General features: G+C 32.9%; 1 protein-coding gene and 1 long non-coding RNA gene across 2 annotated transcripts; both read left to right on the top strand.

Annotated features, from left to right (window-relative positions):
* The first annotated feature begins 11,167 nt into the window (after positions 1-11,167).
* On the top strand, positions 11,168-13,040 carry LOC124898822. The gene is made up of 4 exons (XM_047412886.1): positions 11,168-11,662; positions 11,906-12,556; positions 12,604-12,795; positions 12,843-13,040. Exons 1-4 carry the CDS (start codon positions 11,168-11,170, stop codon positions 13,038-13,040), a joined length of 1,536 nt encoding a protein of 511 aa, XP_047268842.1.
* A 20,875-nt stretch (positions 13,041-33,915) lies between these two features.
* LOC124896993 lies at positions 33,916-36,555 on the top strand. The gene is made up of 2 exons (XR_007053383.1): positions 33,916-34,040; positions 36,168-36,555. It is a non-coding gene; the product is annotated as an uncharacterized LOC124896993 (long non-coding RNA).
* The last annotated feature ends 35,534 nt before the right edge of the window (positions 36,556-72,089 follow it).

The raw sequence follows: 72,089 nt of genomic DNA, 5'->3' as shown, positions 1-72,089 counted from the left end.
CCTCTGTGGGATTTATTGGTGCCGCTTCAGAAATCGATTTACTGGTGCTAGCAATATTCTCTGTGGGAAAAGAAGAAAAGGGGAAATAACATATCTGCGATTAGGTTGTTTTGGTGATCTTCGGTTCAACTGTAGTGAGCTGCGGCGTAGTGAGCTTCAGACCAACTGTAGAATTACATTTTGGAGAGTTAAAGATAAACCACATTTGATTTGCACTTCAATTTCATACGAATTTGCACTTCGATTTGCAATTAGAGACCGAATTTTCACTTCAATTTCTATCAAATTTGTTGCACTTGGTTAGTGTATTCTTCTACGACTTTGACCTAGTTTTGGGGATTTTGGGTTTTTCTTCTCCTTAGAGAACATTTGATTGCTGGGTTCATTTGATTGCGTGAACATTTTTTATTTTTCCTTGATTTATATTTTGATTTCTATGGGTTTAGCTTCTTTCGTTGTTTCTCCGTTATCCTTGAACCCGACGCAAAAATGTTCTAAGATGTTAAACAAGTACACTCTTGTCAGGCTAACTACAGAGGAAATCATAAATATCTTTATAGATAGTTAGAATTAGATGGCTCCACATAGGTGGTTGAGGATGAGCAGATTATAAATTCTTGAAAAAAATAAATCAAACAAGCTGTAATAATACATTTGGAGAGATGGGAAGTAAAGTGCAGTACAGGATGTTCCTTGTAATTCTGCTGATTACGATCGTTATGTTGGAAATCACAAACGTGCAAAAAGTTGTATGTGTGGATGGTAGCCAAGAATGTAATGGCACCAACAGCAGCATGGCAATTGCGTGGCAGATGTCGATGAGTTCATGATGGAATCAGAAACAAACGCTATGCTTCTTGCTAATGTCTAAAGGACAAGCATTCAAGCCCTTCAGAAACCACAGATATGTCGCGCAGGTCTTTGTGGTAATTGCATCAATAACTCAAAATCCACCTAAGCAACCCTGCAACTTAGTCAATCGCTGCAAACACGGCAACCCAATACCTTAATAACCCACGCCATGGCATATATTAGTATATGAATTATGATGATGGTGGTGCAAAAGTCTCCAAGGAATCACAGTTGGATGTACTCAATTATTGTTAGGCAGTATACACTACAGAACACCATTTGAAGTGTACTGAAAGATAAAAGAAGCAGATGATTTTATAATCTAATAATCATGTAGCAAATGCATTTGTGCAGGTATACAAAAAACACGTCTAGAAATTCATGACATGACAATCTGAGTACATTATGGTAAAATATGTCTGATAATTCCATACATTTTGGTTAAACATATTTCGTATGGATATTTGTAACATGTGTGAATAAGTCCTGTAGTTAGGACATATGCACCTATATGGCATGCAAAAGCATAGAAGTAATGAATATGGATAGTCATTTTATTTTAACGAGTGTGCTCGTTATTTTTATCTCATCCTCCTTTTTCTTTTTATTAATTTGTATCATTACTACGTGCCGTCCCTGATATCATATATGCAACTTATAATTGCAATTGCATCTTCTGGTCAAGTAAAGTTGGAAGACAGAGCTGAATATCGAGCCAAGATGAGCTGAGCTCTAGAGGTACGAACTTGGGTCTTTGTTACGCGAGGGAGGAGTTGAATTCAAATCGAGTAAATAAATTAGTACGAAGTTGATTGAGTTTGAGAGCATGCATGAGGCCAGTTAATATCGAGCTCATATATGAACTTGTTCTTGAATTTGTTTAAGCTCCATTTTTAAATCCAGTCTTTTCGGTATAAATGATGCAACTACAACTAATAATTTTCCTATTAAATAATTGAGGTGGTGTTTGGATTACAGAATAGTTTTGGTGTTGAGCTTTCCTTAGAACAAACATATGTGCGTAATGAAATCCATTGGCTAAATAAGCTAGAGAGTCTACCTGCCTGTGATAGTCAACAGTTAAAACTAATTAATGTGGCGCCAGAGGTAGGTGAGGGGAGAAATTAAACATGTCTCTGGATGATGGCGGAGGTTTTCACAATTTACTAAAGTAGGGACATAAACACATAGGTTGTTCGAGTCAATTAAAAGGGGTATTAATTGTAGTAGCTCACATCTACTGGTATGAACTAGAATATATTTAATAACACCAAGAGATAGAGGCCTCCAAAGATAAACAACCACCTGAGTGATATGGGAAGACAAGTGTACAGTACTACGATACTCCTCCTGCTGCTAACGACCATCTTGTTAAGTCTGAAGAAAGTTTCGTGTGGGAGTAGTAGCTAACTAGAATTCAATGGCACCACCAGCATAGGCGATGGCAATGATGGTGAATTCCTGATGGAATCAGAAACCATCACAAGGATTCTACAAGCTAATAATGGAAAAAAGAGACTAGTCTATCCTGCCCTTCAAAGACCACCAATATGTAAAGCAAGGGCTTACTCTAGTTGTATTGGTCTACGGGTCAGTAAGAAATAGCGACCTTGCGACAACTGGAATCATTGCAAACATTTTCCCAAATGATCCATATGATAGCTCTGCTTTACAAGTAGATCTCCAAACGTTAGCAGTTCTTTTCTTAATATTTCTCTTGAAGCAACTTCGTATTGTAACATGTTGTACTAGTAGTCTATAAGTATTAAATGTGTTATTTTAGCAAACCAATGGTGTGTATAGGATTATTATCATAGTGTGGAATTAATATCTGATCTTCTCAATTCTGGATCTTTAATGGTAGAGTTTTTCAACAAAATTGTCAAGTCTTGTAAGTGAAGCAGTTGTGTTTGGGAACAATTTTACCTTAGATGGCCGACTTCAGTTGGATGCATTCTTTTTTCTTTCTAATTACTTTTTTTATAGTTCAACAATTGATGCTCAGATTCTCGGAAGTTCAGATTTTGTGGAACCTAATCATAAAGCATTGACAACTATCTTATTTCTAGTTATAGAGGTAATATTATTACTTATTGATCATGCCTTATCGCTTCATGTTGCAGTTCGCCAACAGGGGCAATACTTTGTGGGAAGCCAATATTGAGGTCTACAGTTCTTTCCTAAATACATAATCATCACATAGTCTTTGTTCGAATTTCATTTGCAGTTGGGTCCGCCAATTATAATCACAACATCACATGATAACCTTGATTAGACAGTAAGTTACTAAGAAGATTAAATATTATCTTCGTATACAATAATATCCGCATTATCTCAAAAGTCCTTATCTTTGATATACTTATCTGTCTATGTAGTTATTTTACTGTTTTTTTTATAAGTTTTCTGAATTTTTCTTATTTAATTGCATTAAAAAGTTAGTTGTTTAGTTGTTATTTTTGTCTTCTCTCCTATATAGTTTTTTTAGTTTCTAAATCAAAAGACAAGTAAAGAAAAAGAAGGAACAGTGCAACAGATAAGTTACTTACGGTTACTTCACTTTACATTTGAAGATTTTTTCTTTATTTTGGGATGCTTGTTTCCAAAGGGATTTAAATATTAACTTAAATATTTTAGCTTAACATGAATCATAATTTTGGTGATGTAATGTAGGATTTTAATGGATAGTGAAGATAAAAGTTGGATGAATTATTTAATATGGTCTGATGAGTTTGAGTGTGGAGTGAAATATTTTCTTGAAAAGGCATTTGAACGAGCTTCTCAAGGAAATGAGATATTATGTCCTTGTAGAGACTGCAAGAATCAATATTGGTGTTATAGAGATATGGTGGAGGATCACTTGCTTTTTAGAGGGTTTCTTGCTAGTTACACCAAATGGACTTTCCATGGAGAAAGAGCTTCCTCGAAAAAGACATACCATCCAATCAATGATGATGAAGGTTCTAATATACGTGACGATATTGATGGACTACTTCACGATACATTTAGAAATGTAGATGCTGAATCGGGGCATGGAGAAGGAGTTGGAGAGGGATTACCTGATGATGCAAAGAATTTTTTTAAATTATTGGAGGAAGGAAAACAACAATTATATCCGGGTTGTAGAATTTTCGTAAGCTGAATTTCACCATTAGGTTGTTCTTGTTTAAATCATTGCATGGGTTGAGTAATTCAGCATTTTAAGATCTCTTAGTGTTGATAAAAGAGGCATTTCCCTTTGCTCAGATACCAGAATCTTTCAATAAGGCCAGAAATGTGATAAGAGATTTAGGTCTTGATTATGAAAAAATACATGCATGCTCTAATGCTTGCATGTTATTCTAGAAGGACAATAAGAAAGCTAAGATTTACTCTCTATATGTGGGACTTCTAGATGGAAGAGTGTTGATGGTGCCTCAACCAATGGAAGCTCTAAAATTCTTGTAAAGGTTTTAAGATACTTTCCCTTAAAGACTAGGCTTTAGAGGATGTTCATGTGTCCTGAAACAGATGTTGCAATGAAATGACATGCTAATGAACGATCGAATGACGAAAATCTAAGGCATCCCGCTGATGGCCAAGCATGGAAGGATTTTGATCATTTGTATCTAGACTTCTTTAGAGATCCTCTTAATGTAAGGTTAGGTCTCTCAAGTGATGGTTTCAATCCATTTCGAACCATGAGTATTTCTCATAGCACGTGGCCTATTATGCTGATGAACTATAATTTATCACCATGGATTTACATGAAGCCGGAGTATCTTATGTTGTCAATGATCATTCCAGACCCATATTCTCCTGGAAATGATATAGATGTGTATTTTCCACCAATAATTGATGAATTAAATGAACTATGAGAATGCAAAATAGATACATATGATGCTGAAATCAAACAAACATTCAAAATGTGTGCAACCTTAATGCGGAAGTTAGTGATTTTCCAGCATTAGCAATACTTTCAGGATGAAGCACTAAGGGAAAATTGGCATGCCCTACTTGCAATCAAACACATGCTCTCAATATCTCAAACATAGTCGAAAGATGTGTTATTTGGGTCATCGAAGATTTTTTCCTCATGATTATCCACTGCGAAAAGATAGAAAGTCATTTGATGGTAACAAGGAACATAGACCCGTACCCATTCCTTTGTCGGGTATAAAAGTGCTTAAAGAGTTGCGCGAATTCAACAATATTTTTGAAAAAGGAAAAAAGAAAAGGTCTCGAGATAATAAGGTCCTTCGAAGAAAAAATCTATTTATTTTTTAATTTTCATATTAGCTAGATAACAAATTGGGGCACAATCTTGATCCAATACACATAGAAAAGAATATATGTGATAGTTTTCTTGGGACTTTATTAGAGATAGATGGAAAGTCAAAGGATCATGTAAATTCTCATATGACTTACAAGAAATAGGAATTTGGGAGGAGCTACAACCAGTATAAGATAGTAATGGAAATGTAAGTTTGGCTCAATCTTCATTCTTCATGGAATAGGAATAGAAAAAATTAAGATAGTAACGGAAATGTAAGTTTGGCTCAATCTTCATTCTTCATGGAACAAGAATAGAAAAAATTATTTTTGCAGCATTTTAAAAAATGTCAAATTACCTAAAGGGTGTGCTTCAAATATATCAGATCACGTGCATATGAAGGAGATGAAGATATTAGGGTACAAAAGTCATGATGCTCATTTTATAATGCATCACTTGCTACAAATTGCTGTTGGAAAAGTGCTACCTAAGAATGTTGTATTGACATTGATTAGGTTGTGTAATTAATTTAGAGTCATATGTAGCAAGGTAATTAGGCCGATAGATCTTGAAAAACTAGAGTCTGAAATTGGTGAAATTACATCTAACCTTGAAATGATTTTTCATCTAATATTTTTTGATATAATGCTATATTTTCCTATTCATTTAGTAAATGAAATTAAGCTTGCGGGTCCTATTCATCTTCGTTGGATGTATTCCATTGAGAGGGACCTAGTAACCTTAAGGGGCTCATTTGTAATCGATCATGCCCAGAAGCATCTGTAACGCCCTAAAATCTAGTTCCTGGGATGCTACACGGTGCTCCGAACTACAAGTAGTCCTAAGCTAACTTTGGTTGCCTTCTAACACATCTAAATCTCATCATAGGGAAATATAAGTATAAAATCATGACAAAATGCGAAAAACTATCTGAATAATCTGAATATATCTTAAAGTACTGATCTCATCAATCTGATTAAACAAATACCAAAAAGTCTGAACATGACAACTAAGATCTAAGACTAAATCTGGTAGTCTGACAAACCTCTACTATATGAATCTAGAGAGTCACTGGGACAGACCCCCAGTTGACTTAAACCATCTGAAATAAATAAAAGGGACATCTACTAACAAACTAAAACATGAATAGCTAAGTCCCCGAAATATGAGGACTCACCAACTGCAGAGATGTATATGAGATGCTCGGAAAATCACTGTCACTACTGAGATTGAGCACCTGAACCTACATTATGAGACAATGTAGCACATAGACGTATATATGGATCAGTACTTTGAGGATGTACTGAATATATGGGGGTGCATGCAATAGTAAACAATATCATCACAGTCTATAAAAAAAATATTATGCATGCTAAATGTAAATGACTCACATAAGCTTGAAAAATCTGAAATCTGAAAGTCAAATCATGAATAATAAACATGTAATCTAAATCTTGTGAGCCATTACACTTAGTTCTAAAATCTGTATCTTGTTCTTATTCTCAAATCATTTAGGCTAAATGAAATCTGAAAACTTATTCTGCATATCTGAAGGCTTCAAATCACTTAAACTATTTCAAGAGTGGGACGTCTATTTGGGAGGTTCTTCTAACCGACATGTACACCATGTGAGCATCCATGGTGTCCCACGACTAGCCCTTGTAAGGTTAGGGTTGTTCTACCCTTTCCGTCGAAATAGAACAATCTAATCCGTGTGATCACAATCTGAGTCATCCACATAGAAGTGGGAATAATTTGAATCTGTACCTACGGTGGCACGTAGTTCTGTGGAAGATAGGGCACGCTAATCCTACACTTTTTGCTCGGTGCTAAATACTACTCCCAATCTCGTGCTCAAAATCTTAAGAAAAATTCACTTTAAAAGTAATCTAATGGTTTATAATGAAAACCAACTATAAATCTGTAATCTGAATCTGTAAAGTGGATTTTAAATCTATTCTGATCAAAAGGTCAAATCTTTCTCAATAATCTAAAAATATTCTAATTATGGGGTGCATGTAGCACAAAAATTCTCAAAATTACAATCTTAAATAGGGCTTAGTGACCCATGTATCAATCTCCTAATAAAACATCTCAAAATTTCATGCTTGATAATATAAGTGTTCATAATTCGTCATAAAATCTGAAAGTTTCAGCAATAAGCATAAATAATAACATACCCGTGTAATTCACTTCTAAAATATTGAAAATCTCATGAATAGCAACATGGGGTATAAACCCAAACTTCAAATTCATAGCAACACATATAGAATCAAATAACTTTCGTAATAAAATCAAATTTTGGACACAAGAACGAAAGATTTGTTATTGTTCAAACCCCACATACCTTAGATGATGAACTAGATGCACACACATGCTTTTGGGACTCTAATTGCATTCTTGGATGAAGATTCTTAAAACTCTTTGTCTAGGCAGCTTGAATCTTGAATAAATTTGGGAAAGAAATGGTGGAATCTTGAAGATGCTTGATATCGAAGGTTGGAGCCTAAGGTTTTTAATTTGAGAGAGTTTGATGAATGATGAGCATATGTTGCTCACAAATATGTTAAATCTTCTATTTTCACAATTTTGGGGTGTGGGCAAAAGACTAAATTGCCCTTGGATTTTAAAATTCGTACTAGCCATGCCGTTTAAGGCTTCACCGCGATGCGGTGAAGGGTCTATCGCGATACCCACCGCGACATAGGGTAATCACGATGAGATACTGGTTTGTGATAATTGTGGATTTGGGGTTCACTGTGACGCGATGCAATCGCGGTGACCCACTGAAAAAATTGATGAATGCCGATTTGGTACTCACCGCGACGCGGTGGCCTGTCCACTAGGAATACTGATTACTAAAAATGCTCTAACTTCTTCATCGAGTGTTGGTTCTGGGAGAATCTTATATCAATGGAAAACTTATTCAATTTCCTACGTCATGAAAAGTTGAAATCTAAAGAATTCCATACGGAATAAACAACATCAATCATTTTAGAAGCTAATACTTGATATTTCTAGAGACAAAATTAGCTAGTGAAACTCCGGGGTATTACAACATCAATAGCACAAGGTTATTTGGTTGAAGAGTGCTTGAATTTTTGTTTAAGATACCCACATGATGGTGTGAAGACGCGATTAAGTAGGTACCAAACTGAAGATGGGAAATCCATTCTGAATTTGTCCCATATATTCCCTAAGAATGGTCATCCAATTGGAAGTTAGAAGAAAATATTGTACTTTTTTTTATGGATGCAATAAAGCACATTGATATGTCCTTTTTAACACGGGAAATGAAGAAGTGAAAAAGTTCATCGAGTAAGACATTTACATATTAAACTTCATTTATTTATTTATGATAAGGTACATAAACTTCTATTTATAAAGGCCTAGTAAATATATTTTCAATATTCTTGATTGCAGAGAACATAAAAATTCATTGAGTAGTAATTTGGAAATTTCTTCTATGTTACGGGCAAAACATATTTGTCCTTCACTAAAGGCTCCTTTCGGGCCTTTGGAACCCTCTTCTGGTGGTCTTTCACCACCGGAACTTTCCCTCCGTCTTCTTCCCTTCCTTCAAAGCCTTTTCTCCAGCCAATGGACAATCGTATTTACTTCAGGTCAGGGGAAATCATACGACATCTCAGAAACAAAGTCTTCGTCTGAGAGGTGGTTCAAATGGGTAGAAAGTGCTAGATTATATATAAGGATGACTTTAATAGGGGGGTTTTGAGCTGGATATGCAAAAGAATGTATGAAGCATCTGAGTTTAAAGGAAGGTCCTTCAAGACCTGGAAAGTTAGAGATCTTTCCACCTTTTTTTTTTTGCTCTCTTAAGTTCAACAAGTTTGGCAGGTTTCTTTTTGTTATCTCGGTTAATGGTCATTCTAGGGCGGTGATCATTATCCCTGAAAACAAACCTAATGAGGGCTGGTTGAGTCTCGCCAACCGCATTGAATGCTTCATTTACAGATAGCCTTCAATGCATAGGAATGTTCCAGAATCCACAACCACAGTAACTCTGACGCAACAGTCTTTAAGGAGAGAAAACACCTATAAAGAAGTTTTAGCAAGAAGCAAGTGGACTTTGCAGGAAGAAACCACTCCTTCTGATCAGAGAACAACTATTCCTGGCATCCAGAGTGAAAGAAATCCCACCAGGAGATGCCTTGTGGGAAGCTTCCCAGAGTGCCACGAGATTCCAACTAGAAATGATGTGAGAAAATGGGCCCAACAGACTTGGAAAATAGCCAATTTTCAGATTTATGATATGAATGGGACTCAATTCCTATTCGAGTTCCACTCAAGAGAAGTTGCAAAACACATCATTCTTGGGAAATGGAAGAAACAAGGAAAGTCTCTGGAGTTGGATTGGTGGTTGCCACAGTCTGGTACTTATCCAGCAGAACAAAAATTTGCTTGGTCATGGATTCGTATTCTCGGCCTTCTTCTTCATCTTTGGTCAGCCAACACCATGAAAGAATTAGGAGATAAATGCGGGGGATGGATTGAAACTGAAGAAGAGACTTCTCTGAAGAATTACCTCCTATGGGCTCGCCTCAAAGTTAAAGGCACCTTCGATGACATCCCGAAGGAAATTGAAATTTCAGATGGAGATCTCATTTTTTCCTTGCCAGTATGGGTAGAAGCTCCGGTAAGATTCCGACGCTCTGAGGTGGTTGTGCTCGGAAAACAAAAATCCAGTACTTTGTGTAAGAGTGGTGCAGTCTGCTTTACTGAACTTCAAAAGGTGACTGAGACAAATCATGTATTAGGATTGAACAGACAGGGGAAATACCCACTGGCTAATGATCTGCCAGCTGTTGAAGAAGTAGGTCCCAGCCACATGTTACCCACTAGCTCCAACATATGCTGCTCATATGTTATTCCCCAAAAGTTAAATTCTAAGTTTTTAAATAATAATAGGCCACTCACTAACTGTTTTTCTTTTGGGCCTCTCAAAGCCTAACCCCCACCATTGAAATATTCAAAACCCACCAAGGCTGAGCCCTTTACCAAATTTGTTAATTCCAATTTAACACCTAACCAGTTGTACCTCTCTCCTTTCAACAATTGCGTAGTCGATGCCCTCATCAGTGAACTCGAGCAAAAAGAAAAAACTAAATCTTGCTTTCAACTCGACAATCTCCTACCCAATGCTTGTACAACCTCATGCCAGAAAGAAAATTCAGTTTTAGCCCCAACAAGACCTGTTGAAGTTTTAAATGAAATAATAGAAATGCCAGGGAATCAATTAATTTCCCTGGAGAATCCCACACCCATCCAATTTGATTCCAGCGAGTGCAGTAAAGATGTAGAGATCAGAACCTCCTCTTGGGTAAAACAAAATATCATCAGACTTAGCAAGGAATTTGGGGCATTGTTTGATGGTTTAGAGAAAGATGCTGAGGTTTTATTTGGTAAATTGGACCAGAGGAGAGAGCAACCAAAACAACCAACTAATTGTAATCACTTGGTGCCGAAGAAAGTTTGAAATTTAATCTTTGAGGTGAAATACAAAGATGCGGAGCCAAGAAGTGAATTGATGAAAGAGAGGAGGCCACCTATCAATGATCAATGAAGGTCAAAATTCTATCTTGGAATGTCAGGGGGCTTAATGGGGTAGATAAAAGAAATTTGGTAAAACAACTAGTCCATCAATGAGGTGCCAACATTCATGTTCTCATAGAAACTAAACTGGAAGGGGATGTCAAGAGTTTGACAGGGGATCTTTGGTCCAACAGATGGGTATGGGCAGCTCACCTGGAGGCCAGGGGAAGTAGTGGGGGAATTCTTATCTTGTGGGATAAGAGAGAATGGTAAGGAGAGCTGATTGATACTGGAAGCCAATCGATCACTTGTAAATTCATTGGCATAAAACAAGAGTTGATATGGTACCTTAGTACAGTTTATGCCAACTGCAATAGGGTTATCAGAAGAGATCTTTGGAATGAGCTGGACGTCATCATAACTATTTGTGAAGGGCCTGGGGTGGTATGTGGTGACTTTAATGTAACAAGATTTGTGTCTGAAAGGGAAAATTGTAATAGGTTCACTGGGGCAATGGCTGAATTCTCTGACTGTGTCAATGCTTTACAATTGATAGACCCTCCTTTATTTGGAGGGTTTTACACATGGAGAAGGGGTGAAAGTCATAATAGTGCATCCAGAATTGACAGGTTCCTTTACTCTACTGAATGGGAAGATTCATTCACTCAGGTTAAACAAACTCTACTCCCAAGACTAGGTTCTGATCACAACCCAATTTTATTCACATGTGGTGATTGGGCGTTCAAAAAATCCTACTTTAAATTTGAAAATTGGTGGCTTGAAATCGAAGGGTTCAAGGATAAGGTGAAGGTATGGTGGAACTCTTTCCCAGGTAAAGGAAGACCAGCTTACATTTTGGCAAACAAGCTCAAGCTCCTAAAAAAGGAGCTAACACAATGGAGTAAAAATCAGAGAGTAAACTGGAAACAAAAGAAAGAAGAGATCTTGCTGCAGATCAGCTCTTGGGAAACTCTCCAAGAGCATAGAGCCCTTTCTGATGATGAGCTCGTGCAAAAAACCAATCTAGCTATGGAGTTTGAAGAAATTTCCAAGAGGGAGAAAATAGCTTGGAGACAAAGATCAAGAATTAAATAGTTGAAACATGGTGATAAAAACACAAAATTTTTTCACAAAATGGCCAATGCCCACAAGAGATATAGCTCCATAGATTCCCTCAAAGTAGAAGGTCTCTCTATCACGAACCCGGAAGCTATTAAAAATGCTTCTCAACCTTTTTACCAGAATCTATAGAAAGAGACGGAGGATTGGAGACCTGAATTTAAAATCCATAATGCAACAGTAATCTCCACAGAAGACCAAATTTGGCTGAAAAGGAACTTTGATGAAGAGGAAATCCTAGAGGTTATCAGGTCATGTGCTACTGACAAGGCCCCTGGGACTGATGGATTTCCAATTAACTTCTACCTGACCTTCTGGGAGTTGATCAAGGGGGATATCATGGTAATTATGCAATATTTCCACGACCACCAAGTGTTTGAAAAAAGTCTAAATGCCACTTATGTGGCCCTCATTCCCAAGAAAGCAGGAGAAACTGAATTAAGAGATTTCAGGCTAATTAGCCTGATCTCTGGGGTTTACAAAATATTGGCCAAAGCTTTGGCTGAGAGACTGAAAAAGGTGATAGCTGGTTTGGTTAAAAAACATCAAATGGTCTTCATTAAGGGGAGACAGATAATGGATGCCGCTCTAATAGCAAGTGAATGTGTTGACACAAAAACTATAGGAGAAGTGGCTGGCTTAATATGCAAACTAGACATTGAGAAAGCTTTTGATCATGTCAACTGGGACTATCTCCTTAACATCCTCAAGCAAATGGGATTTGGGGACAGATGGTTGAAGTGGATAAGTTTTTGCATTAAAACTATCAGATTCTCCATTCTGGTAAATAGAGAACCTGTTGGTTTTTTTTCCTCTGAAAGGGGTCTCAGGCAAGGAAACCCTCTCTCTCCCTTTTTTTCATCCTCGCCATGGAAGGTCTCGGCAGTATGGTTAGAACATCTCTTCAAAATAATTGGGTTAGGGGTTTCAAGCTAAACAGCCAAGGCATGGGTGATTTGGATATCTGTCATTTGCTCTATGCAGATGACACTTTAATCTTTTGTGAAGCGATAGAAGAGCAGGTCAGACATATCAGAGTAATGTTGGTTGTTTTTGAAGCTGTGTCTAGTTTGAAGGCAAACTGGAGGAAAAACAATTTTTCCCTATCAAAGAAGTGAACAACATTCAGACTCTTACTGGTATTCTTGGTTGCGGGATAGGCAATCTCCCTACTGTCTACCTAGGCATGCCCCTTGGTAACAAGCACAAAGATGTAGAAATCTGGGACAAGATCATAGAGAAGACAATGAAAAGACTATCTCAATAGAAAGCTCAGTACTTGTCATTTGGGGGCCGAGTCACTCTTATCAACTCTGTTTTGGACTCCTTCCCTACCTATGTGATGTCTTTGTTCCCTATCCCTTCCAGTGTGTCCAAGAAGTTAAACAAACTTAGAAGAGATTTTTTATAGAAAGGAAACAAGGAAGGTGGAGGATACAATTTAGTGAAATGGGAAGTAACTCAGCTGAGGAAGAACCAGGGAGGATTATCCATTAGAAACCTAAAGTTACACAACCAGTGTCTCCTCATGAAGTGGTTGTGGAGGTTTAATGTGGAAGCTTCTCTCTGGAAAGAGGTCATTTCTTACAAATATGGCTAAGAAAGTCATTGGGTCACAAATGAGGTCAATAGCACTTATGAGGTTGGTGTGTGGAGAGCAATCAGATCATCTTGGCCAAAATTGCATGGACATACCAGGTGGTATCTCCCCACTCTTTTCTTTTTCCTGCATATTAAAAAATTATCAATGTTCAAACAATTAAAATTTTAAATAGAAACAAACAGTTAAAACTGTAAAAGTTAAATACCAATTTTTTTTTGCACAACAAGGGTACTTTTGGCACCCGCAGTGTGTAGGGAGCCACCCTTCGATGATGCCCGAGCTTTCCTTCCCCCCCCCCCCCCCCCCCAGCAATTGGTATCCTTCGTTATTCTAAAGGCGAAGATACAATTGCCATAAGAGTTCACTAATCCATTCAGGTTTTACCAACTTGGCTCGGACATAATCCAACAGACCGTTAAACCTGACTCTACATCTTTTGAAAAAGTTCCTCCTTATAAGAAATGTATTCGCATCATCCCTCCAGTAAAATTTCTATAACAAAAACAAAAATATAATATTCAATCATTTGTTCTAACAAAGTGTTAAGTAGTTGGTAAGTTAAATTCTTTAAATTCTTTAAACATTCTCTCCCTGTCAAGTTCTGGAACCTGACACCAACTGGTCCAGTAGCCGTTGAAGTTCTGACAAATGTATTTTCTCACAGCTTGTCCAACTTTAGCATCCGGCCTAAACCTACAACACAAGATGAAACAGTAATTTCATAGAGCATAATAATACAGTAATGAAAAAGTGAATAATGTTATTATATTTACAATCTTACCCTGTCGCAAATGGAATGAGATAAAGCCTCCCATAATCATTTCTGTCTCCTGGCTACAGATCAAGTGATGGTGAATGCACTGGCGTGGGCGGATCTAAAGCACCAAATGGAGTGCCTCCAAGCTGAAGATCTGATAACCCAATAGATCCAGCAGAATCACTGTGTGTAGCTGCGTGACTGCTACAGGAGGGTATCGATGATGGCACATGTCCGGATGTGCCAGCGGTCGTCTGATAGTACTGTGGTGTCTGTGGCACGGTGATGGGAGTAGATTGGGTTGGTGTAGACCCATGAAGTGGCCCCACATGCGTAGGAGTGGGAACCAAATGCTGGGATGACCTAGAATACGAGGGTCGTGCTGTCGCGTCAACAAACCGACCTTCAGATATGTGAATACCTGTCGGTCATCTATAAGGCAGATGTTTTCTTTTCTTTTTTGGTTTTGTAAGATCAACTTTTTCCTTACCTTTGTCACCTTTTCCTGTCATCTAAATTATATAAAGTTAACAAGTTGTTAGTTCCTACAAAATGAATATATAAGAAAACATTTCTAATAACTAATTTCAAGTTACTAATTCACATTTCAAATCGCTCCAACAAAACGAGATAGACAAGAATATTTTTCTTACTATATAAAATATGGAACAGTGACAAAAACAATCTTAAACAGTATATTGTATATCAATCTTAAACGAGAAACATAAAGATAAATATATATTACAAAGCATAAAGATATCAATACATAATAAATACAACCTACACAACTAATCCTCTTCTTCTGAAGACTCTCCACTAAACCATTCACCCTCTTCGGAAGTTTCCTCATCTCCTACCCACTCAGCCTCTTCTTGCGCAATATTAACTTCTTCAAATATATTTTTTGGGTGATTTAAATTATCCACTAAGTCAACGTCCACTAGCTGGTGATCAATCTGCATTTCATTTTGATATGCAGTCTCTAGCACATTCTCAACTTCCACCCATCCCATAGGCTTTGTTTTGATTACAACCCACTAATCAGACTTGTCACCGTGCAATGGATAAGGAGCATAATACACTTGGTTAGCATTTTGCGCTAGAACAAATAGATCATAAACAGGATATGACCTATTGTACTTCACTTCAATGATGTTATGCTCCTTATGTACTCTTGTGCCTCTTGTGCTTGGATCAAACCACTTACATCGAAAGAAGACAATTTTTTTTATTGGGAAACCAGCATACTCCAGTACTAAGACTCGTGTATGATGCCAAAGTAATCAACATCATCATCACCCTATTATTTGTTTTCCTTGTTCTGGAGTGTTGTTCGGTGAAAAATTTAAACCCATTTACTGTGTAATGGGACATTGCATGAGCTTCAACTGGACCCAAAGAAATATCTCTCAAGAGTTGATCGTATGCGGCTGTATTTGGTGAGTGGTGTACCTAAAAATATTATACATATATATATATATATATATATATATATATATATATATATATATATATATATATTATATATGTTAGTTGAGCAATGTGTAAATATTTAAAATTTATAGAAATATTAACACACCTACGAACCTCATATGTAAATCATGTCGTAAAAAATGCGTATACTTGATTTTCGTGGAATTGAGTCTTAAATGAACTGAAGATCCAACATGCGAAACATAATTAGTTTCTTTAAGAGAATGAGTAAACAAATAAGATATGTTAAAATTTTAATCTCCTTAATTCAAAAAGGGCTCAACTTTCGGACAATTCAACAAAACATACAAAGTTGCTGCTTTGCGTTCTGTGGGAGTGAACCGGCGAGATATGGTCTTTTTAGCCTTATAACCAGATTGGTTAAAAATTGATATTGGTTGCAAATAAGGCTCATTCACATAGTCCTGATGACGATTTGGCCAGTTTCTTGAACAAGTAACTTCATCACGAAAGTAGTATGAACAAAATTGAAACGTTTCTCTTGCAAGATATGCCTCAACTATAAAACCTTCCACCCTATGTTTATTTTTGAGACCCCTTTTCAATTTTTCAATTGCCCTGCACAATCTTAAGATTAGATATTTACTATATTTAAACAAGATATGTATGAATTTAAATATGTTGCAATTGCTTACCGTTCAAATGGATATATCCACCTAGTTTGTACTGGACCACCTAGCCGAGCTTCGTGCACAAGGTGAATGGGAAAATGTTCCATCACATCGAAGAACACTGGCGGAAAAATCTTCTCCAGCTTGTTGGTGATAACAACAATATTACTTTCCATTCACGCCAGATTTTCTTCTTTTAGTGTGGTGACACATAAGTCCTTACAGAACAAACTAATCTCTGCTATTGGTTTCCATATGTTTTCTGGTAAACCAATAAAAGCAATTGGAAGTAATTGTTCCATGAAAACATGACAATCATGACTTTTAATTCCATGCAATATTTCCAGTGCCATATCAATCCTCTTTCCCAAATTTGAGGCATATTCATCGGGCATCTTCAAACTTTGGACCCACTCACATATTTGATGTTTTTGGTCCAACTTGAATGTAAAACTAGCCTTGGGTTTAAGAACATTGCCATTTGGCCTCTCCTGTAAGTGTAATTCGCTGCGTTTGCAATATTCTGGTAAGTCAAGTCTGGCCTTAGGATTATCCTTTGTTTTGTCGGTGACATCCATAACTGTGTTGAACAGGTTGTCAAAGTAGTTCTTCTTAGTATGCATGACATCAACATTATTTCTAAGTAAATTATCTGGCCAATATTCTAACTCCTAAAATATACTCTGCTTAGTCCAGTTATGCGAAACACCATATTCATCAAGCCTGTACAATGGTTCTTCGCTATCCTTAGACAAATCCTGAACTATCTCCCAGATGTCATGACTAGATAGCCTTGGAGGTGGACCATCATATTCCCTTCCATTCCTTCTGAATGTATTCTTGAGTCTCCTAAATTCATGATCAGGTGACAAGAAACAACGATGACAATCAAACCATGAATTTTTCCTGCCATGTCTCAATGTGAAAGACTTTGTTTTTTCCATGCAGTATGGACAAGCCAGCCAAAAACAACTTTCTATAAGCGAAAAAATCATTAACAGTCCATATTAGTTATGCACGCAGATTGAAATTTTGTTTAAGAGAAATGTCCCGAGTTTCATCCCCCTCATGCCATAAAATTTGAAGTTCATCGATCAAAGGTTGCAAGTAAACATCTATTTCGCTTTTTGTATTACGTGGGCCAGGAATAACACAATTCAGAAATATATAGGGACTAGTCATCAACATTTCAGGAGGAAGATTATAAGGAGTGATAAATACAGGCCAACATGAATATGGCGCAACACCAACTGAAAAAGGAGAGAATCCATCCACACATAATCCCAAACGAATGTTTCGTGGCTCAGCTACAAAATCTGGATAAGTTACATCAAAATGCTTCCAAGCCTCTCCATCAGATGGATGACACAAGAAGATAACAACAATACTAGTGAATCGAACAAGGCCACACACGACTTCACTAGACTTTAATATGAACAATAACAAGAAAATAACAACTTACCTTTGCTTGGCCTAAATTAAAGTGAAAGTTAAGCGGTCACCGGAAAAAATAGCAAAGCAATCCTTATACCGGATTCAAAATCTGTCAAATAATATAATTGTTACAAAGAATAATCTTTCGCTTAAATTATTACAACAATTTAGTAAAGGAATAGGAATAAGATTTCTCTCCAAAAAAATTTAACAATTAATGAGTAAAATGGAAAAAATAAGTGTCAAGACAAACCAAAATTTAGGTATTTCAAAATCAAATTAATGTAGGAACTAGCCTAAAATTAGCTAATTCAATATCAAATTTAAAAAATTAGCTAAAATCGAGCTAAATAAAATAATTATCCAAACCCTAGAACTCAAACCACAACCAATTGACGAAATTAACACTAAGATATTTGTGTGTAGACCTTTAACATTTCTAGATATTAAAAATGAGTTTGTGAATACTAAAGGTAGCTAAATTCAGTTAATGAGTTGTAGTTAATTGTTACCTTACCAAAATTAAAAGTTAAGATAGAATAGTACCTTGAAAATTTGATTAAACCAACAAAGAATTCAAGAAGTTGAGTAAGAACAATGAAGATTGGAGAAAGAAAAATGGAAATGAGGAATTTGGTAGGGTTTTCGTGTTCTTGTTGTTGTAGGACGGGTGAAAATGAGGGTTTTGGGTGTGTTTTTGTGTTATAATTGTTTATTATAGGTCGGGTTGGGTCGGATTATTCAAATTTTTTTTAAAAAAATATTATGAAAGGGTGGTCGGTTTTCGTAATATTTAAAAAAAAAATTGAAATCAAAACTTTAACAAATTACAATTAATAAATTAATAAATGACAAAAATAAGTTAATAAATTAAAATTATTTTTTAACAAATTAAAATTTTAATAAATTCTATAATATCTATAACAACATTCAATTAATTTGATACAATTCGTATATATATAAATACACAGTACATACACTGTGTATGGGACCGGGACAACATCCAATTAATTTAATACAATTCGTATATATATAATCAGATAAGTAGTTATTTTATCAATACATCAACACGAGTAGTATATTTCCTCAACCGTATAATAATATCAATGAATTTTGCAAATTACAATAATTTTTTGGTTAATTAGCTTTTAAATAAAATAATATATATATATATATATACCTCGTAATACTACCCTTACGTTATTACAACTTCAACAACATATGCGTGTCTACATTGACCCAAAATAGTATATCTACTTCCTCAATAGTATGATATATATATATATATATATACCTCGTAATACTACTCTTACGTTATTACAACTTCAACAACATACGTGTGTCTACATTGACCCAAAATAGTATATCTACTTCCTCAATAGTATGATATATATCAACGTATCATTCAAACTATTTTGATATATAGATTCAGTTATCTAGTTTTCGATTACTACATACATCACTACACGAGATATACGTATATATACATATATTCAATTGTCTATCAAGTTTCATATACGTACTATAAACATCACATACATAATTATACTACCCCATAATAATATACAACGTATTTCACAAATACTCAGATGAATTATAGATTACATTATCTTATGTCATTAATATACCTTCACTGTATAATATGTATGCACTATATATGTATATATATATATATATATATACACACACACACACATATACACACTATCGGCTATATCAAATTCTAATTAAATACGTACTATATATATTACATACGTACACATGTATATTATCCAATAATATAATGCGATGTATTTATATATATGAACTCTTGAATGTGTGTTTATATATATATATATATATATATATATATATATATATATATATATATCACATCCACAAATATATTACCTTATAATAGAATACGTTCATTATATTTTGATGAATTATCAGTTATATATTACATTATTATGACTGAAATAGTTACATAATATAATTATCTCAACGGTATGATATATATATATACACACACATTCATTATACAAAGATTATGCATTTTTAACGTCATTTAACGTATATACGAAGAAAAATTTTTGTTTTATATATTGAAACATAAGTAAAAGATAAATATTATGTTTAACGTAATTTGTTTATTTTATTTGATATATTTTTAAGTGTAATTTTTTCAAAAATTTTAACAATGATTGATTTTTATTATTATTATACTGATTATCGACTACATGTGATCAGTGTAATTTCAAAAAATTATATATATATTTTATTATATATATAATTATTTTTAATGAAACTAATATATATATATATATATATTTGATTACATATATATAATTATTGATTACATATAAAGATTATGTTTAACATAATTGTATTTAAATTATTTTTAATTTTAATTAAAAACCGACCACAAGTGGTTGATTTTTTTAAAAGCATTTTCTTTTTCTTTTAATTAAAAACTGACCACTAGTGGTCGGTTTTGTTAAAAATAAATTAAAAAAGAATTTTTAAAAACCGACCACTTGTGGTCGGTTTTGTTATTTTTTTTCTAAAATAAATTATAATTAATATAAAAATTAGGCAAAATGCTCTTATGGATCCTTCTACTATGTCCGTTGTAAGTTGGACACTTTTACTTACATGTTTGTCATCTGGACCCCTGAACCCACTAAAAAGCAACATTTTAAACCCTTTTTTGGTGAGTGTAACACACTCTCCCCACGTCATCTACCACGTCTGCTTCCACGTCATTTTTAGGTATTACATTAAATTTCATGTCATTTTAATTAAATATTAAAAATAAATTTACTTAAATAAAATTCTTTTATAAATTGTAGAAAAATTTATAAAATATATGTCAAGAATTATCAAAAATCAGTCATACCATTTTCTTCATCAGTCCAAAAACATTTTTAAAGAATTAATCTTTACAGATCAATTATCAAAAAAAGAAGAAAACTTTTGACACCTCATAAACACAAAACACATAAAGATTGCATTTCTATTCAAGAATGGTGAATTTGGACTCAAAATGCCAAGAATTGTCAAACGCAGTCATAATATTTTCTTCATCAATCAAAAAAAGCTTTTACAGTTCAATTATCAAAAAAAAAAAAACTTTGACACACCATGAACATAAAACTCCACATCAATAGGATAATCTCCATCGCCAGCGCCCCTTTTGCCATATTGGAAAATATACAGATAATTCACCAACATTAATGGCTCTTCATCATCATCTAATGGTTCATCTTTATCATCATTTTCATTGAATTCTAATGGATTTTATGAGTTGAATTTTCTTAAGAGAAGTAGTAGTGCAACTACAGAGATTTGAAGGGTCAATCGAGGCAGCTATTGCTCATTGTAAGTGTTATAAGAGACATTGAGAAATAATGGATCTTCCCCTTCTCTCTTCACTCATCCATAAATCCTACCAAAATCCAAAAAAAATAAATAGCCGAAACTCTTTCAAATAATCTACGAACAAAGGAGAATGTGAAATCAACAACGATGGATTTTTCTTCTCCGTCACCATTCTCTATCTCCTTCTCAGATTTTTCGGCACCTCATCAATCAACCACAGATCTGTCACTTCTTCAACTATCCACTCACGTGCATCTCACATGCTCTCTTATCAACCATCTACCTTTCGTAATTTCTCCACATCTGATGTTATTAGAGGTAAAGGGCATGGAGTGTCGAGGGGTACATTTAATCAGGTTATTAAGAGATTTGAGAAGGAGGAGATGAGTGGCGATATGAAGAAGCTGAAAGAGTTGTATGGTTCTTTTGAGTTGGTTGGTAATTTGAGTGAGAATGTTTGTTCTAGGGTTTGCAAATTGATTCGTGGAAATATATGGGGAGACAATTGTGGGAGCTTTGAGGGCTACAATGGTTGTTTCTGGGGGCGGGGGTGGAAGGGAAAGGGGAGGGGGATTTAATTTTTAAGAATATATTAAATTAGAAAAGCTTTGGGGGGATTTTTTTTAAAAAAATTATTTTAGTATAAAATTGATCAAAAATTGATCCCCATTCGCACCTTAGGCGCGTGTCTGCACGCGTCTCATCCTAGTCAGCCTTTTTAATGCCACATAGGCTTGGTCAACGGTCAAAGGATTTGAAATATTGCTTTTTAGTGAGTTGAAGGGTCCAGATGACAAATATATAAGTAGGAGTGTCCACATTACAAAACAGACATAGTAGAAGGGCCCAAAAGAGCATTTTGCCTAAAAATTATTGAAATAATTATTTTAATTTTTTTAAAAAAATAAAAAACGACCACTCATGGTCGTTTTTTTCCAACCACAATGTGTGGTCGGTTTTTTGTGGTCGTTTTTTTATTTTTTTAGTAGTGATTCAATTTTTCCCTATTTTCACATTGTGTGTGTTTTGTCAACAAGAAGCTTATCAAGATTCAATTTGTTTCTTCATTTTGATATTGTGTGCATTTTTGTGTGTTTTTTGTCAACTGGGGCTTGATTATCCTTGTCTTACGACTTCAGCAAGTTGGAAAAGAATATGTGATGATCCTTATAGTGAGGTGGTTGCTCTAACATATATGAGATTACCTACTTTGACAACGATCATAAATGGCCCCTTATGTATTTTTAACCAAGTTATGTTGTATGCCCCGTATTGTTGTAAAATCTCTTGGTTTAGACTTTACTATAATCATGTCCCCAACCTTATAATTCATGAGATAATGTTTGTGGTCTGCAAACTTTCTAATTTTTTTGGTGCCTTTTCCAAGTAGGACTTAGCAGTATAAAGCCACTTCTCAAATAAGCCCCTAAACTCTTTCCCTTGAACAATTGGTATTGAATGTAGATTTTATATGCCTGCTGGCCTGTGAGTAACTAAAATTATGTCTGCCTGGTAGACTCATTGTATTATATGTTATATGAGAATCTAGATATGACTAAGAGCCCGACCTAATCCTCCCGATGTGAACTCAAAAAATGCTTGAAGTAGAACTCCAATGAGGCATTGATCCATTATATCATGTTGCAGTGTGATTCTAATCTTTTTATGTTGTCATTTAAGTGCTAATTTATATTATTTGTTCTCTTTTTATAGGTGTTCAAAATGGAGAAAGAGATGAAGAAAGTGACCTTACTTGAGAAGATTTTTGGGTTGTGGATAAATGCTCTAATATCAATAGTTTTGTGTTGAATTTCTTGAAACTTATCGCGACTCGAACTTGCTACTATGTAAAAACTTAACTAATCATTTGGACTTGATTACATTTTGCTTTTGGGTTTAAATTACTAGCTTGTTGCATATTTTGAATTATGAGATTATTAATGAATGATTTTATTTGTGATGTGTATATATTGTGTTATATTTACGGAAAAGACTCAAACATACCCCTGAACTATCTGAAATAGCTCAAAAATGTCCATTGTTAGATTTTTGGCTAAAAAATACCCCTTCGTTAAATAGTTGGCTCAAACATACCCCTTCCTCTAACGAAATTCGGAAAAAGATCAAAACTACCCCTGAACTATCTGAAATGGGTCAAAAATACCCCTATGTTAAATATTTGGCTAAAAAATACCCCTCCCCTTAACGAAATTAAATTATTTCGATTGAATTAAACCCCAACTTTAACTTTTTAACCCTAATACTTTAATTTTTTTACATAAAAGTAATTTTTAAATTTTAAAAATAAGATAATGAAAAAAAGTATTTGAATTATAATATAAATTGGTTGAATTTGATTTGAAAAATAAACATACATTTATTCTAAAAAGGTATTTTCACTTTACATCTTTTTAATCTTTAAAGAAATTAATGAAATATAAATTAACGAAATTAATGAAATATAAATTTTCACTTAAAGAAATTAATGAAATAAAAATTAAATTATGAACTTTATATAAATTAACGGAATAATCGAAATAATTTAATTTCGTTTAATACCCCTCTGTTAAATATTTGGCTCAAAAATACCCCTCCCCTTAACGAAATTAAATTATTTCGATTGAATTAAATCCTAACTTTAACTTTTTAATCCTAATACTTTAATTTTTTTACATAAAAGTATTTTTTTAATTTTAAAATAAGATAATGAAAAAAAGTATTTGAATTATAATATAAATTGGTTGAATTTGATTTGGAAAATAGACATACATTTATTCTAAAAAGGTATTTTCACTTTACATTTTTTTAATCTTTAAAGAAATTAATGAAATATAAATTTTCACTTAAAAAATTATCGAAATATAAATTAAACGATGAACTGTATATAAATTAACGAAATAATTGAAATAATTTAATTTCATTAAATACCCCTCTGTTAAATATTTGGCTCAAAAATACCCCTCCCCTTAACGAAATTAAATTATTTTGATTGAATTAAACCCTAACTTTAACTTTTTAACCCTAATACTTTAATTTTTTTACATAAAAGAATTTTTTTAATTTTAAAAATAAGATAATGAAAAAAGTATTTGAATTATAATATAAATTGGTTGAATTTGATTTGGAAAATAAACATACATTTATTTTAAAAAGGTATTTTCACTTTACATCTTTTTAATCTTTAAAGAAATTAACGAAATATAAATTAACGAAATATAAATTTTCACTTAAAGAAATTAACGAAATAGAAATTAAATGATGAACTTTATATAAATAAATGAAATAATCGAAATAATTTAATTTCGTTAAGGGAGGGGTATTTTTGAGCCAAATATTTAATAGAGGGGTATTTTTGAGCCAAAAATCTAATGAAGGGCATTTTTGAGCTATTTCGGATAGTTCAGGGGTATTTTTGAACCTTTTTCATATAATTTATTATGTATGTAAATAAAAATTTACATTAATACGTGTGACTATTTATATAAATCATTTTAATTGAATATGTTGCAACAATCGTTGAAATAGATCAATAAACTATTGCAATAGGTAGTCAAAAAGCGTTGCAATAGAATAACAAAAGCGTTGCAATAGATGCTATTGCAACGGTTTAATGGCGGTGCAATAGAATCTATTGCAACGGTTAGTAACAGTTGTAATAGATGAAAATAGGCGTCTCGATAAGTCAAAAATAACCGTCGCCATAGCTTGACCTATGGCGACGGTTCCACACAACCGTCGCCTTAGCTTGACCTATGGCAACGGTTTTAGACAACCGTCGCATAAACCATTGCCATAGACGTGTCGCGACGCCCATATATAGGACGCTTGCTGAACCGTTGCGGTAGAGCTATGATAACAATTTTATTGTCTATTGCATTTTACAACCGTCACCATAGGAGTAATTTCCAATAGTGTATATATAGATTTGGTTTGATCCTGGAGATCTCATTTGTAGGTCTTACCAACTGTAATTTTACCGTTGTTTGTTGTCTGTTGAGTATAAATAACAAAGGATGATATAGGAATGAAACATAGAGATAATATTAGGAAATATGGTTTAAAGAATTTCGATACTTGCTGAACCTATTCGTTGAATGAGACATATATCAGCAACTGTGCTAACTTTGAATTATAAATTGTTTGTAAGCTTTATTTATGTGCTAATGAGAAGAAAATTGATGGTTATAATTTAAGAATTGAAAAAAAGGAGGAAAAAAACACATTGATACATAATCATAGGACGACCCACCTTTGATGATTTGTGGTTCAATCCTTTCATGTCATGTTCTATTTTTGTTTATGCCCCTTTGAAGTGTGAGAGGCCTTTTATGACCAAAGAAAAGGATAAATGTAGATTTTATGCATTTAAGTCGTTTATTATTTTTAGCACGATGTCACAAAGAATTCAGATTCTCAAGGCAACTACAGCCGGAACAACTTATAGCACCAGGTGGTTATACCAAAGAAATATAATTTACTAAATTATTGAAGGAAGATATGTGTTTAATTAATCATCCTCAGAAAGTCACTTAACTTTAAAAAGTCACTAACTTTGATTCTTACTCCAAAAGTCACTCAACTATGAGTTCTTTTCTCAGAAAGTCACTTAATTTTAGTTTTTACTTCAAAAGTCATTCAACTATGAGTGTCTTACTTATAAAGTCACTCAAGCTATTTAATTAATTTTTTTCATTAAAATTTGCTAATATGTAATTTTTATTTAAAACAAAATTTTAGAAATAAAAAAAAATTCTTTAAACAATCAGTTTAATGACCCATCCATATCCAAAGTTCATTTAAATGGTTTAAAAGAATATCTCTTTATTTCTTAGAATTTTGATTTTACTACTATTTTTTTACAGTTTTCTTATCGAAAAATTACTCTACACTCTAAAGTATATATAGTCATACAGATCATCAATTAATATCCTAAAATCACAATCATTTGATTGAACAATTTTTGCTGCTAATTTTATCTCGTTGTAATGTATATATTATAATGTTACTAATGTTGAATAACATTTGCTAATGTTTTATATCATATCATTTTAGTTTAAAATCTATAACGTTCCATTTTATCAATTTATTAGGAATAGAATTCATTGTATTTATTTGATGCATTTGTATATTATACAAGTGGTAATCTAATATATGCAGAGTTAATAACTCAAATAGTCATTTAACTTACTTTTTTCTCACAAAGTCACTTAACTTTATTTTTACTCCAAAATTTACTCAACTTAGGGTTTTTCACTCAAAAAGTCAACCAATTTGATTTTTTCTTCAAAAGTCACTTAACTATGAATATTTTACTTACAAAGTCACTCAATCTATTAAATAATTAATTTTTGATTAAAATTTGCTAAAACTAAAAAATTATTTGAACCATATTATTACATAATCTCATGTTTACTTTATAACCCGCTGAAATCTTAAAATATCATAAATAGTTTATATAAATTCATTTATAATGTTAATATTAACTTTTAAGATTTTCAGAATCATATTAATTTAGCTGAATAGATTTAATTAACTTTCTATGTGATTTTTATTTACGAAATTAATTTTTCAATCATAATGTAATTTTTTTATTGTTGGGGACTAACGAAAAAATAATAATAACAACAATATTATTTAACTGTTGACAAAATATTATATTAATAATATTAACAATACAATAACATAACAATGTATAATATTATTGCTACCTTAGTGATAATACTGTAATCAATATGAAAACTATAAGAGTAATCAAACTGCTTCTTAACCAGTTAATATATTAATTATACTTGAATCGTTCTAGACACTGTCCTAAGAAACTATTTCAGCAGTGAGAAATATTTCTCCAGAATTAAATAAGTACTTTCCTAATTAATTAGAGGATATTCAGAGTTAAATAAGTCTTTCCTAATTAAATAAAGGATACAAGAATCAACAGAATTATTAATACAAATACCAACAAGCTAAAATATTGAAGCAGAAAACTCAATAAGATGATAATTGAATTCGTACTTAAAGAAAAGGAGTAAAAGAAAAAGGTTGGCAGTACGTGCTGTTGGTTAATCTTCTTTTTTTTGCAAAAATGAAAGACATGCTATTTATAGCACTTGTGGACAGCAACATTGAGCGGCAACATTTTTTTTTTCTTTTTTTTTTTTTCTTTTCTTTTTTTTTTTCTTTTCTTTTCTTTCTTTCTTTCTCTTTTAAGTATAAAAATTTTTTTGAAATAAATATTTCACTTACAATCCCCACATTATTTCAAAAGAATTTATAGAAAAATGTTTTAACTTGTTGGATTTGCTTGGACAAAATGCAGTAGGTTTGATGTCTTATGAACTATGAACCAAACTTAGATCAATAAAATTTAACTTGCAGAATTATCGATGAAATATAATATTCCTATGAACCGAATAATTCTTGTTGTAAGCCAAAGATTTTACCAATCATATTTTGATTGAAATTTTATTGTTCAACGCGGTTTTGCGCCAATAGGCCATGCGCGCGCCTGATATTCATGAGAGCTCTAGAGACTAAGGCCAAAAGTCTCATAGGAATGACCTCATTTCACTTCTCATATAGGTGAATTCATCAAGTATACACTGCTTTAAATACACCATCCATAAGGACTATGAATTCATTAAGAGTCAATTACTCATCCCTCCATTTTATTAGCAGTTCAAGCACTCTCAATAAGTGCGCAGAGTCAATATCGACTTGTTATTACCCATATGAACCTACTTCATGGGATCTCCAATCACATAGGTTGGGTTACCATCTCTATTGGCAATCATATTGGCCTTAATCTCATCTCTTTTGAGGTTTGAAGAATTAATTTTCTTCCCATTGGTTTAGTCAGTGAATCGGCTGAATTCAATTCTGACTTTACATAATCAATGAAAATTATTCCATCTCTCAGCAGCTGCTTAATAACATCATGCCTCAATTTCATATGTCTACTCTTACAACTGTAAGATGTATTCTTCGTAATAGCAATTGCGGCTTGACAATCTCAGTGTATATACACAGGAGGCATCAGATCATCCTTTTTTAAAAATGATATTAGACAACAGATCATCCATTTTCAAAGGGATATTAGACAACAGATCTTCCTTTTTCAAAGGGATATTAGACAACAAATCATCTTTATTCAAAAGGATACGAGTCAACAGATCATCCTTTTTCAAAGGGCTATGAGGAAACAGATCATCATTTTTAAAAGGGCTATGAGGAACAGATCATCCTTTTTAAAAGACATATTCGCTAAGAAATTTCTTAGCCATTCAGCCTCTGTACCAGCTAATTCCAGAGCCACAAACTCTGATTCCATAGTTGATCTAGCAACGATCGTCTGCTTAGCTGATCTCCATGATACTGCACCTCCACCAAGCGTGAATACATAATCACTAGTGGATTTTGTCTCATCTGAATCATAGATCCAATTTGCATCACAATAACCTTCTAAAGTTGAAGGAAATCCATTATACAAGATACCATAATCCACGGTTTCTTTCAAATATTTTATCAAATGCATTAATGCAGACCAATGCTCATTATTGGGATTATGAGTATATCTACCCAGTCTACACATAACAAAGGCTATATCAGGCCTAGTAAAATTTATTAAATGCATTAAACTCCCAATGATCTTTGTATAATTAGACTGAGCAACTGGGTCATCATTATTCTTTTTTAATTTAGAATTAGCATCATAAGGAGTGGCTACAGGAGTTACCTCCCAACATTCAAACTTCTTTAGAAGTCTTTCCATATAATGTTCTTGTGACAACATTATACCATCTTCTCTTCTTATAATTTTAATTTTCAAAATCATATTCACTTCACTCAGATCTTTCATATCAAAGTTAGTAGACAAAAATAATTTGGTACGCTCCACAATATTTAAACATGTACCAAATATAAGCATGCCATCAACATATAAATAAATTATCAAATAATCATAGTCTACCACTTTTTTATAAATACATTTATCCATTTCAACAGAAGAAAAATCATCTTTTATTAAGACTTGATTAAATTTCTCATGCCACTGTTTCGAAACTTGTTTAAGGCCATAAAGAGATTTAATTAATTTACAAATTTTATTTTCTTGTCCAAAAATTATACATCCTTCAGGTTGAACCATATAAATTTTTTCTTCTAAATCTCCATTTAAGAAAACTGTTTTCACATCCATTTGATGGATAAAAAACTTATGAATTGATGCCAAAGCAATTAATACTCGAATAGAAGCAATTCTTGTTACTGGTGCAACAGTATCAAAGTAATCAATATTTTTCTTTTGAGAAAATCCTTTAGCTATTAATCGAGCTTTATATTTATCTAAAGATCCATCTGAATTAAGTTCCCTTTTGAAAATCTATTTACAACCAATCAGTTTTGCACCAGGAGGTAAATCAGTTAAAACTCATGTATTATTTTTCATAATTGAATCAAGTTCAATTTTTATTGTCTCTTTCCAAAATTTAGCATCAGAAGAAGATATAGCTTCAAAATAATTTGATGGTTCATTATCAACAGAAAAGTTTGAAAATCATTTTCATAAGGAAAATATTCTTTTCAAGGCCTTGTACTCCTCAGTTCCTCAATATTAGAGGTAGATTCATTTTTTTTTTCAACAGGTGCATAAGAGATTTTATCACATAGTGAAAAAATATGTTCAAAGAATTCAGCATTCTTTGTCTCGATTATAGTATTACTATCAAGTACATCACATTTCATGACAAGAAATCTGTATGCAACATTATGCTCAGCATATCCAATAAGCGTGCAATCAACAGTTTTAGAACCTATTTTTCCCTTTTTAGGTTCTGGAAGAAGAACTTTCGCAAGGCAACCCCACACTTTTAAATATTTCAAATTAAGCTTATAAACTTTCCATAATTCATAAAGGGTTTTGCCAGTTCTTTTATGAAGAATTCTATTTTGTAAATGACATGCAGATAAAATAGCTTCACCCCACAAATTATCAGGTGCACAAGAGCTAATTAGCATAGAATTCATCATTTTGTTCAGTGTCCTATTTTTCCTTTTAGCTACACCATTAGACTCAGGTGAATAAGACGGAGTTACTTCATGAATAATACCTTGTTTTTCACAAAAAGCATTTAAAGATACATATTCTCCACCTCTATCAAATCTAATTCTCTTGATTTTTCTACTAAGTTGATTTTCAACTTCAGATTTATAAGATACACAAGCAACAAATGCATCATCTTTATTTCTAAGCAAATACAACTTAGTAAATTTAGAGAAATCATCAATAAAGGTCACATAATATCTTTTACCACCTCTAGTCATAGTTTGTTTTAAATCATCCAAATCAGTGTGGATCAAAGATAACAGTTCAGTTTCTCTATTAATTGAAAAACATGACTTTTTAGTAATTTTAGCTTCAGCACATATTTCACATTTATTAAAATTACTTGAGTCTAAACCAGATATTAAACCAAGCTAATGCATATAAGCAGAAGCTAATGCGATAATATCAAGTACATAAAGTCCATGATTACAACATCCATTTCCAATAAGAATATCGTTTTTGGTTAATATGACCTCGTTATTTTCAAATATAACCTTTATTTCAGCTTTTCCTAATAATGCCACAAAAATTAAATTAATTCTGATATTAGGAACATGCAGCACATTACTCAATGCCAAAGTTTTACCAGATGTGAGTTTGAGAAGAACTTTATCTTTTCCAAGAACTTGAATAGTTCTCAAGGTCCCAAGATAAACAATTTCTTCTTCTTTCTCAACTTGGGTGTATGATATAAAATCATTTTTATTTATACAAATGTGCCTAGTAGCACTAAAGTCCACCACCCAATTTCTCACATTGGTCTCAATATTCATTTCTGAAATGACCGCAATAATTATATCATCTATTTCAATCAAATTTATTTTTGACTTAGCGGGATTGTCATTTCTTTCACATATTCTCTTGCATTAAGATGCATTTTCTATGAAGATTCTATTATTAACATTAGGCATGCAACGAAATTTATTTTCATACCTGTATTCTGCAGTACTTGTAGTACCATAATCTTCTGACAAACTGACTGGAATGGAAGTAACCAGAGCAACACCAAAATCAATATTATCAACGGTCTTATGATCAAAATTATATGCCTCAGTTTCTTAGATTGTTGGGGAATAATGAAAAAATAATAATAACAACAATATTATTTAACTGTTGACAAAATATTATATTAATAATATTAACAAAACAATAACATAACAGTGTATAATATTATTGTTACCTTAGTGATAATATAATAATCAATATGACAACTACAATAGTAATCTAATTGCTTCTTAACCAGTTAATATATTAATTATACTTGAGTCGTGATAGGCACTTTCTAAAAAACTATTTTAACAGTGTGAAATATTTTTCCAAAATTAAATAAACACTTTTTTTATTAATTAAAAAATATTCAGAATTAAATAAATTTTTTCTAATTAAATAAAAAATACAAGAAGCAATAAAATTATCAATACAAATACCAATAAGTTAAAATATTAAAACAGAAAACTCAGTAAGATGATAATTGAACTCGTACTTAAAGAAAAGGAGTAAAAGAAAAAAGTTGGCAGTATGTGCCGTTGGTTAATCTTCTTTTTTTGTAAAAATGACAGACATGCTATTTATAGCACTTGTGGACAACAACATTGAGGCGGCAACATTTTTTTTTTTTTTTGTTTTCTTTTCTTTCTTTCTTTCTCTTTTTGGCGTTTTGCTTGGAATGAGTGGTTTTGCTCAATGTACAACGCCTTCTTGAGAGGAAATGGAGGAGTTTAAATGAACAATATCTTAAAACAAAAATGAATTATGTTCCAATATATATAAAATAATTAAGTACTCATTTTTGTACTCTATATGCTGCCATATAAAATGAAAAGAAAGAAAAATATTTACATTCTATTGGAGGAGTTACCTGATTTCATTTCTGGAGCTATTGATGATTAAAAAAAAAAAGAAGTGTAGTACAAAGAGTGACTACAACTTGAGTGGAAATAACTTTTAACACAAAATTGTGTTAACAAAAAAACTAGAAATCGAAATATGTTTGCCTTAAGGTGATATACTTTAATTATAATATGGTGATAGCTTGATTTGTAGCTTTTGAAATTAAATTATGATCAAACACATCGTTAGCTTCTAAATTTGACATTAACTTTTATTTTGATATTTCAACTATATATTATCTATTTTAAACACCTCATTTAAGACTTTGTTGTGTCACTTTAATTTCTTTTATACAATTAGCCAAATATGTACGATGTGTGTACACTATAAAAAAAAAGAATAAATTACTTATAACTACACCTTAAATTTCTATTATTACTTAAAATCCCATCCAACTAACCTAATTATAAAAATTTATTTTTACTCAAAATAGTTGCCTCTTTTCTGATACATCTAAAAAACCCACCCACATCCTTTTATTGTGCCGCAAATCAAATCAAAAAATCAGAAAATATATCCCACGATTTTTCTCAACTCACCCATTTTGAATTTCCACCATGTTCTCATCTTCATCTTTTACTTCAACATTCAAGTTACAACTTCCATTAATTTTTTTTTGAATTTCCATCATGTTCTCATCTACTACTCAATTAGATCTAACAACTTCATCTTTCCACCATTAACGACATTGATATGAACGACATTGATTTTCGTAAAAATAGATTGAAATATCAAAACTTTTTGGACAAAATGACTATGATGTTTAAGTAAAACTTTTGATTGTTTATATTACTATAAATTAATTTTCATCCATATGTTAGACTGTTATGCATCAAAAGATATTTTTCTCTTCAACAATGTATCATATAAGCTAATTGTAGTTTTATATCTTAATGTAAATTATATAATGTATTAGATATTTTCAAAAATAAGTCAAGTATAATGCAATCTTAATTACAATGATGTATCTCAACCAAAATAATTTAATGTATCAGAAACTTAAATTAACAATAAAATAATAGATATAATATTGTTGTATTTGCATATAAAGTAATGCATTATTAGATATTTAGCTTTTAATATAATGTATTAGGTAATTTTTACACATATAAAGTATTAAACAAAAAATATAATAATGTATTAGTAACCACAAATAAATGTAATGTGTCATGAATTGTAGTGTATCATGAACTCAATGTAATTAAATGAGATATTTGTTATCATAAACAATATATCATAAGTTTTTACATAATATGAAAATTTATGATATTTGTTATCATAAGTTATTAAATGACGTATATTAGGTAATTTAAACAATAATTTCTTTAATTAAGCGCATTAATTGCTCAACTGTAGGCTTAATTATCGTTTCTTTTCGTTTTTAACTATAATTAAAGATTTATTAATGTATCATGACGTTAACTAATATATCATATCTGAGATTTTATATAATTATTATAAAAGTAGAGGGAGAGAGTAATTAGATAGTAAAGTGTTGGGATTTATGTTGTTTACCCAAAAAAAAAGAGCGCTTAGCGATGAAATATATTGACAGATTATATTCCATAATTTTATAGTGATAAATTAGCAACAAAATAATCAATTTTATCGCAAGCATAGCAAGAGTTATTTTTTTATTTATGATATAGCAATGGACCAACGATGAAATTTATTTTCCATTGCTATATATTGGCGCGAAAATTTGATGTCTTAATTTTGTGACGAAGTTAGTAACAAATAATGTGTAACTATTTTAATTAATATGTAGCAACGAATTTTGCAACGGATCATTGCGTCGGTAGGCTTTAAAATATTTTTATAAATTTTTATTTATTATTAGTGACAGAATAATCCGCAGCAAACATTTATTTTTTAATAATATAATCTATCAAAAAGCTTAGGGCACCGTTTATTTTATCAGCTTTCTTATCTGTACTTCCTCTCTCTAAAAAAAAAGCTTCTTCATTGAAGCTCAGCTGCACAAAGAAATATTTTGCCTATTTTCTAGCTTGAATCAGGTATGAAATTATTTTATCACCTAAAATTCGTATTTTTTTTGGATCTTCGAAGTGAAGAATGAGTTTTAACTACTCAATTTTTCGAGAGTGAGTTTTTTTTTTTTTTTTTTTTTTTTTTTTTTTAAAAATGTTTTGCTTATATTCTAGTTTACCCCCATTGTAAAATCTGTGCTTTTTTTTTAAATCTTATTAGCTTTGTGGACTGAATCTAGAATAAATGAAAGCATTTGGGGTTAGGTTAATTTCATGCAAGCATTTCAACCTCTCCAGTAAGCAACTCCAAAAACTACTTCTATTTTGAACTTTTATCTTGCACAAATTATCCATTCAACAATTTTATAATTTTGACACTGAACTGCTTCTATTTTGCAATATACATCGTAGAGGGAGAGCAGATGATTTTTAAGATAAAAAAATAATTTGAAAAATCAAGCTGAAGTGTTTGGATTGATTCAGAATTGCTAATTAAAAAGTAGATTAAAAAAGGATGATGTTGTCAATGTTTTCGCTTTATTTTGGGTCGTTAGTTTATAATCATTACCATAGTCAAAGTTTCTATTTCTATTTTTTCTTTAGTTTTACTTATGCATATTTCTGCTTAAGTATACAATTATTGAGACTGGTGGTTGATCTGTATTTCGAGGCTAAAGTAATTCTTTAGTTGAAGGACAGAAAGCGAAATGTTAAGAAATATGTACTTAACATGTAAAAGCGTTTAGTTTTGATTTACATGTATTAGCATCAAAAATATAAATAGTACAGTGGTCATATGCATCTTGCAGATAAGTAGACAAAAATTATAAACAGATTGTTGGAGAAGGCAGCAATTGTAGTTGGTCTGGGTTGGCAAAATGCAGCTGAATGTGCTGCTGTGGAGAAGTAGAGACAGTATTAAAATTCATTCGTTAGTAGTTTTCTTGCATGAACCTTCTCCATATTCTATTGTTCTGCCATAGCTGTTGATTTTTAAAAATTTCTTTCACTTTTCAAGTACATCGCAGAATATAATAGTCACAGACTGGACTTAACTAGTTGATTCTGTCTTGGAAACTTGCACATATGCTTTTGCATGTTTAGTTATAGTAAATATGCAGGTTGGAACCTTCTAAAGAATGCTCTAGTTTCATTTTGTTGTCTTTCAGAAGTGAAAATGATCTCAATGAAATCAGTTGAAAAGGTGTCTCAAAAAATGTCAAAGATGGTTATTTTGGAGAATTCAATGTATGTTTTTAAAATCATAATCGAGTTACAATTTGTATTCACTTCTATAAATACACTTGAAAGCTTCAGGCTGCATGCTATTTTTGTGCAATCGAAGTAAATTATACTTGAATTTGAAAAATATTTAACTTAAATCTTTTTCATTTAGATGATGTTACATCAATTTGATAGTTTGTGGTTCGATTTGGAAAGTGAATTGAAACTTAAAGCAACACACAACAGTTGTTTGAGTTTGCAGAATAAGTAATTCTTTATGTTCCTGCAAATTCATTAATTCCACTTGAAAGCAACACACAACGATTGTTTCAATTTGCAGAACACTTATCTCAACTTTTATCACTTTTGACGTTATCCAATTTGATAGTTTGTTGTCCACTTTACAAGTGAATAATTATATTACTTTAGACTGTATTTGAGAAAAAAATTCTATTGGTATGCTTTCATTAGTGATACTGTGGTGAAGCAATAATAGCTGAAGAAGATTGCATTATACTACAAGAATTTCATTTCTAATATAAAAAAATATAAAGCTACATCCGGCTAGAATTTATAAATGACCATGTGTGAAAAAGATGGATACAATTTTGAAAAAGTGATAAATATATTAAAAAATTAAAGATAAATTTAAAAAATTATTGTGGTGGCTGTGAATTAGCTGCTGAGACACATACAGGTGGCTCTATCACAATTGGAGAGCATAAAAATAAATTTGTGAGTGTAAATTTCATGAACTATATAAAATCATTGATTACTAGCTGGAAGTAGCTTCGCAAAATGACACCGAGCAAGATCATTCAGTATGCTTACTTTAAACTATTCATTTTCTTACTAAGTGAATACACAAAGATAGGGAGAAATTAATTTGAGAGTTGATTTGCCTTTTTTTTTTTAATTTTTTTGAAACAGCTTCTCAACATAGAGTGTCTTACATTGATGACCATATAGATCCAGAAGGGTGGGCCCCTTGGGATGATAAAATGTACTTGGATACATTGTGCTATGGTGAGTACAAGAACAATGGGCCAGTTGCTGATACTAGCAAAATGGTAAAATGGAAGGGTTATCAATGTTATTACTAAAGCTACTGATGCCATGAAATATATATACTGTATAGTGTCCATATCTAAGATTTCAACTGTGTATATATTGGTATCTTAATTATTCCGAGCTCGAATCCATTTGAGTTAGCTGATAAGGAGTAGGTGAAAGTATCACCTACGAAAAAATATTTTTAGGTGCTGTAGCTAATCAATATATATATATATATATATAAAAGAAGAATGTTAGTTTATTATATGTGGCATATCTTAGAGGCATATCTTAGAGGCCTTCAACGTCATTTATCCTTTTTGTGATTTTTTTGACATTAATTGAGTTTTCTTCTCCATTTAAATATTTATGTATTTAAAGAAAATTCAAAAGCCAATAAAATAATTTTAAGAATGAGGAAGAATTGAAGAGTTAGAAATGTGGAAGGTCTCTTATAGTGAATATATAATACTCCATCAACCACAATGTTCATTTCCACCTTTCTTTGCATATATACAAGATTGTACAAATCAAGTTTAAGCAACGATATGACCTTTTAGGTTAATATTTGCTTAAGCTTTGAATTTCTGCTTACTACTTTTTATTTGGATTTTCTCACTAGACCAAAGGTGGAACAAGTATTTTGAAGGTCACATATTTTTTTTTGGGTCCTTTTTGAATATTATACTTTTCTGCAAGTTCTTTCTGCCTATTCAACACATTTTTTTTTAATCCTTTCTTATTTTACAAATTGTAGTAGAGACGACTGACTTGTGAGGGAGTTTTTAGAATGTGAGAATCTGTTAGTACCGAGAGAAATAGTGAGTTGAGTTGATTACTTTGAATATGATTTTCATACTAGAAGGTATTTTGATCTCATTTTAATTAATTGTAAAAATTTTATTTTGTGTTTGGATAGTCACTAAGGTTTCTATTTGGCTAGATGAATTTGATGCATTTGAAATAAGCAAAAATCTGGAGTACAGATTGGAGAAAATCCTAAATGAAGGTTTATTATTTTACATCAAGAAATTTAAGGTTATTATTGAAAGCAATGGAGCATATAGACCACTTAAAATTAATAGAATACTTTTTTTCTTTTTGTTCAGTTCTCTCTAATTTAAATTATGTGGTATATCCCTAAAGCTCACATTTATTTAATTTTAGTTCTCACGATTTTTCATTTTATTTTCTTATCTAAAACTTGATTTTCATAATTAAACGCCTCAATTGAGTATGTATTTTTTTTAAATATCAAAAATTAAATTTTTTTGCATTTCATAACCTAGCATTAAAGTATGCCGGTCAATTAAAAAAGTTGTGACAAAATTGGACCCATTTAAAAAGTAGAAGTTTGAATGATTAAGATATATATATGAGTACATATACTTATTGTTGTTTATTTTATAATTTTAATTGATTATTTTTCCAAAAATAAGATATATATTCTCCAAAAATAAGACTTTATAATATAATTTTACACTCTGTATCCATTCAAAAAGTAGAAGTTTGAATGGTTAAGAAATATATATGAGTATATATACTTATTTATTTTAGAGTTTTTAATTGATTATTTTTTAAAAAATAAGATATGTATTCTCTAAAAACAAGACTTGATAACATAATTTTACACTCTGTATCAAAGAAAAACATGAAATACTCTTCAATTGATTATTTTATAGCTAAAATAAAAATTTATTGATATTTTGTTATATAAACTTTTTAGCTTTTTTTTTTTTTTTTTTAAATATACAATCTACTGATAATAATAAAGGTAGGAATAAAAGAAGACATATGACATTTTTCTTTGATGAAGAAGTAAGTTTATCTATATTCTCTTTTTGAGATTTTCTTTATTTTTTCTCATTTATGTTCTATGTCAAAATAAATTAAAAATCACTCATTTATTTCTCTTAATTATATTAAGTATTCAATGTTAAGAAACTAAAAAGTCACCAAAATTTTTTATTACCATAACTCATAAAATAATTAATAGTCATATTCATAACACTATTTGTTGTTTCATATTATAGTTTACAAATAGAAATATTGTAGGACATTGTAAAAATAATTGTATTAGCTTTTGACGTAATAATGTTTTCGATGCTTATTATATCCATGTTAAAATTTAAGACGAAGGTCATTTAGTAATGATCGACTTGTGATAGTGAATGTCGACAGGAGTTATGAAGATTGTACATCGATTCATATATTGTTTATTTTAGTTTTAATGATTAAGGTCGTAAGAGTGATGTTGCATTATTTACTTTTTTATATTCAAAATGTATCTACTTGATAAAATTAAAAACATGTATATTTTTGTTTTTGGAAATTAAAAAGATAGAATCAAATAGAAAAAATTAAATACAATTATAAAATTTAGGAAATAAAATATTCTGACCTGAAAAACCAAACATTACAAACTAAGTTATTAATAAAATAAGAAAGAAAACTGATTGCATAAAAGGAAGTGAAAAAATCACACAAAAATTAGAAAATATGAAAAATACTGAAGACACAATAGAACTAGTTATATTTTCAATAAATAAAGAAGAAATAACTATATTTTCAATAGATAAGGTAGAAATAATAAAGAAAAAGTTAAGACAACTATACAGTGAAGATCCATTAGTCTTTTTTTCTTTTGAACAAGCCTTCTAAATCCAATTTTTTTGTCCTTTTATTTGAGTTCATAATAATAATAACTGGCGGGTTTCATTAATTAAAAGAAAAGTGGAGGCCCGCCATCTGCTAGCATTGTGGTTTTCCATCGATTCTTTATCAATGGCCCACCCTTTCTTTGAACCTTGTCAATGATCGAACTTAAAGATATGAACTGAGTGCCATTTGATGAGTAACTGAGAACAAAGGAGAGGGATATGGAAAGAATGAAGTAATGAAAGAGGAAGTCATTGCTAGTAGTAACGACTTGTCACGATCAAGGATGGGAAAAACATAAGACTACTGTAAGAATTGAGCTAATAGATAAAAACAGTATAATAACCCAAAAACCATTAACATATAACTTTGATGATTTAAAAGAATTTAAAATGCATATAGATGAATTATTAGAAAAAAAATATATACAAAAAAGTAATAGTAAACACACTAGCCCAACATTCATAGTAAATAAACACAGTGAACAAAAAAGAGGAAAAAGTAGAATGATTATTGATTATAGAAACCTAAATGCAAAAACTATGACATATAATTATCCAATACCAAATAAGATATTAAAAATAAGACAAATACACGGATATAATTACTTTAGCAAATTTGACTATAAATCAAGTTTTTACCACCTAAAGTTAGACGAAGATTCTAAGAAACTAACTGCGTTTACAGTGCCACAAGAATTTTATGAATGGAATGTGTTACCATTTGGATATAAAAATGCACCAGGAAGATACCAACACTTTATGGATAGTTATTTCAAATATTTACCTAATTGTATAGTATACATAGATGATATACTACTATATAAAAAAAATAAAGAGAAACATTTAAAATTATTAGAACAATTTATAAATATAATAGAAAATTCATGAATAAGCCTAAGTGAAAAGAAAGCAGAAATAATGAAAAACCAGGTAGAATTTTTAGGAATACAAATAGATAAAAGTGGAATAAAAATGCAACAACATATAGTACAAAAAATAATAAATTCAAAAGAAGAATTAGATACAAAAAAAAATTACAATCATTTTTAGGATTAGTAAACCAAGTAAGAGAATATATACCAAAATTAGCAGAAAACCTAAAGCCATTATAGAAAAAAATTAAGAAAGGATGTAGAATATAATTACAACGAAGAAGATAAAAAACAAGTACAGAAAATAAAAATACTTTGTAAAGAGTTACCAAAATTACAATTTCCAGAAGGAAATAAAAAATTTACATATATAGTAGAAGCAGATGCAAGTGAATATAGTTATGGAGGAGTACTTAAATATAGATATGATGAAGAAAAATTAGAACAACATTGTAGATACTACTCAGGAACGTTTAATGAAACAGAAATAAAATGAGAAATAAATAGAAAATAATTATGCTCATTATATAAATGTTTATTAGCATTTGAGCCATATATTGTATATAAAAAGTTTATTGTACGAACAGATAATACATAGGTACGATGGTGGTTAACAAGAAAAATACAAAATTCAGTTACAGCGAAGGAAATTCAGAGATTAGTATTGAATATATTAAATTTTAAATTTACAATTGAAGTAATTAAGACTAACAAAAATGTTATTGCAGATTACATATCAAGACAAAGCTACCCAAACTGCTATTACAGAAGACGATACTCTAGAAGAAATACTCAAAATCCTAACTACGCTTTCAATGAAAGTGGATAGCATGGGAAAAGAGATAGAAAAGCTAGAGACTAATGAAGTTAAACTGAAGTCTGAAGCTATGACTCAAATAACTCAGCAATATGCAGAGAAATGTTGATCGGAAGACAATAAAATTCCAGAGATAAAAGGAGACATTGGGACACTCCAAAAAATCCATAACATTTATCAATCTACTTCTGTAGGTACAAGCAAAGGAGTTAGAAGGAACCTAAATATGAACATGAACAAAATATTTGACAAGCTATGTATACCAAAAACACCAAAAGACCCTTTGTTTATACCCCCACAAACTATTACATATTTAGATAGCCTAAGCCAAGACAAGAAAGCTTAACACCACATAACCAGATCATATATTGAAAATATCCACAAGATACAAACTTACTTAAACCTTAAACCCAGAGCTACAAGCATTTAAGAACCAAATTCAGATTATATAACCCAAAAACTACAAGGATACAATAAGTTAATTGCATTACCAAAAACTAACCCAAATCTAGTTAAAGCCTGTTTCAGTTATGGACTACTCAATATTGTATATACCCAAGACGAAAGTGAATTATCTACTATACCAGAAATATATAAAGCAATTACCACTTACAAAAAGATAACCAAGGGCAACCTATTTTTTGTAAAGTTCTATACTGCACCAGCAGGGATATTGTATGATGAAATTAAACCAGTTATACAAGTTATGAAGATAGGAATGACCCGAGATATGATCATACCCGAAGATATTGAACAACAAGTTGAAACACCCAAAATAGATATACTAGATTTTTGTGCGAATAAAAGAATTATTTGAATATCTACAATTATCTAAGAATTAGCAAATAACTACCTAAACGAAAATCCAATATGGAGTTATTATTCAAGAAACCAGCTAATGATCTATTCAAAATCAAGAGAGTTGAGACAAGCAATATGGAGGAAATCCAGAGATGGTGTAACGACTCTATTTGCTGAACCGAAATGCTACTCGGTGGTCATGACCCCAAGGGACCACAAACTAACCCATGACTGATATCTGTACTTGTATACTGCAAAGATAACTTAATAATGCGGAAACATACACTGAAAGCCATAAGGTTTAATACTGAACATAACTAAATGATATAACATCTGTGTGGGGTAATAGAATAACCAAAATAAAATTAAAAATACTGAAGTCTGAACATGATAATCTGTATCTAATCTGCATCTAGTTTGAAAACCTCTACTGTTTGAAGAATCTGAATAAAAAGTTGATGGGACATGTCCCCAACTAACTCGAACTAATAAGCTAATCAATGAGATACTAGAAAATTATTATGTCCTCGAAGGATGATGACTCACTTCTACTCTAACTAATGAATCTGGAATCTATTGCTGATCTGGAACTCGTGTCTCTAAACCTATGGTGTAACGTAAAAAGAAAGTACCATAGCGCGAATGCGTCAATACATATGTACTGAGTATATATGTGAGGTAGGCTATATCCAATGGTTCACATGCATGAATAATGCTAACTGACTGTCTAACATGAACGTAAGAATACATGCATAAATACATAACTGTAACTGACAATGTGATTTTGTGATTTCTGAGTCTTTATACTAATAACGTGACATGCTAGTGACTGATATGACTGATAACATAAAGGACTATATCTGAATAATACTGATAACGTGGGTGACTGTATCTGAGTATAACTGATAACATGGGTGACTGTAGCTGACAGTCCTGAATCTAATAGAACTATCTGAGTTTTGTACTGTATCTGAGTTGACTATATCTGAAAGTCTTGAAATCTGAAGAACTATCTGATTTCTATTACTGAGATTGATTGACTGTATCTGACAGTCGTGATTCTGTAACATGAAACTGTTGGAAGTAGTATCTAACCGACATGTCCCAAAGGTGCTATAATAGCTGACCTGGGGTCCAATCTATTCCCTGATTTGAAGGGTGTCAATATCGTGCCACTGGTGTAATACCCCAATCATTTCTTAAGCCTAAATCCATTTTTTGAGTGGATATGTATGACTTCTAAAGTGATTGATGTTTAAACCATGTTTTATTTCTCTAATTTCTACTTTTTGTCATGTAGAGCATTGAATAATTTTTCCATCAATACCAATTTTATTGAAATCCAACTTCAGACGAGGGAGTTATAGCCGTTTTACTCAGCGATATCGGATCGCCCAGGTCTGACGGTCGACCTGGCGGACCGTCAGGTCCTTGGTGGACCGTCAAGTTTCCCATCAAGAAAAGGCCGTGACCCCTTTTCCTGGTCACCGTGTGTCATCCAAGATGGTGGACGGTCAAAAAGTTGATGGAACATCAAGGGGTCTGTCAGGTCGAGACAGAATGTCTCATTTCTGGCCCTCGAATGACAGACGACTTGGTGGACCGTCAGTTTCCTGACGGACCGTCACTTCGACCTTCACGTCGAGGCAGAACATTCCAGTTTTGGCACTCGAGTGACGGACGATCTGGTGGACCGTCAGGAGACTTGACGGGCTGTCAGATCGACCGTCACAGGCCCCGATCAGCAAATTTCAGCTTTTTTCAAAAGGGCACTTTGGTCATTTCTGATCTTTGTTGCCTTATATATACATCAAAGTAGTAAAGAAAAGATTATTTTCTCCTATTTCTCTCCAATTTCTCCAAGAATTTTCTAGAAAACTAGGATTTTCTCTCAACCCAAAAATCAAAACTCCTTCCAAGAAATTCAAGGATCTTTCATAGATTTCTCCAAGTTGTCCAAGAATTAAGCTCCCCTAGTCAAAGGCATCAAGGATCTTAGCTCAAAAATGTAAGGAAAAAGTTCCAAACAAGTTTCTACATCTCCAAAATTATAATCCAAGGTATGTGCGGCTTGAACAAGAACACTCCTTTCATTCTTGTGCCTAAAGATTTACTTTCTATTATTGATTTACATGATTTTGCAAGTGGGTTTACACCCAAATTTTTTTATTTATGATTTATGAGATTTGAGTTGAATAAGTTTTATCTTTATGATTATTTCACCATCATGTTTCTTAAATTGATAATTTATTCCATGAGTTGTATATTGTCATTACGTATTGATGATTTCTAAGCGATTTAAGACAAGTGTCATGAGTTATGCCTTTCCATGAGAAATTTGACTATTGAATATATATCGATATTTGATATTGAAAGTCAAGAATGAGTCCTATGATGTTTCCTTGAAGCTTTGATGTTTGAAAATGATTCGAAAAGCAAACGTACTTGATGTTGAGAAAGATTGTGTTGAGTTGAGTCGGGTTAGGAATCCACAAGATGTTTATGATTTGCAGATGAGATATATATTTATGTTTTGGTCTTTAAAATAGACCCATGAGTTGATATTTATTAAGGTGGATTTCCTAACGCGTTTTGAGCTGAGACTGGGAGGAGTATTTAGCACCGAGCGGGAAATGGGGTATTTTTCCAAAACTACGTGCCACCGTAGGATTGATGTTGATAATTGTGGGCCAGAGGCCGAGTATGGGATTGTGATAATGAGATTGAGGTTGTACTCCCCGGCAAGAGTACGAAGCACCCGCCAATATGGGGTTCTCTCCTTAGGAGGGCAAAACGTTGGACTTCATATGGCTGATATAGTATAGTTATGTCGGTTATAAGAAACTCTCACATCCATAATGATCTAAGTACCATGAGTTACCGAGCCACTCTAAGTCATGAGTCAAAGAGTTTGAGTTGAGTTAAGTGATTTATGAGATTTATGAAGCATATGTTATTACTGATGACTTACGGAAATGATGTTTTAGATAATTCAAGCGAAGAGAGTTATTATTGTTAGCATGCATGATTTTCTTATACATTTATGATATTATTTAAAATGTTGCATCCACCCCCATATACTCAGTACATTCCCAAGTACTGACTCCTATACTCTTTTGTATTCTATATTTCCTCATGATATAGGTTTAGGTGCTCAGTCTCAGCAGCGACAATGATCTTTGAGCACCTTCATCTACATTTTTACGGTTGGTGAGTCCTCATGGTTCGAGGACCTGTGTCTCTGATTTTGTCTTATTAATAGATGTTTGTTTACTTTCAGTTCAGTACGAGTCAGTTGGGGATCTGTCCCAATGGCTCCTTAGTCCTATGTAGTAGAGGCTTTGTCAGACTAGTGTACCAGCGTGTACAGAGATTTCAGTATTTTGTTTGTACAAGGCAGTATTATTTCGTGTTTCAGTATGTTCATGATATGATTATTCCTCTTTATCTTAGCATGATTTGCGCTATAATGAGTTCTGAAAGTGATGACAGGCTTAAAGGGTTAGCTTGAGGCCACGTGTGGCCTTGAGCACCATGTGACGTCTCGGGATAGGTTCTTGGGGTGTTACAACTGGTAAGGAAAACATTTGAGTAACCCTCATGTAACACGTAACTCTAGCGAGAACGGTGGGAACCTTAACATAACAGGTTAAGCCACCTCATCTACCCTCATATAGCAGGCTACGATGTCTTAACCTATGCTGGCTACATAGTTCTGGAATGCAAGGATTGCTTCTAGGAATCACACCCTCGTATAATAGGTGAGTCCCCATCCTTGGGTTCACTCGGTGCTAATTTCTAATCCCATCTGAATGGACACTGAACATGATTTATTGAACTGAACTGAGCATAGACCGAGTTACTGAATTTTCGTGGCTGACGGAATACTACTGATATCTGACAACTGACTGAGTCATGAGATCATGGAGATTTTTCTTGAGTCATAAGACTATCTAAAGTCTAAGATTTCATAGCTTTACTGAGAGTATCGTGAAAACATGACATGGATCTAGGCACACAACTGATATTTCATGTACAAGTACCCCCAGGACTCGATGGAAGGAAATTGACATGAACTGATATTCTTAAATACATGATAATCACCACAATACATTTATTGAAGCATTTTATCAAACGTCTAATAGGCATAAACTTGTACATTTATGGGGATTTTCATGATATCATTCTAGTTAGGCAAATTTCCTTCATCTAGGTATTTTATCAAACATATGACATGCATAGTACATGTAAACATCATGGTATAGCAATTAAACATCATGGTTCAATTCCAATTTCATCATACAAGGTTTTAGTCATGAGATTTCATAAATCTTTATCTATTCTATTCAAACCACATGGAATTTATCATCAAATCATGGAATAGAAATCGATTCCTCATTTATCAACATGAAAGAGAACATACAAAGCATGAACACATGAAGAAAATCCATAACTTGTAGTTGAAAAAGGAGCCCATGAATGAGCACTATGCATACCTTAGATCATGATTTCGTGAAGATTGATGGTGAGACCTTGAAATTGGACCTTCTATGAAAACCTTAGCTTGAGTTATTGAGAGTATTTGAGAAAAACATCAATATTTTGGATGAATAAGGGCTAAATCCTGTGTTTGGAAGCTCATATAGGGGAAAAATTGACCCTTTTAACCCTAGACACGTAATTCAATTTTCAGTAAAATTTTCCGATTTGGGCCCTTGCCGCGACGCGGCATTATCGCATCGTGTCACTGGAAATTGACAATTGAGAAACTGCATGGTGGTGCGACGCGGATCTATCGTGTTTCTACCTTATCTATGACCTGGAAGTTTGGCGCAACGCGCCAGTATCGCGGAGAAATATTAGAATTTGACAATTATTATTTGAGCTATCTCCGCAATGCGCTGAAGGCTTCAGTCAAACACAGTCTCACTAAAAAGGCTCCAACTCTTCGCTCGAGTGTTGGATTTGGGCAAATTATATTGATGGAAAGCTTATTAAATTTCCCACGTGATAGGAAGTGAAAATTATGGAAATACCATGTGTATAAGAATGAATTATTATTTCAAAGAAAGTTCTAACATCCTTGAGATGATTTTCAAGCTAAGAAAAGCACGGGCATTACAATATCTCCCCCATGAGAACATTCATCCTTGAATAAGACTGACTGAGAGGGGAAATAATAAATTAAACATGAACTGAACATGAATAACTGGAACATGATCTCATAATGGACATGACTGACAAGATGAACTTAATATAATGAACATGCATATCTGATGCATGCGTAACTGATTCATAAATACATCACTGAAAGTTCTGAAGCACTAAGTTTTCTCACAATGAGAATACATAGCTGATGCATAACTATATAACTGATCTGATACATGAATTCATGACTGAATATGCGGTGGTACTTGATACCAAGATTATCATAGTATACTAAGTTAGTGATGCACACTAATCATGAAACTGAGTAAGTTTAAGGAGAACTATTACCTTGAGCTTGATCTGAGTTGGCGGGGAAGAGGTGAGGATACTTGGTACACATATTTGCTTTTGTTTCCCAAGTAGCTCCCTCGACAGACTGATTTCGCCAAAGAAATTTAACCAGAGGGACTTCTTTGTTCCTCAGTCTACGAGTCTGATAGTCTAAGATTTAAACTGGAATCTCTTCATAAGAGAGGTTGTTCTGAACATCTATGCTCTGAATAGGGACTATGGCTGATGGGTCACCTATACACTTCTTGAGCAAAGAGACATAGAAAACTGGATGAACTGAGGCTAGATCTGAAGGCAATTTGAGCTAATAAGATACCTTGCCGAAACAACTAAGAATCTTGAAGAGACCGATATATCGAGGACTGAGCTTTCCCTTCTTGCCGAATCTTTTCACTCCCTTCATAGGAGAGATCTTGAGGTAGACATAGTCATCAATCTCAAACTCGAGATCCTTTTTACGAATATCTTCATAAGACTTCTGTCGGCTTTGAGAAGCCCGGAGTCTTTCTCTAATTAACTGAACTTTCTCTAAGGCGTCGAATACTAAGTTAGGACCTATGACTGAGGCCTTAGTAACTTTGAACCAACCGATTAGAGATCTACATCTCCTACCATAGAGAGCTTCAAATGGATCTATCTGAATACTGGAATGATGGCTATTATTGTATGAAAACTCAATTAAAGGCAAGTGGTCATCCCAGCTTCCCTTGAAATCAATTACACACGCCCTTAGTATATATTTTAACGTCTGAATGGTCCTTTCTACTTGACCATCTGTCTAAGGATGAAAGGCTGTACTAAGATGAACTTGGGTACCAAGACCTTTTTAGAATGATTTCCAGAAATGAGAGGTGAACTGGGTAAACACTATGCAATCTGACCAACTCCTTGATGTAGAGTTTAACGTAATCCTCAGCTGAATAAGAGGTATGAACTGGAAGGAAAAAAGCTGATTTGGTCATTCTATCAACAATGACCCAGACTGAATCATACTGACAACAATTTCGAGGTAAACCCATCACGAAGTCCATGTTCATAACTTCCCACTTCCAAGTAGGAATATTGAACTCCTGCATAGGACCACTAGGCTTCTGATTCTCTATCTTAACTTGCTGATATATAGAGTACTTAGCCACAAACTCTGTAACATCTTTTTTCATCCCACTCTACCAATAGATTTCCCGTAAATCATGGTACATCTTAGTGGCCCCTGGATGAATAGAGTAGAGCGCGCCATGCGTTTCTGCAAGAATTCACTGTCTTCTGTCATCTACATCTGAAACACGTAGACGACCCTGGAACACTAGTGTATTTCTTGAGCTAACTTCTTCTTACTATCCTCAACATGAGATACACTACTCATAGAGAGTCTACTGAGAGCGTTGGCCACTACATTGGCCTTGATCGGATAATAGAGGACACTCATGTCATAATTTTTCAAGAGCTCTAACCACCTTCTCTGACGAAGATTGAAATCTTTCTGAGAATAGACATACTGAAGGATTTTATAATCTATGAAGACATCTGCATGAACTCCGTAGAGATAATGCCTCCAAATATTTAAGGTAAAGACTACTGCTGCTAACTCAAGATCATAAGTAGGATAATTTCTCTCATGGAGTTTAAGCTATCTGGAGGCGTAGGCTATGACCTTACCATGCTGCATGAGGACACAACCTAAACCCACTCTGGATGCATCACAATAAACTACAAAACCGTCTGAATTATCTGGAAGAGCTAAGACTGGAGCTGAGGTGAGTCAAGTCTTAAATTACTAAAGAATCTTCTCGCAAGGATCTGACCACTGGAACTTGACTTTTTTCTGAGTCAATCTAGACATAGGAGATGCAATAGAAGAAAATCCCTCAACAAACCCTATGTAATATCCAGCCAAACCCAAGAAACTCCTGATATCTGATGGAGAAATAGGGTGAGGCCTATTTCTTACTGCTTTGGTCTTTTGAGGATCTACCCTAATGCCATCACCGGAAATGATATAACCAAGGAATGCTACTGACCTTTGCCAAAATTTGTACTTACTAAATTTGGCAAATAACTGATGATCTCTGAGAGTCTGAAGTGCTATTCTGAGTCTGTATGATCTCGCTCAGTGTGGGAATAGACCAGAATATCATCAATGAAGACTATGACGAACATATCCATGTACTGCTTGAACACACGGTTTATCAAGTCCATGAAAGCTGCTGGGGCATTGGTAAGACCAAATAACATAACTAGAAATTCGAGCTGACCATATCATGTATGGAAAGCTATCTTCGGAATGTCACATTCTCTAACTCTGAATTGATGATAGTCGGATCTGAGGTCTAGCTTAGATAAATAATTGGCACCCTGAAATTGGTCAAATAAGTCATCAATTCTGGGAAGAGGATACTTGTTCTTGACCGTGACTTTATTAAGTTAACGGTAATCTATACACATTTTGAGTGAATCGTCTTTCTTGCGCACGAATACGACTAGTGCACCCCACGGGGAAATACTGGGTCTAATGAATCCCTTTTCTAAGAGATCCTTCAACTGTTCTTTCAATTCTTTGAGATCTGCTGGTGCCATTCTATATGGAAGAATAGAGATAGGCTGAGTATCTGGAGGAAGATCAATGCCGAAGTCTATTTTCCTTTCGGGAGAAATTCCTGGAAGATCTTCGGGAAAGACATCTGAAAATTTATTCACTACTGGGACTGATTCGAGACTGGAAGCCTCAGAACTGGAATCTCTAACATGAACAGATGATAAACATATCCCTTAGATATCATTTTCCTTGCCCAAAGGTAGGAAACAAGCTGACCTCTGACCTCTGAACACTGAAGTACTAACACTGTTCAACATGGCATATCTGCACTCATTAACCATACTATCATTCACCCCTGAAGCAAACTTACTCATCTTGGATCTACTGTCTGCAGCCACATGAGGGGCATACCTGGCTAATTAAGTACCTGGCTAATTAAGTAAACTTAAAAGAATACTCTTTCACTATCATATTACCCTGCCTGAGGTTGATGAACTCTAGCACCTTTGCTTCTCTAAGCTCTTGGGGAAAGAATCTGCCTGAGAATGCAGTGACAAACTCCTCCAATTCTATAGGACCTGCATCATCTAATCTTTTGGACTTCTACTATTTGAACAAAACATGAGCCACATCCTACAAAAGGTATACAACTAGCTCGGCACTATCAACAGTAGTCACCCTCATGGCGTCTTTCACTTTTTAAACATGATCTAAGAATTCCTGAGGGTCTTCATCTACCTTAGACCTGAGGAAGGTTGGAGGATTCATTCGGGTGAAGTCCCAAATTCTAGCAGTAGCTGAGTTGGCCACTAGGTTGGCCAGAATGACTGTTGGCCATTCATTATGAGCAGCGACTGATTAAGCAAGAGTGGTAAATGTGGTCCTAAACTTCACATGAGAAACATGATCGCCCAAAGGTTCTTCGGGCTGAGGGGCTGACTGATTTCTTCTCTTAGGAGGCATGTTCTGAAATAAAGCAAAGAAGCGGATTAGACTGAGAGACTGACTTGTGATTATGCTCAAGGCACGACATAAATACTGAAAGAAGGGAAACTGTTCTTAAACATCTCGTATCCTCTTGCACATAAATGTGGCGCGCAACACACCTATGCATAAGACTCTACTAGATGCGACTTTCAGACTCTCTAGCACTCTATTGAACCTTAGGATTTGATTCTAAGTTTGTAACAACCCAATTTGCTGAATCGGAATGCTGCACGGTGCTCATGATATCGAGGGACCACAAGCTAACCCATGACTGATATCTGTACCTGTATACTGCATAAGATAACTTAATAATGCAGAAACATGCACTGAAAGTCCATAAGGTTCAATACTGAACATAACTGAATGATATAACATCAGTGTGGGGTAATAGAATACCCCAAAAAAATTTGAAAATACTGAAGTTTGAACATGATAGTCTGTATCTAGTCTGCATCTAGTTTGAAAGCCTATACCATCTGAAGAATCTGAATAAGGAGTTGATGGGACATGTCCCCAATTAACTCCAACTAATAAGCTAATTAATAAGATACTAGAAAATCATTATGTCCTCGAAGGATGAGGATTTACTTCTACTCTGACTGCTGAATTTGGAATCTATTGCTGATCTGGAACTCGTGTATCTGAACCTATGGTGTAACGTAAAAAGAAAGCACCATAGCGTGAATGCGTCAGTATATATGTACCGAGTATACATATGAGGTAGGCTATATACAATGGGTCACATGCATAAATAATGCTAACTGACTGTCTAACATGAATGCGGGAATATATGCATAAATAGGTAACTGTAACTTACAATGTGACTTCATGATTTCTTAGTCTGTATACTAATAACATGATATGCTAGTAACTGATATGGCTGATAACATGAAGGACTATATCTGAATAATACTGATAATATGGGTGACTATATCTGAGTATAACTAATAACGTGGGTGACTGTAGCTGACAGTCCTGAATCTGATAGAACTATCTAAGTTTCGTACTGTATCTGAGTTGACTGTATCTGACAGTCCTGAAATCTAAAGAACTATTTGAGTTTTATTTTTGAGACTGATTGACTATATCTGACAGTCCTGATTCTATAACATGAAATTGTGGGAAGTAGTATCTAACCGACATGCCCCAAAGGTGCTATAATAGCTGAGCTGGGGTCCAATTTATGCCCTGATTGGAAGGGTATCAATACTGCGCCATTGGTAGGGACAACAGATGAGTAACCCCCATATAATAGGTAACTCTAGCGAGAATGGTAGGAACCCTCACATAATAGGTTAAGCCACCCCATCTACCCTTATATAGCAGGCTATGATGTCTTAACCTATGCTGGCTACATAGTTCTGGAATACAAGGATTTCTTTTAGAAATTATACCCTCGTATAACAGGTGAATCCCTATCCTTGGGTTCACTCGGTGCTAATTCCTACTTTCATCTAAATGGACACTTAATATGGTTTGTTGAACTGAACTGAGCATGGACTGAGTTACTAAATTTCTGTGGTTGACAGAATACTACTGATATCTGATAACTGATAGAGTCATGAGATCATGGAGATTTTTCTTGAGTCATAAGACTATCTGAAGTCTAAGAGTTCATAGCATGACTGAGAGTATCGTAAAAATATGACATGGATCTAGGCACACAACTAATATTTTGGGTACAAGTACCCCTAGGACTCAATGAAAGGAAACTGACATGACTTGGTATTCTTGAATACATGATAATCACCACAATATGTTTATTTAAGTGTTTCATCAAACGTCTAATAGGCATAAGCTTGTACATTTATGGGGATTTCCATGATATCATGCTAGTTAGGCAAATTTTCTTCATCTAGGTATTTTATCAAACATATGGCAGGCATAGTACATGTAAGCATTATGGTATAGCAATTAAACATCATGGTTCAATTCTAATTTCATCATACAAGGTTTTAGTCATGAGATTTTGTAAATCTTTATCTATACTATTCAACCCACATGGAATTTATCATCAAATCATGAAATAGAAATCAATTTCTCATTTATCAACATAAAAGAGAACATACAAAGCATGAACACATGAAGAAAATCCATAACTTGTAGTTGAAAAGGGATTCTTGGACTTCATGGACGAAAGGAGACCATGAATGAACACTATGCATACCTTAGATCGTGATTTCATGAAGATTGACGGTGAGACCTTCTTGAAATTGGACCTTTTATAAAAACCCTAGCTTGAGTTCTTGAGAGTATTTGAGAAAAACATTAATATTTTGGATGAATAAGGGCTAAGTCCCTTGTTTGGAAGCTTATATTGTGGGGGGGGGGGGGGGGAATTGACCCTTTTAATCCTAGACACGTAATTTAATTTTCAGTAAAATTTCCTGAATTGGGCCCTTGGCGCAATGCGGCGTTATTGCACCATGTCACTGGAAATTGACAATTGGGAAACTGCACGGTGGCGCGATGTGGATTTATCGTATTGCCACCTTGTCTACGACCTGGAAGTTTGGCACGGCACACCTGTATCATGGAGCAGCATTAGAATTTGACAATTTCCATTTGAGCTATCTCCGCGACATGCTGAAGGCTCAGGTTAAACACTGTCTCACTAGAAAGGCTCTAACTCTTCTCCCGGGTGTCGGATTCGGGCGAATTATATATCAATGGAAAGATTATTCAATTTCCCACGTGATAGGAAGTGAAAATTATGGAAATACCACATGTATAATAATGAATTATTATTTCAAATCAAGTTCTAACATCATTGAGATGATTTTCAAGCTAAGAAAAACACGGGTATTACAGATGGATTATGACACTACTTAATCCAGAGAAACGACCAATTACCAGAGAAATTAAGGAAAAATTTATTTCAGACGAATTATTGACCAGATACTGTAAATTAATAGGGCATAAATATTCAGATCATCTATGTTCGAGATGTAACGGAGAATATAACATTATTCTAGAAGTTCAAGTAGAATAAAAGAAGATAAGGACGCCAGCTGGAAGATATACGACAAAAGATATAAAGCAACACGGACCGATGGAGAAATAAAGACAGGGAGACAAAGCATTTAAGTTATGAAAATGACATATGAATTAGTAAGATAATTTTGTGAAATGTGAATTATTAGAGTATGTAAATTATTATGTAACATTATGTAGCATTTACTAGTCTTTTTGACTTTTTTGGCAAAAGTGCCATTATTAGTTTTGTTTTTAGTAAAATAGCTTTAAAAGATATTTTAAGTCTTTTCTACCTTTGTAAAGATAACAAGTGTAAAGTAGGAATAGTCTAGAATAGTATACGCGTTTTTTTTTTAGGTTATAAATAGCAGAAACATTTGCTAAGTTAAGGCAAAACTTTCTACACGGAAAGCAAGCCTTCTTGTATACAACAAAAATCCTCTCATATAATGAATAAAGATATTCAGTTTTACACTAAGCTATGGATGAGCAAAATGCAGATTTATCAAATCTACCAGAACTGGTATTTTCATTTATAATTATGAATAGCTAAATTTATAAATTCCTGACAATCATAAGTATAATAAAATAAGCTCATGTTAGTTACTTTATAGTAGAATTATTTGAGGAATAGTATGTTTCGAAGTTTATTATCAAAGAGGAAAAGTAGAAAAATTCCCAGAACTATGCCATCCTAAAGGTGAAACCAGTAAGGCAGAGAAGCCGTGATAGAGTAGTAACCAGAGTAGAGGCGCTGTTTATGGGAAAAGTATCCAGATTACCATGCTAATAGTGACAGAGGAACATAATTATTTAAGAATAGTCTAGTATATAGTGATCTAAGATGATCATATTTTGTTATGGATATGATTGGAGGGAATATTTTGAAAAATAACATCATATGAAAAATGAATACTTACTTACCTGATGAAATGATAGATGAATTTAAGATACTTGTTTTATATGTACTTAAGGATATAGAGATAGCAGATATAAAGAAAATTATATGGGAAAAGATATTTGATATTGAAGATGAAGAATTAGAAAATTGGATAGAAGATGAATTAGAACAAATACACTTAAATGACGATAGCTACTATTCATACCTAGATAATTACTATTCAGATGGATATTATACAGATTAAAAAATGTTAGAATATATTTATGATACTTTATATATTCCATATGGAAAATTATCTATACATGAACAACAAATGTTAATTGATCACATAGATAATATAATAGATATGGAAGGAATAAAATTATTAGAAATAGTCATGAAAAAGAATTTAATATTAACTAACCATGCAAATTACCCGAGTTATAGAATTTAATATTATATTAACTAACCATGCAAATTACCCGATTTATCCGCACTCTCCGCACCCCCTACAATTGGTATTAGAGCTATGTTCTATAAAGTTAAAGAAATGATATCTGTATTTTAGTTATGAGATATGTTAATTTAATTGTTAATTATAAGTTAATTTAATTGTTAATTATAAGTCGTGTTATCTTGTTAACTATGTTGTTATTTGTTAATTATGAGAAGTTCATTCTAAAATATACAGTCTTTTAGAGAAGTTAAAAGAATTCTAAATAGTAATTATTCAGAATATAAGAAACTAAATAAAACAAAAAAAGACCTCCATAGAGTAGATTACCTAATTACTTTGATATCCAGTATTGAGACAAAATTAATAATCCATTTAAAATCTAGAAGAATGAGGTATATAGCACCTAATTATGATAAAATTAGATTTAGAAATCCACCAAAATATTACAAATACTGTACAAATGAATAATATAGACCAATCCCAAAAATATAAAGAATTAAGACAAATATTATCTGAGAAACGAAGAGAATTAAAAATAAGAAAAGAAAGACTACAACATAACATAATTGTTGGAGTATGTCAAAAATCAATAAAAGCACCAAAAAAAGAAATATCATATTTAGAATCTTTAATAGATAACCTAGAATACATATATCAACATGATTTATATACCATTAAATAGATAAAATGAATAAAGAAGAATTCATAATAGATGAAAAAATATATGAAAATCACGAAGGATTAAAAATAAGAATAATATTTTATAATTTAGGAAGAATATACAAGAAAATAGGTGAATATTTATATTTAATGTTAGAAAAAGAAGAATTAAAATTAGAAGATAAATTAATAGCTATGGTAAGAATAACTAAAGAAAATGAAGAAATAGATAGAAAAAAGGAAATAGAAAAAATAAAACAACAAACTACAGATGAAATACGAAAAATAAAAGAAATAAGAAATAATAGGATTGCTGAGTTAGAAAAAGAATTACAAATGTTAAAAGACTTATATGAAAAAAGACAAAAAGAAAAGGAAAAAGATAAAGAACAAAGATTATTAGATGAAATAAACCAATTCAAAAAAAAAATTAGAATTAAAAAATGATGACTTAGAAACCAAAGAATTAGAAGTAAACACAATAGACACTAAAGAAACAAACGATTATGATTCAGAAAATAGTGAAACATATACAGAAATTTTAGAAAAAATAGAAAACCTAGAAATTAAGGAAAAACAAAAAGCAATTAATAAAAATATAGAAGAAACAAACACAGAAGTAAATACTCTTAATACAAAAGATGATGAAAATATAATACCTAGTATATCAGAAATAAGAAAACCTACATATTATTATAAAGATAGGTTTAAAAGAAATAATCTAAAGGATGAATATAACAAATGGACACCAAAACAAATAATTAATAAAAATTATAACGTCTTAGACTTAGACTGTGTAATAGATGTAGATAAAATAATACAATTATGGATAGGATATATAACAAAACAATTATTAGACAATGATATAAATGCAACAAATACACTAGAATATATAGAAAGAACACTAATAGGAACAACAAAATTATGGTTTTTAAATTTAACCGAAGATAGTAAAAAGGTATTAAGGGTTGATAAAAAAATAGAAGGAACAACAGTAATTAAACTAAAACCTATAGACATATTGAAAAAAATATGAAATAGCTATAAGAGATGAATTTAGCAGTATGACAACAGCAGAAGAAGAACAAAACAAAGAAAAAGATACAAATAGGAATTTAATGTTAAAACTAGCAATATGTCATATGTGCTATATAGATTAATATACTTGTGCATTTAAAGAATACTACTATAAAGGAACATATAATACAGAAGAAACTAAAGAAGTAAGAAGATTATATTTTAGTAAATTACCTGAACCATTTAATTCAAAAATAATAAAGAGTTGGGATGAAGCAAAAATAGTAGATACCCTAGGAGCAAGAATAAAATTTCTACAACAATGGTATAGGAATATATGTGAAAAATACAGAGAAGAAACAAAAAATGGAAAAAACATTAATAAGAAATTTAGCATGTTGCAAGGATAAAATAGCACTCCAATTTGGATATTATAAGAAAAGAAAAAGACATAAGAAATATAAGAAGTATAGAAAGTCACAATATAATTATAAGAAACCAAGAAAATGATATTATGTAAAAAATTATAAAAATAAAAGACCATATAGGAAAAAGAAATCTATAAAAGAATGTACTTGTTATAATTGTGGAAAACTAGGACATTTAGCTAGAGATTGTAAAATGCCTAAAGACCCAAAAAAGAAGCAAATATCAGAAATAAAGATAGAAAATACAGAATATATGTAAATAGATTATATAGATTACGAATTAGAAAGTGAAGATAGTATATATGAAATTTCGGAAAATGAAACATATAATGAAATAGATAGTGAATCGGATGAATCAAATAATTGAAGAAGATATAAAAATAATAACAAAGGAAGAATATTTAAATGAAGAAGGAACAGATCAGAAAATAATATTTGATAATAATATATTTGACGAGATAAAAGGAAAAGAATTAGATTTAAGTGTAGAAAAAATATTTAAAATACCAACAGTAAAAAACATATTTAGTAGATGAAAAGAAGAATATTGCGTAGTAAGCTAAAAAGAACATTTAATAGATTGTAGATATGCAAAAGGTAAAGCTAGTACACCACTAGTAACAAAAAGAATAATTAATAAAGAAATATAAGATATAAAAAGTAGAGACCCAATAAAATACGTGCACCTTGGAGGAATGGAAATATTAATAAAAGGATGTTTTAGAGAAGGAATAGATACACCAATAGAATTATATTTAGCAGATGATAGAATTAGAAAACCTATAGAAAAAAGTATAATAACTGCTATAAGAGGAAATCTAATACACCAAAAGTTTAAATTTATAATAAGTCCAATTATTCAGTAGCAACAACAGATAAAAAGTTTAAATTTATAATAAGTCCAATAATTCAGTAGCAACAACAGATAAAAACATAGATAAGTCATTAGTGCTATATTGGAAAATATCAGGAATAGAACTAACCCCAGGAAGTAAAATATTTACAGCAAGATGTAAAAATCTATATGTATTAACAACAAAATATAAAATAACGGGAAAAAAATAAAATTAATAAATTACAAATAGAAAGTCCTTTTGAACAATTTGTAAAAATAATTGATAACAATGATTATATTTACAAAGACATAGACATAGAAGAAGATTTAGAAATAATAAATGATAGAATAAGCACAACAAAAAGAATAGCTTTTGAAAAACCAGAATCATCAGGATCATCGAAAAGAACAAATTATGAAATAACTTCAACAGTTAATTTAACTCAATATTATATAATGGGAACAATAAATGAAAAAGAATATTTAATACTCCTAAATACAGGACAAGAAGAAAACCATATAGCAAAATATCTAGTGAAAAATAAAGAAATAAAATCTAATAGTAATATATGCCCAGATCTACCAAGAAGTTTAATAACTATTAAAGATATAATCGAAAAAGAAATAATAATAAGAGTTAGCAAAATAAAAATAAAATTTGAAATAAAGGAGGATATGCAAAAAGCAGATATAATATTAGGGATAAAATGGTTAGAACAAATAAAACCCTACAATATAGAACATACACAATTAACCATAACCTACAATAAGGAAAAATTATCAATAAAGGGAGCTTTAACATGAAAATATATGTACTTATGAAAATAATAGTAGAAGGATATTATAATAGATATTATACACCTATGATTGATACTGGAGCAGAAGCCAACTTATGTAGATATAACTGTTTACCAGAAGACAAATGGGATAAGCTAAAACACCAATAGTAGTCAAATGATTTAATAATGAAGGAAGCTTAATTACCTATAAAGCTAGAAATATAAAAATACAAGTATGGGATAAGATATTAATAATAGAAGAGATCTATAATTATGAACTAACATCAAAAGGTATGCTTTTAGGAATGCCCTTTTTAGATAATCTATACCCACATATAATAACTAAGACACATTGATGGTTTACAACACTATGTAAATAAAGGGTAAGAGCAAAAAGAGTTATTAATAAAATAAGAAAGAAAGCTAATTCATAATTCAATTTTAGCATATAAAAAATATATTGACAAATAAGAAAATTTGAATACATCCAAACACTAACACACAATATCCATTATATAGTTGTAGACATACGGTTGTATTGTTCTTCATATCTCTTTATTATAAATTATTAATTGTTATCCCTTAAATAGAGGCGTTGTCAGACTTTTTAGAAATGATCGCATTATATTTTTAAGTTGTTATGTTTTTTATATTTATTATATTCATGCTCAATTAAAAAATTAGATGAAGACTATTAAGTGATATTTGATATTATGGGAGTGGGTATTGACAAAAACTCGAGAGATTGTTCATTAATTTCACATATTTTTTCTTCTATTTTTTATGATGGTTGAAGTTGTAAAAATGAGTCACATTATTTATTTTTTCATATGTTCTCCCTATGGTTTCTATTTATTTTGTTTTTATATGAGTTTTTGATTTTCATAAGTTTATAGTTTCTTTTGGTTGAAAATTATAACTTTTTGACTTTATTAAAAGTTTGGTAACTACTGGCCAAACATTTACCTCTACGAAATCAATTATACATATGTTAGAAGTATACTAAACATTTCTTCTAATTAAATTATATAAATTATACTTAATAATACTATTAATATTTTACCTTCTTTCATAATCGCGCAAAGCTCGAATCAGTTTACTAATTTTATAAATAAATGGGTGTTTGAATGAAAATGCTGAAATTAATAGTAATCTTATAGTATGTTTTCTTTTTATAAACACCATAAATAAATATCTAGGACTTATAAAAATGACTGAATGATACAAAATCTATGCATTTAGGAGATCTGCTATGCCTTCCTGAAGCTTAATTATTTAGACTAAAACAACAGAAACTAACTCTATAGAGTGATGATACTTAAAGTATTGGGTTCCTGTTCAGATTTCTAACTTGCCGTTTGAGCAGTATTGTTCTATATTACTCATAAAGTCTAATGCTCTATGCATTTTCTATAAAAATAATGTTGTTGGGGCTCTCCGTGATATTCTTTTATCTGTGCGAAAGGTAGAGGTGTGTTATTTCATATGACATTTTTGTATTTATGGATGATGGTAGTGTTGTTACGTCTTTCTTCTGTTTTCTCATCATATATTACAAGGTCGTTATGAGTTGGTTTATTCTCAACCTTGACAAACTTATCAGACCCTCTAACCCCATATTAGAATTCTCCTCCATACCATTATCAATTTCAGCACCATAAATAGGTAAATTAAGAGGGGATTCTTGGGGATTAGGGGAGCTTTAAAGTCAATATATGGGTCCTTTTCAACTTGTACTACATTTTCAGCTCCATTGATTTTCTTCTTAGGACTTTGTGACTGGTATTTATCTTCTGCCTTTGCTGATGTTGTTGTTTCTTATTTATGCTTTTTATTTGGGTATTGAGCTTGAGATCGGTCATTTATTAGGGCTTGAGGAGATTAGGTCTACAGAATTTTTGTTAAGGTTGTCGTGGAGTTTGTTGCTATTTTTTGCCCTGTTTTCTTTGAGTTTGGCACTGTTGTTCTTGCATTTTCCCCTTATAATTAGCTATGTGCCTAGTTGTTCTGGGGTTTTTTGCTTTTCACGAGGAGGTGATATTTAATTTTGTGCTAGAATAAAAATTTATGAGGCAAATCAATGATCATAATTTGTATATTGGATAGCAATGTTGTCATTTTCTGGTTTAGTACTTTTTTGGTTAAAACGAGATCAATGTCCATTTTTAAGTACCACAAGTTGTATCAGTGAGGCTAAGTCAATGGTCCAGTCTCTTCCAGTCTAGGCACATGAATTCATTTTTCAGTTTGTTTCAATTATTTTTTTCTCTTAAACTTATCATCCCTTTTCTTGATGAAGCAAATCTTGACTGTGTCAATTATTTAATCGTGTAGGCTATTGAAATAGGTTGAGATCCAACTCCAAGTGAGTTATATTTGCACGTCCATATTCATAATCATGATGAATAGCTTTTGTTGGTGAGCGTTCCCGACTTCTCCACGTAAGTCTATAATTTTATAGCTATGACATGATAGTCTTGTTATTTTTCTTTTTTATTGAAATCTGTTGAAAGTTTTTATCATACATGAAAATGAAAGAAGCAACAGAAAGTTGGGTCCTTTTTATTATCTCTACTTGTTACAAAAAAAATGAAGAAATCATACCAGAAAACATACAGTTTCAATCTGAAATTGATCAATTGAAATCATATTATGAAGCTGTGGGAGGAGTAAAGAAGAAAAGAATATTTGATTTTGAATTTGAAGCTGAAAGTTACTTTGGGACAAATCTTTGTGCCACATCAGTAACACCTTCAATTTCTTCAATACCAACAACAAATTTGGAGGAGTTTGTGAAGCAATTGATTCCGACAGTTATTAATCACTTTCTTTCAGTAGTTATTGAGCGTATTGGTCGGATACAAGAATGGGGCATTCCTGATACTCCTATTACTAATGGTGATGACGTTGATTCGAAGCTTCAAAGTATTCGTAGCCCTTTATCTTTGCATTAATTTTTTATAGTCTATTTTATGGGGAAGTACAAAACAATTGTGTAGCAACAATACTAATTCTGATGGATGTGAGTAGTTTTTAACAGTAGTTATTTTTTGACAAATAATTAATCTTGTGGATGTTTGGACAACACTATGTGATGGATTTTGCTGTCTATATATTTTGAACATTCTATTATAAGTAGTTATTTGATATGAATGTCGGTTATTTCATTATTTAATAATTTACATGTTTTAATAGTTCTCTAAAAAATTTATAGCAATAAAACAATAGTACTATTTTTGTTGTTGCTACTGAAAAACTTTAGTGATGGATTGTGAAATATAAATTTTGATCGCTAGATATGGATGCTCAATCGATTAAACTATGTTGCAATGAATCAACAACAAAGTGTTCTGTCGTAAATTTAGCCAAGACAAAAATAAATTATGAAAATAGCAATGGTATAACAACGGCCTAATCCATCGCTAACACGCAACAACTAAATTTGTTCGTCGTGAAGCGATCATAAGTTTTGTGATGATATTTATTTTTTCGTTGCTAAGTGGATAGCAACGAGAAAAATGCCAATAGACAATAGTCCATCACAATTTTTGTTTAGAGATGGATTTACATAGAAAAGTAATAAAATTTGTCAGTCGCAAAATGCTATTTTTTTGTAGTGTGATGCCTTGTAAAATTGCCAAATTAAATGAAGACATATGGCAAATTCACCAAAAATAATCATTAAAAAATATATTATGAGTAAAAAAATTATTTTAAAAATTAATTAGTTTAAAATAGTTGCATTTAAAAAAAAAGAAAATCACAACTCCGCCTCCTTCGACCACCGAATTTGATTGGAACATCCTCCTCATCGTTCATCGAATTTGACCTCCATCACTATCAAGACATTTTATTTTTACAACAGAATTTTTTTTGTTATAATTCTTAAATAATGAATTTTGGAGTTAAAATAAACAAAAGACCAACGTCGGAGCTTTGACAATTTTCTTCGTTAAACTCAATGCCAAAATGAGCACTTGGAGGAGGCAAACTCATCTACACAAGAAGCCTCAATTAATTCTACCCACAATGCCTAAATTTGAGCTTAAAGGTGATGCCACTATTGGTAATTTTAAGAAACGGTGAGGCCACCACTGAAAATGCCGAAAACACAAAATGACTTGGGGATTTTTGTGCGTGATGAATCGAACAAGTTAACCACATAAAAATCCCCATCAATGTCACGATCCAAAACTTTAAAGATCATGATGCCACTTGTTGCGGCGAACCTTGACAAGTAAGCCTATCACATAAATTGATATAAAAGGAAAAATAATAACAATAACCTAAGGCTTCTAGAATGAAGCCGAACCATGTAATATAGTAAAGAGGAAAGACATAACCAACAATATCATAATCCCAAAATCAGGTATCACAGTGTAAGAATATCACTAGTACAACTTGAGATCATATACATATGATATCCAAAATAGGAATATTATGTCTCTGAATATGAATAAAGATATAGTCTAAATAAGGAAAGATAGTAGTCAACTCCGGAAGCAAGAATCTTACTGCTACCTCAAATAGCTCGAAAGATAGCCCGAATCAACCACCATGAGGCAGACTCGAACTAGGATCAACTCCGAAAGGGTGCAGTAGGGGTGGGTATGGTCTACTTATACTTAGTAGGTATCATAGGACAACTAAGAAAAGTAAAAAATAAAGCACAAAAAATGCATACTAAGGGCACGTCACCTACAATAAGAAAATGTTCCCTAATGGTAGCCCACACCATTTTCAATAACAGTTCTATAATATTCACATACATCATAGCAAATATGAGGAAGGAATACAAGCAAACCAATATCACACATACAAGTACTAGGAATGGGATTACACATACAAAAGTATACATTAAGAGAGATAATACAACACAAATAAAGGCACAATATAACACAAATACAATAAAGATGATGATGATAATAGTAACGATGATAATGATGATGCGATGCATGAGGTTGTCGTACAACCTCTGTATACACCTACAAATCTAAAGCTTTCCTACGTAGAACCTATGGGGGATTCGTCAACCAGTATACAATCCATATCTAATCCATATCCATATTTCCTCTCCGATACATCCTTCGGTAGAGGGTTTTAAAGAGTCACATTTTCTATCAGAAAAAGCCAGTGTTCCAGTATTTCCAGTATTTTCATGGTGGTACCAATGTTTCATATGATGTGAGGATGTAATTATCATAACCAACCAGAATGAGTATTTCCATGTCCAACCAATATACCAACCAAGTGAGCCAACAATCCACTCAATGTTTTCAACTATCTATGAATTTCAATATATGCCAATAGAATGAAATATATAAAAATACACCATTGATAACACATTAGGATTTTTCATCAATCAAGACACAACTAATTTCATGTACACAAGGCCAAAAATATCATATAGGATCCCAGACGGTCACACATATAAAATAGTATACCAAGACCATAAAATAACATCATTATATAGGCCCTCACACAGGTACAACATAATAATAAGTCCATTTTTATAATTAGTTCTCGCACCATTAACATGATTTTGTATCAACATTCACTATCCAACCCAGTCTGAAGAAAGTTAATCCATAACCTATCACGAATACTGAAAACTAATCCATAAGCCTTCACTCCAAAGTCCCATTTCTCGCGGACCATAACACCCCAGGTTTTTGGTCCCCAAAATATCTTAATCTTTGAGCTTACTATCCTCACTACGACTCACCCTACGAGTCTTAGGGTATTATTATGGGTCTTAGGGACCCAATAATAGCCTTTCCAGTATGTTGGCCTTGAATTTCTATTTTGACTATGACTTGGACCCTATGAGTCGTAGGGTCTCATAATGAGTTATAGGGTGTGAATCATAGGGAAACCAGTGTACTATCCTAAGTTCCTATTGTGACTGAATAGAATGTTATAAGTCATAAGGATTGGATACGAGTCATATGGTGCAACTCATAACTAGACCAGTGTGGGGTGACCCTAAACACTGTACAAACTACGACTGGACTAAATGAGTTATAGGGTGACCCTAAAAGTCATAAGGTCTCCCATAGTGACTGGGTGGTCAATTTTTAGTCTTTTTAAGGGAATTCTGGTCATTTCCCTTTTCCCTTACTCATACCCCATGTTGATAAACCACTCAAGGGGTTATTTCTTATCTATAACACAATAAAATAGTCTCAAAACTCTTTAAATTCTCTCAAGCAAGATGCATAGGGTTTCCAAGAAGTTGATCAATTAGAGCTCCAAAGGGCAAATTTACTCCATAAATCTTGGTATTTCATGCATGTTACTCTTCCCCAACTATTATTTTAAGAAAGCATGAGTTTTAAATAAGTAGTCCTATGGTTTTGATATGGGTTTTAGAGCATGGGTTGAGGGTTTTGAATGTTTGTTTTTGAATAATGGTTCCTATGGTTTACATATGATTGTTCATGCCTTATTTATGGTTTTGAACTTGTGGGGTGAATGGGCATGGTAGATAAATTGGAAAATTATGTTTTCCCATAATTTTGAGAACTTTGACAATTGAATTGGTGTTGACCTCAACCCATATCGTGTAATTGGATCTGAAACATAATTTGTCACTAGATTTTACTTACCTATAATATTGCATTGCATATAAATATAAACAATGAACATGGTTTTGAAGTCCTTGTTGGCTATATGCTGATTTAAAACCAAAGGATTCGAGGCATTCCCCTAATTTAAATTGATAAACTAAAGGGTCGAGGCATTCCCTAAAGTTAATCTGATTGTTATGGCATAGAGATAAATTTATACGGGTAAAGGTATGACGATAATCATGGTGTGCCTTACAGGTTGTTTCATTGGTTAATAAATAGGTTATGTGAAATGTACATTAAGTTAGGCTTAATAGGGGTTATGTAGCAAAGCCATGAAGGTGTGGGTCTTGGATAACTTGTACTGGTAACTGATGATTGCCGATGTTAGGTTTGGTCTTGATGACTCGTGTGTGTGGTTCACACTACTGATATGTTTGAATCTTGGATTGACATAAGGTTGGGGCATTCTCTGGTCTTCCTTGATACCTCCAGTTCGTGCGGCTAACATGCACTGGGGCTTTTTCAATAGGGGGAGTTAAACCCATATAATCCATGGGTGCCTATTTATGATGGTTGAGCTACATAGTCTAGGATAATATTTTACTTCATGCTAAGCCTTGTTCTCTATCCTGGCATATTATTTTTGTATGTATATGATGACGTTCGTATGGTTTTGAATTGAATTTGACTTGGCATTATTTTATCCCCTATCCCCAAGTTACATGCTAGTGCTTAACCCACTAACCATCTTCAAACCTTGTATCCCCATATGATGTAGGCACTGGGGATACTTCTACTTTTTTTATGTAGTGTTAAGTGGATCGACTCAGTTCGTTGATTGTTGTGGTGAAGTGATGAGCTTCCAGTCCCTAGAAGACTTTGTTATTTTATCATTCTCCTTTCATAATCTATAATTAAAGAGTTCACATTAACATTATCATTGTCAGAACAGAGAGCATGTCCTGACCTAGATTGTTTTTGAATTTATAGAGGCTTTGTGGATATTACTGTGGATTGGGTATGGATATTGACACTCTTAGTTGTCTTTAATTTTAGTTATTACTTTTATATGTTCATATTTTAGCCACTGCTAGGTGTGCTATATTAGTGTGGTTAGGCAAAGAGGGTGGTTTCCAGTCCTTGGTGGATTTGAGATACCCGTCATGGCCAGGCCCTAGTTTGGGTCATAAGAAAGTTGGTATCAGAGCCTAGATTAGGTGTCATTGGGTGTCCATAAAGTCGTGTTAAGTAGAGTCTCTTTTATGGGTATGTAGTGCACATACTTATAATAGAGAGGCTACGAGTCAATTAGGAATGTTTTTCCTTTCTTGTGATCTATTTTTGAGCTATAGAGTCTACGGTATTGAATCTCCTCTAAAAGCCATTTGTTTATATTTCAGACCATGCCTTCTCAATGTTCTGATGCTCAGGGAAACTCCTCTGTCCTACTTGAGGACAATATTGATGGAACCCATCCTACTTATGGAGTCCAGACCCGATCTAGGGCTTCTGCTTCTGATGGCTCTCATAGGGTTTCTCCAAATTCCAATAGTCCTCGTCGGGCTCCTAAGGGTGATGTGATGAATGCTGAGTTCCATCGTTTGATCCATCTGCTTACTCTGTTAGTGTCCTCTTAGTCTTTCTAGTCTGAGCGTGAGAGTGATATTGCTCCTTATTCTGAGGTTACTAGAGTTGGCCAGTTAATGAGTCTCAAACCTCTAGTTTTCACTAGTTCTAAATTTGAGGAAGATCCTCAAGGCTTCATTAATAAGATAAAAAAGATTTTTTAGGTGATGCATGCTTCTGCTCTGAGGGTGTAGAATTTACCATATACCAGCTGAATGATGTAACGTATCAGTGGTATGAGGAGTGGGACCAGTCTAGAGGAGATGATATAGAGTTATCTTTATGCAAGTATTTCTCTGGTGCTTTTCTTGATTGCTTCTTTCCTCATGAGTTTAGAGAGGTGAAGGCTGACGAGTTTATGAATTTGAAGCAGGGTAAGTTGATGGTGAAAGAGTATGCCCTAAAATTCTACCAGTTTTTCCATTATTCTCTGGAGTTGGTGTCCTCTATGAGGTCTCAAATGAGGAAATTTGCTTCTGGGTGGTCCCATGATTTGGTGTTGGAATGTAAGGCCACCCTGTTGAACTAAGACATCGATATTTCTAGATTGGTGGTGTATATGGAATAGGTTGAGGAAAAAAAGAAGAGACAGGATGAACTATCTAACTCATGATTTGGAATTGTTGGCTGAGTTCTTTACCTTGAAGATTTGGCGTCATTATTTATATGGGGTTCATATGGACACCTTCTCAGGACATAAGAGTTTGCAGTATTTGTTCACTCAGAAGGAGTTGAATCTTAGGCAGAGGAGATGACTTGAGTTGCTCAAGAACTATAACATGAGTCATTATTATCATCCAAGGAAAGCTAATGTGGTTGCTGATGCTATTAGCATGGTATTTGTAGGAAGCTTATCTCATGTGGATGAAAAGAAGTGGGGTTTGGTGAAGGATATTCACCGTTTAGCTAATCTTGGATTTCATCTTTTGGACTCTAAAGATGGAGGTGTGGTGGTGCAAGAAGTAGTGAAATCATCTCTTGGTGCTGAGGTGAAAGAGAAATAGGTATTGGATCCTATCTTGATGTAGATCAAGGATGATGTGGGTCACCAGAAAGTGATGGCTTTTGAGATTGATGGTGATGGTATCTTGAGGTACCTAGGTAGATTATGTGTTCCTAATGGGGATGGGCTGCGGGAGAAAATCTTGAATGAAGCTTATGAGTCAAGGTACACTGTTAATCCTTGTTCGACAAAGATGTACCATGACTTGAAGGAGATCTATTGGTGGAATAACCTGAAGAAGCATGAGCCTAATTTTGTGGCTAATAGTGTGGCTTGTCAGCAAGTGAAAGTTGACTACTTGAGGCCTGGTGGTTTGTCTCAAGAAATTTAGTTGCTTATGTGGAAGTAAGAAGTGATTAATATCGATTTTGTTACTGTCTTCCATGGTCTCGACATCAGTTTGATTCCATTTAGGTAATCATTGATAGGATGAATAAGACTGCTCACTTTTTGCTGATGAAGACTAATTTTTTAATGGAGGATTAGGCTAAACTCTTCATTGTGGAGATCGTGAAATTGCATGGTGCTCCAATTTCCATCATATCTGATTGAGGTACTCAGTTCTTATCTATCTTTTGGCGTTTCTTTCAAAGAGGTTTAGGAACTATGGTGACCCTTAACACCGCTTTCTACTATTAAATAGATGGACTAGTGGAAAGAACGATACAGACTTTGAAGAATATGCTAAGGTCTTGTGTGATTGATTTTGATGGTAGTTGGGTTGACCATTTGCCTCTCATAGAATTTGCTTATAATAATAGCTATCATTCTAGTATTGGGATGGCTCTGTTCGAGGCTTTGTATGGTAGGAGATGTAGGTCTCCTATTGGGTGGTTTGAGATTGGTTAGAATAGGTTGTATGGTCCCGACTTGGTTCACCAAGCTATAGTTAAGGTGAAAGTGATTTGGGATAGGCTTAAGACCGCCCAAAGTCGCCAAAAGTCCTATGTGGATGTAAGGTGAAGGGAATTGGAGTTTGATGTGAATGATTTGGTGTTCTTGAAGGTGTCTCCCATGATAAGAGTGATGAAGTTTGGAAAGAAGGGGAAGCTCATTCCTCGTTATGTTGGTCTATACCGTATTTTGAGTCGAGTGGGAAATGTGGCTTATGAGTTGAATTTGCCTTTGAGTTTGGGTTCCATTCATCCAGTTTTCTATGTGTCGATGTTGAAGAAGTGTGTGGGATGTCCTTCGTTGGTTGTTCCTTTAGAGAGTGTGGGTGTCTCAGATTTCTTATCATATGAGGAGCTCCCGATTGAGATTTTATATTGGCAAGTCTGCCGGTTGCGCCTCCCTTTCTTTAGAGTTTTTTAGTTCTACTAAGTGACTTCGTAACCTCAACCTTCTTTTTTGCTTATTGTAGCATAGACCTTCGCCACTTCAAACGGGTTCTTCGCCATTTTTTTTTTCGAATTCAGAAGAGCTAAAGGACTAGGGATGGCAATGTTGCGGGTGCGGTGTGGGTTTTTACTAAACCTGCAAGTTTTAAAACCACACCATACCGCACCGCATCACATTTAAAACCGCATAAACCCGCCCCACATTCATACTCGCGGATAACCGCACCGCCACACGTTTTTATTTTTTCCCTTTTTTTTGAAAAATTTGTGATTCCATTGAAAATCATAATATTTTCAAATCTACAACTAGAAAATAATAACTAATTTCTATTATATCACTTTTCACTAAAAAATTGTCAAAAAGTATAACGTGTATAAGTAATGATCAAATGTCATATTTTTATTCAAATGAATAGAGATGTTAAAAAAACTACTATAAAATTATTTATTTGTAGTGTTATGTATGTAGTTTTAAGTATCATAAAATTTAAGTAAATAACACATAATTTTAGGTATACTCACGAGAACAATACTAATTTTTAGCTTTTTGTTAATTTAAACCAACATATACCCGCAACTCGCACCGCACCATTTAAAAAAATTACTTTAACCCGCACCGCACCCGCACCGCACCATATAACTTAAAACCTGCACCACACCGCATAGCTTAAAACCTGCACCGCACCACACCCGCACCACCCCATTGCCATTCCTATAAAGGATGTGTCTTCGGTAAAGATTCTATGGAGGAACCAAAAGGTTGATCAGGCCACTACGGAAGATGAAGAGGACATGAAGTCCAAGTATCCATTCTTGTTCCCCCTTTTGGATAATCGTCCTTAAGGTATGTGTTATTCTTAACATCATTGTTTTCTGACTTTGTTAAAGAAAAATTGTTATTTCCTTAATATCTTATTTTTTTTGTCTTTGTTAAAGGTAAGAGTGGGTATGTTTCTGTGTTAAATAGTTCTAAGGGATACCCTATCTCAATATCCGGGGATGAATGATCCTAAGGGGGGAGAATATAACACCCCGAGATTTTGGTCCCTAAAAGTTTTTTGATCTTTGAGCTTAATGTCCTCATTGCGACTCACCTGCGAGTCATAGGGTGTCATTGTGGATCTTAGGGACCCAATCGTAGCCTGTCCAGTATGTTGGCCTAGAGTTTTTGTTTTGACTACAACTTGTACCCTATGAGTCGTAGGGTCTCATAACGAGTCATGGGGTGTGAATCATAGGGAAACTAGTGTACTATCCTAAGTTCCTATATTGTGACTAAGACTAAAATGTTACAAGTCATAAGGACTGGATGCGAGTCGTATGGTGCAACTTATATCTAGAATTGTGTGGGGTGACCCTAGACACTGTCTAGATTACGACTGGACTAAATGAGTCGTAGGGTGACCCTACGAGTCGTAAGGTCACCCATAGTAGCTAGGCGATCAATTTTCAGTAATTTTATTAAGGGCATTCTGGTCAATTCTCGCTTTCCCTTACTCAGACCCTACATCTATAAAGCACTCAAGGGGGTTATTTCTCATCCATAACACAATTAAAACACTATACAAACTCTCTAAATTCTCTCAAGCAAGATACTTAATCTTTCCAAGAAGTTGATCAATTAGAGCTCCCAAGGGCAAATTCTCTCTATAAATCTTGGTATTTCAGGCATGTTACTCTATTCTAAATATTATTTTAATAAAGCATGTGTTTTAAATAGGCTAGTTATGTGGTTTTTATATGGGTTTTTGAAAATGTGTTGAGGCTTCTGAATGTTTATTTTTGAATAATGGTTCCTATGGTTTACATAAGATTGTTCATGCTTTATTTATGGTTTTGAACTTGTGGGGTGCATGGGCATGGTGAATAAACTGGGAAATTGTGATTTTCCTAATTTTGAGAACTTTGACAATTTTAATTGGTAGTGACCTCAACCCACATTGTGTAATCAGTTTTGAAACATGATTTTGACACTTGATTTGACTTACTCACCTATGATATTGCATTGTATAAAAAATTAAACATTGAACATGGTTTTGAAGGCCTTGTTGGTTATGTTTTGATTTAAAACCAAAGGGGTTCGAGGCATCCCCCCAGTTTGAATTGGTAAACTAAAGGGGGTTGAGGCATTCCCCCTAGTTAATGTGATTGTTATAAGCATAGAGATAAGCTTGCAAGTATAAAGGTATGACAATACCCATGGTGTACCTTAACGGTTGGTTCATTAGTTAACAAATGAGTTATGTGAAACTTGCTTTAAATTGGTCTTAATGGGGGTTATGTAGCAAAGCCGTAAAGGTGTGGGTCTTGGATAACTTGTACTGGAAACTTATGTTTGCCAACGTGATGTTTGGTCTTTATGACCTATGTGCATGGTTCACACTATTGATATATTTGTATCTTGGATTAACGTGAGGTCGGGGAATTCCTTGGTCATCCTTGATACCTCTGGTTCATATGGCTAACATGTACTGGGGCCCTTTTAGCAGAGGGAGCTGAACCCATATAGCCCGTGGGTGCCTGTTTATGACAGTTGAGCTACATAGTTCAGGATAATATTTTATTTCATGCTAAGCCTTGTTTCCCATCCCGACATATTATTTATGCATATATATGATGATGTTCACATAGTTTTGAATTGGATTTGAAATGACTTTATTTTATCCCCTATCCCCGAGTTACATGCTAGTGCTCAACCCACTAATCATCTTCGAACGCTGTATACCCAGGTGATGCAGGTACCGGATATACTTCTACTTTTTCTACATAGTGTTTGGTGGATTGGCTCAGTTCGTCAGTCATTGTGGTGAAGTGGTGAGCTTCCATTCTCTGAAATACTTGGTCATTTTATCAGTCTCATTTAACGATCTAGAGTTGAAGAGTTCACATTAACATTTCCATTGTCGGAGTCGGGGGCATATCCCGACCTAGATTATTTTTGGATTTGTAGAGGCTTTAAGAATATTACTGTGGATTGGATATGGATGTTGACACACTTAGTTGTCTTTGAGTTTAGTTATTATCTTTCTATCTTGTTATATGTTCGAATTTCAGCTG

Source organism: Capsicum annuum, chromosome 1 (genome assembly GCF_002878395.1).
Source record: "Capsicum annuum cultivar UCD-10X-F1 chromosome 1, UCD10Xv1.1, whole genome shotgun sequence".
Taxonomy (NCBI): Eukaryota; Viridiplantae; Streptophyta; class Magnoliopsida; order Solanales; family Solanaceae; genus Capsicum; species Capsicum annuum.
Note: the sequence above shows the minus strand (reverse complement) of the source record. Positions and strands in the feature narration are given on the sequence as shown.

Coding starts and splice junctions, on each gene's coding strand:
- LOC124898822 (XM_047412886.1), top strand. CDS start 11,168: ATGGCTGAATTCTCTGACTGTGTCAATGCTTTACAATTGATAGACCCT. Junction 12,557..12,603: donor CTATCAGATTCTCCATTCTG/GTAAATAGAGAA, acceptor AAGGGGTCTCAG/GCAAGGAAACCCTCTCTCTC. Junction 12,796..12,842: donor GTGAAGCGATAGAAGAGCAG/GTCAGACATATC, acceptor AGCTGTGTCTAG/TTTGAAGGCAAACTGGAGGA.